The sequence below is a fragment of the Capsicum annuum genome, chromosome 11 (assembly GCF_002878395.1).
Source record: "Capsicum annuum cultivar UCD-10X-F1 chromosome 11, UCD10Xv1.1, whole genome shotgun sequence".
Classification (NCBI taxonomy): Eukaryota; Viridiplantae; Streptophyta; class Magnoliopsida; order Solanales; family Solanaceae; genus Capsicum; species Capsicum annuum.
The window spans coordinates 73,388,813-73,460,901 of NC_061121.1; the positions used below are offsets into that span (position 1 = coordinate 73,388,813).

The following is a 72,089-nucleotide window of genomic DNA, read 5'->3' on the forward strand; positions in this document are numbered from 1 at the left end:
ATGGAAAGGGACCGAGTATATGAGGGTGTATGCAGTTGTATAAACATCATCATCATAAATATTTATAAGAAATATACAGGATGTATGAAAGACTCACATAGCCCAAAGAAAATTATCATAATCATGAGAGGATGAAATAAGTATAATAACACATGTAAGTCATCATATAATTTGTCAATCACTTTCAGTTCATCAAGAATATCAATTCTCATAATGTAAATATCATTTAAATCTTTCGAAAGAATAACTTTCACAATTCCACTTTCAAATCACTTCACCATTCACCATAGACACAAGGAAACACATATACACTGGGACATCCTATAACCAACATAAACCATGTGAGCTACATGGAGTCCAACGTACAACCCACGTTGGGGAGAGCCATCCTATCCTTGCCATCGAAGTAGGACTATCAATATCAAATCCATACAAACTAGTGATCACTATATAAATCAGCCTCAGGCTCACTCCTACGGGGGGCACGTAGTTCTAGGGAAGTAAGGTCACTTTATACCTCCCACTCGATGCTAAAGATTTCTCTCGGACTTAGCTCAGATCATTTTAAAGACAATCCACAACAAAATATTTTAGTAATATATAAATATACATCGGGAGCCATCATGCTTCCCATCTATCAAAATCAACCACTTTGTGGATTTCTTTCACACTCGAGTTCAAAAAACTCCATTAAGACCAAAAGGTCAAATCATTCAAAATATCTTAAATATTCAACATCAATGTGCTTATAACACATACTTTCTAAAAAAATACAATTTTCAATGGGAATTCACGACCCAAATATCAAAATCATGATAAATATCATTCAAGATTCATGTTTTATATCTCCACACATGTAAATTCATCTTTCAAAATCATAAACATCAAGATTTCATAATAATCATCATAAGATATGGGTTCATGCTTCAAATTCATAAAAATCAAATAAAAATCATGCTTCTGTAAAGAAAATTACTTTTGGGCACAAGAACGAAAGAGAGTTCTTGTTGAAAAATTCCACATACCTGGAATGATGAACTTTAGATCGATACTCATTTTTTAGATGTTAATCATGCCTTTGACTGATGGTTCTTGGAGTTCTTGAACTAGGAACTTGGAATCTTGAATAAATTTGCAGAATTAATGGTGAACTTTGGAGGTTCTTAAAGTTGGATGTAGGAGCTTAGGGTTTTCTTTTTGAGGAAATTTGATGAAATATAACATATAATGCTTCTAATAGGCTTTAATATAGGGTTTGGACGGATTTTGGGTGAGGGGGATGACCAAAATGCCCCTAAAAATCAAATAATTCTCGAACCTGTCCTTTGGTGGACTATTTTGATAGTCTGAAGTAGATCAACCATAACGTTTTACTCTACTATCGAAATTGGATGAAACCAATTTAATTAGAAAGAGGACTCTCATATCTTTTCGTTGATATATAGTATCTCACCCAGATCATTGTGTACGAGGAGTTATGATCGTTTGAAGTTGACCCAAAAAATCACTTTTGATAGGCTGAAGTAGATCGACCATAACTTTTTTCTCCGATAGACAAATTGGATGAAATTAATTTCATTGGAAAGAGGACTCACAGAGATTTCCGTTGATATATAGTAGATCACCCACATCATTATGTACAAGGAGTTATTATTATTTAAAGTTGGAGAAAAAATAAGCCAGGCCTCAGTACTTTTTCCTGCACGTTTTACCGTTCACTACTATTCACGGTTCGATCGGAATGTTCATAACTCGTCGCTCGGGTGTCCGTTTTGGATGATCCATATATCGTTGGAAATATATTCGATACTCTACGCAATGGTGGGTCATAATCTAAGATATTACACACGGAAAATTTATAATCCATTCTAAAAGATAAAACCTAATATGTTTACGCACAAAATTTCAACGAAAAATTTCTTGGGGTATTACAATGACGTAACTTCATTCAACAGTAACATGTCATGAGTGAATTCAATAATTGATGATATAATGTTGACAATTTTAGAGTTTTCCCAATTCATGATGTACATTGATTCAACAATCACATGTCGCGACCAATTTTAAAGAGCCGAGAGTCGACCCAATTCATTATAACGTGCATTCATTCAGCAATCCATTAGCACGAGTTAATTTAATAATAGTATTTGATAGAATGTTGATATCTTGTCAAACTTATATGTTGTGTTGAAAGCTTTAGTAGAAAATATGGTCAATCATCATGTTAATACTCCTTAGCTCACAAGTTCGATTCTCCCTGACGCGGTCTTTTTTATTATTTTCTGTGTGAGCAATAAATGTTACGAATCATAAATGCTGACCTATTACACAGGTCACCTCTAGCAATACAAACTCTTCTCATTCCTCTCCTCTTTAAAAGACGACACAGTGCATGCTTCATCCACAACCAACTACTATATTCCTTCGTAACTCTCTAAAAAGAAAAGAAAAATATGTTGTCGTTCATCCCAATTCAAGCGTGGACAGGCCCCATTCATTAGATTCTAGTTAATCTCCTACTTTGAGTAAAAATTTCTGATATATTTATTTATTTATTGTTTATTTAAAATTGTTCCTCCTATGTGTCTTCGTTTAATTCATCACTTTTTTGAGGGATTGTAGTGGCTACCACTAAGCGTCAACGACTACTTTCTCAAAAATTTGACACCGATTATAATCTTTCATTGTCAAAGTTAGGTGTATCGAGCTCAGGTTGGTGCTTCCGACATCAACAACTATCGTAGGATCAGCAACGGATAGAGATAATTTATCAGGGCTATGAATTTTAGGAAAGGAGATGTGTTACATATGTTGCTGATATGCAGTTGTGAAAACTGTGTTAAAATTATTGTTCTTAATTAGGAATCGAACCGACAGTTTCTCATTGCACTCACAGAACCTTTTCCGTATTTGATCAGGCATTAGTAATACATTGTTGTATTGGTTTGTTCTTATAAAAGTATTCAGTAGTTCGTGTTAAACGAATTTGTTCATCTTTATCTATCTTGCTGCTTCGACAATATTATCTTGAAAAATTCTAAGAGTAACCGACATCATTAATTAATTTTCTCAAAGTTCTATTTTTGAAAGACGACCAACAAATGCAAAACAGATGAAACAAAATCGGGATTGGTGAAGTAAATAGTAGCAAATGCATTGGTTATGAAAAAAATTATAAGTAAGCGAACCATTAATTAGTGGTTGGGCAGGCTCTAAATAAAAGAACAAAATTCTTAGAGACAAAATGCATATAAAATAAGTTGCAATACTGTCATGCTTAATGGCCATAAAAGTTTGCCCATAATTTGGCCATAATAACAAAAAGACTATAATAGCCTTTTCTTCCAAACAAAATTTTGTATTTTTTTAAACTCAAGAAAATTATTGCAATTCAATTGCAACGCAAATTTTTAGGCAAGAATATCAATAGTCTTATACAATAAAATACGTATATTTCCGATTGAAGAAAAGACACACATTTTTTGTTCAAAAAAATATATATATTAAAAATGATTATATATTTGAATAATTTTTAAATATAATTTTTGAAATATTTTAATAACGACAATTCATCACAATTTAGAACTGGTAAATATGTCGACACATTATAAAAATCAGTCATATAGTACTCATATGTGTCGAACCAAGGAGAGTGATACATAAGTGTTGATGGTACAAGTCTTTCACCCCTATGTTATGTCGGTTTGATAAATTGTGAATCATTACTTATATTTATTACTAAAATGACCTCTAATTCTATATTTTTTAAGTATATGTTTAAATAAAATTAAAATATATATTTAAATAATTCTCTGGCATAATTTGTAAGGTATCGCAATAACGACAACTCAACATACCTTAAACCTGATAAACGTTGACACTTATAGAAATTATGCATATAGTTCACATCAGCCAAACAATAAGATGAGATATAAGTGTTAATCATATAAGTCTTTCACTCCTATATTATGGCGATTTGATAAATTATGAATTGTTACTTATATTTGTTACTAAATGATCTCTAATGAATTTCTAAATTATTGCTATAACAACAAATCAACAGACTTGACACATGCTAATCCAATAAGTCGAACCACTCGTTCAATAACCAAAATGTCATTACACATTATTTATTTCGGTTCGATTTCACACAATCGTAGATAGAGTCAAGTACTAATGTTCAAACTTAGAAAATGTCAACTAAAGTACTGATTGTTTTTTACTGCCACAAATAAAATTCGTTCTATGAAAGAGTAACATTGACTGAGATAATGATGAAATATTGAGATCTCTACCTAATTATTTTTTTCTTAACTAAAAGATGTAAAATTATACTAACTTAAATTAAGAATGTTTGCCTAAGTAAATCTATTTGAAAACGTATTTACATAGATTTGAACTGAAATTAACAAATAATGATTATGTTTTCAAATTATGAGATTATACTGAAATTATCAAATAATGAGTATATATGGAAATTGGCAAATTATAAACATATTTATCATCATATGTTTTCAAATACTGAAAATATGCTTCACTGGAGAAATATTTAAGTGTGGAGGAAAAATATTTAGTATAGAATTAGAATTAGAGGAAATTTTTACTCAAGAATTAGAATTAGCAAAAAATTAAGTTTAAATCTTGTGAAAAATATGTTTCAATTTCCATCCTATGTTTCCAAATACATTTGATCAAAAATTATAAATGTTTATACCTATGAATATGGGAATAGGTTTCAATTGGCTAAGGAAAATTAAAATGGAAATACATATTTTAAAATGGCTAAGAAAAATTGGCAAACACTTTCCAATGAATATGAAAATTAATTATAATTAAGCTCCTTCCCAATAATCAATGTATTCAAAATATAATAAAAGAATATATTTAATTTTTAGGTAAAAGGGTCAAAATTTCCAAGAAATAACTAGTTTATAGTGTGAATAAAAAATTTTATTATTACGGACACATTATGGCCAAAAGAATTTTTCCATGAAAAAAATCTAAATGTTTTATGTTGCAATTAAAAACAGTCAAATTAATAGGCCATCGTATTTTGGTTCGGATATTACGTTTGAATTTTGGGTTATATTATGACGGGTTATAAGATTTCAACTATTCATAAATCAAAGAAATATTTACGGCAACACAAGTTCTACGTAATACATTAAAATCACATTGTGCAATATTTAGATACAACAGTTCGCAATATGGAGGATAATATTCGCGGTCTAAGCCTACTTAGGATTGAAACAAATTTCATAATTATGACAATAATAAATTGTATCTACCTAAAACAATCTTCGCGTTTCCTATGTCCATGAATAAATCAAAATGTATTCAATTACAAAGAAACGTTGAATCAATAATTATGGCTACACAAACCATATATTGAGTAAATATTATGACTATACGTCAATCAAACTATCTCACTATTGTAGATTCAATTAAAATTGATTCGATCAGCATTGCCATTCTTTTCGCATCAACTAATTCGGTTCACTGTTGTCGTGTCATGTTCATACTCAAAGTATGAACAAAATATATTACATCAACAACTATTGATTATAAGTTATTCAGTTGAATTCACTATTCTTGGCACGATTTAGATAATCAATTGAATATTCAATCATGCCATTGTTGGTTACAGACATGAAATCTACATGTAAAACATAACGAGCCCCTTAATTTTTGTATTAATTTAAACAAATAATAAGGCTCCTTAATGATATACCTAAATAGAGCATCATTACAAATATAATGCATGCAAACTAGGACTGAATGCCATTACAGCAACTTGCTTAAACATTAAATTTAAATTTCATAGGTCCCGAGTTCAAAATACTTTCCCACTATTTTAAAAAAAAAATTATTGTTTTAAAGGCAGTTCACCAATGTGTTTGGGAATTTAAAAAATATTTCAACTAAATTACACTTTGACTTTACTTATTTGGAGGGAAGCTTAAAATATCTGTTTATAATCACCACTCTCCTCCACAATACACCACAGAATCTCAACCAAAACCCTATTCACCTCCCTCCACCAGTAAAGAAAATGACAAGGTTCAAACCACTATTTCTCAATCCTAATGAACGTGGGTCCGAATTCATTATTAGGTTGGACGTAAATGACATGGCATATGACAAAGTAGTAATTTCTAATTTTTCTTATTCATTAAGGATTCTATGTTTCCTTATTTGTTTCATTTAACTTTTGTTCTCTTTCAAATTTGAGTAAGTCATCCATCTTTTTTTCCCTTTTTAGTTGATATCAGAAAAGGTATGTATATACTTCCCCATCGGTCCAGTGTGGGTAACCATTCATCATTGTGGTAATAGAAAGATGTATACGGCTAAAGTGTTCTGTAACCATCCGAACGGCCGGAGGATATATGACCGGTGGAACTTTTTCATCCGTCTACAGGTATCGAAGTAGACGATATTTTGGTCATCGAGATTGCCAACAGTACCGACCGATCTTTCTTATTAAATATTAAACATGTAATCCCTGTGTGAAGAAGTTTTCAAGTTATGGATTGGTTTGAATGTCTTTTATTATATTATTACTCATAATTGTAGTCTTTAGTTTATTTTCAATTCTCATTACTAACTTTTAATTTTCCTTTACTTTCACTGCATTAACAAAACTATCGTAACTACTTCTTTAGGTTCTGTATTTCTTTCTCATTCTACGTAATTATTTGCTATTGAATGTATGAAAGTTATAAAAGAAGTCATCTAGATTTACCAACCAAATCTTTTTTCTAGATTTTGGACGAGAAGGGTAAGAAAAATCCTGTAGGCAGATTTGGTTGATTTTGGATGGGACTTGGCAAAGGCAAACAGTAGAGAAAAAACCCTTGTTAATGACAGCATGCAGTATAACCATTATTACTGACTTTAACACTGTTCAAGGCTTTTGGTAGAACCTAGGTATCGTTACCAATATCAAGACCTAGTAAGTGGATCATCTTGTAGGTTGCGGAAAGGGCTGAAACAATTTATTTCTCATTTAATTCTCTAACAAAAATCCTAGCCTATGTAAATACGTATCCTCTTTTTCTTTGTAATTTTGTTCATCTTTTATCATACAGAGTTTTCTTAAAAACTTTCCAAAAGCCTCTTTTACACACAAAACAGTATGTCTAGCTCAAATAATGAGAATAGTCGTGTGGTGCGAAGAAAAAGATGCTATCACACTGTTTAGGAGATTGAGTTGTTGAAAGATGAGGTCAGGAACCTTAATCAGTATGTGGAACATCTTAAGCGAGACCTATGGGAGTTGAGGCATTGTTTCCATACCTATATACGAGAGGTTAACAATGAGAAGATTGAAGAAGGTGATGAGGTTGCTGGTGGTGTTGATCCTGCTTCGTAGGTTGTTGTTTGTTTATTTTCTTTTTCAGTCTTTTTATTTGAAGTTTCTTTTTTCCGTTGTAGGTTTGTTCTCCCATTTCCAGTTGATGAATGGATGTTTTCTTTTCATATTACACTTCTTTTAACTTTATGCAAACAATGGAACACATAAGTTAATTAAAGGACTAGCGATTCATACGAATTATCAAATATTTTAGATACAAACCATAGATTATGCTTTGAACATTTAACATTGCTTAAATTTAACCGATGAAAATTATACAAAAAAAGGACTTTTATCTGAATCCCATACAACTTCATTTCTTATTTTCACTAGTTGGGTATATTAAAAGTTGTCCAGATCCTTCTATTTCTAAGTACAACTTTGGACTGAACAAGGTAATATTTTGTTGGAGCCAATTACTCTTCATCAAACTGATTACAAAAATAAATGCCTTTTCTATACTTGCATAATGAACTGCAACTAACAAATAATATGTGTCCAACACAAACTCACTCCAAAAAGAGCACTGAAACAAAAGACTATGAACATTCTGTTTGGCGCTTCAATTGAATCTATTAATATCCAAATCTTTAACTCTAAATGTCTTATTGTCCAAGAACAACTTGGACACAGTATTAAACATGATTGTACGTTGGATGGCTTAAAAAATACATTGATGAATAGAATCTCACCTAATAGTCTTCCTAAATTGAACTAGGGTATAAAAATTAGATTCAAATTATACATGAACATGGGAGGAGAAAATTCAAAACGGAGCAACTGTGTGCTAATTAACTATTTACTTAATATAAGTGCTAATTCATACTGCAACAATATTTGTTAGATAAAAACACTAATTATCCACGCTAGCATTCACTAAAATAATCACATAATGTATTGTAGAGATGTCACTTCGCATACACAATTTTAATTTTTACATTGTGATAAATTTAGTGAAAGCACAAACGTTTACTAACTTTACAATATGTTTACGAATGTCCATGCTTTCATTTACTAAGTGAAAATAATGTATAAAAGGATTCGACACACTTTGATGGGTGGGACAATGTCAATACGCATCACACAACAAGATTGATTGCAACAATTCTAAAAGTTAACACTAACAATATTACACTATTATTTTGTACCTAATAGTCCATATTGTTAAAAATGATTGAAAATTAATGAATTTCACATCAGTGTATTAGATTAATAAAGCCGATGGGATGTTATTTGTGGCATAATCATAGCTTGTACCTTTACACTTCAACAAACTTTCTTTTTTTTAAGTAGATTTTTTTTCATATTAACAAAAACTTCACCCCAATCCTAATTTGTAGTTAAGGCCCAAGAAATGACCCATGAAAAATCGGACCTAAAATGAGGACAATTTTAACAATCAACTTAGTTGGATTGGGCCCAAATTAAAGGGTCTCAAAATCGGGTTACAATAAATGGGCCCAAAAAATAGTTCCCAAATTAGAAGGTCTCAAACCCTAATATACTATACAAAAACAAAAGAAAATTGGATAAGAGAAATAAATGGGGAAGATAAAGGTTCAAGTGGCAGGATATAGTGGGGGACAAGAAAAAACAGGTGTGGGGAATGATTTTAAAACAAAACCGAGTGGTTTTGAATTGGAGAGGATAATTTTGGGTAGGGAAAAATGTGAAATGACATTAGCACCCTCCCTTGTCACTTTAATTACGATAAAACCAGTCAAAAAGGATAATTCGAGTCCTTCGAGTCAATAGGCCTCGAGTTGAATATAATTTCCGTTCAACTTTATCCATCAAAGGGTGTGGTACATCGACTTAGTTTCAACTGGTTTGTACACCTCTGTATCACATTTACTCTAGAGAACTGTTTCCAGTACAGAAAAGGGAAAAAAAAAAGGTCATTATTGGATAAGAAGAATCATAAATTATCTATCTAGAAGGAAATCATAATGTAAAGTTAGGGTACATTGTCCCTAGAAATACTGGATTTCGTGTTGAGTTGAAAAAAATCGTACACTAATTTAATGTATCTGCGCTCTGCACCTGATGCATTCCCTTTATTACCCCTATTTTGTTCTTGTGATGACTCTGTGAGTAAGTTCTACAAGCGCCCGTCTTGATCTCTTAACTTCCTCGTCACTGCTCTCTGGAAGAGAGTCAACTGCCGCTGACGCAAGGATAGCATGCTTTCTGGCAAGCTCTATTGTTCTCTGCATCCCTCTGCTCTTCCCAAGGTAATCCAGAGCCTGCAAGTTCCATGGGTAGATTTTGATGAAGTGATCACAACTAAATGTCACACATTATATGAGAAAACCAACAGTTAATCAGGACGTGCAACGTAAATGGATGTGGCAGCGACACATTTGCAATATGATTGTCATTAGTAAAAACTAGTAATAGAAGTTAATCCAGATATCCAGATAATCCGAGGAATAAAGTTATCACAGAATACCACTTCCAACAGTTATACAAGTCAAGAACCAGAGGTATGTGCACTCCAATAGGCATACTAAGATTCAAATCACAGAAGCGGGATTAGCCTTACAGAAGATGGTTGTATCACAAATTAGTCCAACATTGACCTATGAAAGGACAATCTCGGAATAACCAATTCACTCAACCACTGCATCTGATAGAAACAATGAAATGAGGGATTCATACAGAACTAAAGCTATAGACTTGATAGAAAATTGGGGCATATTTAGAGGGTAAAAGCATCTCTATCATGTGGATAAGTAAATCATTATTCATCATTTTCATTATACAAAGGTGATTATGGACATGCTAGGAGAAAATGAGCACAAAAATGCTTACGATTTCCACATTGACGGGATCATCAAAACCTCGGTCCACCAGCATACGTAGTTGAGGAAATTCCTCCATGGCATACAATATTGGGGCAGTTACAATGCCCTACAAACACAAAAGTATTCCAGAGAAACTCAAAAGTGATAATGAGCACATCATGTAAAGGATTATCTAAAAAGTATAAATCTACTTTTCTCCGTATAACATCTGGAAGCATTAGTCAGTGAGAAACTAAGAATGGCACACAGATGAAAATTTTAATTGGAAGTATAAAGATAAATAAATCACGTAACATTAATCATTGTTGGAACAAAAATAAAGAGAGAAAGGAAGCCTTATAAGAGTATACATGGAGACAATTGCTTGCTAATTCTTAACTTATAAACATATATCTGACCACTATGAAATCCATAGCAAAAATGAGTACATCTGTCAGTAAGGCAAAGCTCCCTACATCATAAAATGCATAGCCATTTTTTCTGGTTAACTAAATTGAGGTAAAAGAATAAAAGAAACAACGAACAAGGTAAGAGAAGTTACATGACGAATATCAGACAATGAACCCTTGCCAAGGGTTGCAGATGTACCCGTGAAATCAAGAACATCATTTATCAATTGAAATGCCAATCCCTGCATGTACATACATAGAAAGCTAGAACTTAGAACGAGGGAAAAATCTCGTGGTAAACGACTTAAACAGATCTTTATTTGTATAATCAGAAGGAAAACCGTATCTGCCCAACTGAACTTCCTACTAGGGGTCATGTTATAAGATGCCTATCAGCAACTTAAGAGTATTTATAAGCTATGTTTCCATCCGGATAGCAACAATGGGAAAAGGTCAGAACATAGAACTATTTACCACTTCTGGGGTCATGTTATAAGATGCAAATCAGCTACTTCAAGAGTATTTATAAGCTATATTTCCACCCAGATAGCAACGACGAAGAAAAGGTCAGCACATATATTTACTATGAACCAATTATAACCTAAAAGCGAATATTTTAAGCCGCATAGGACTCGCATCAGAAGACTATACAGACCAGATTTTTTCCATAGTCAAAAGCCAACACGGAGACTTCAGCAGTATGCCCAGCAAGTAGTGTAATCGCTTTGCAACTATTTGAAATCAATGATGTAGTCTTGTAATATGTTTTCTGCATGTAATACTCCATGCTGCAACAGATGACTAAGAACATTAATTCAGAAAAAGATAGGTCAAAACGTCTAAGAAACAAATAGATATAGTAACAAAACCAGATTGCAAGCAACCTTTAGCACAACACATACATGATGACTTACTTTACAAGTCATCAACTCATATCTACCTGTTAGAGTACGTACCCTACTGTTTTTAGTGTTTTACTCTAATAGTTGCCTATTAGTGAAACAAGTCAACTAACGTGGTTCACGGAAGTAAAAATAAAGACAATTATTTTTACGTGGAAAACACCCGGCTCAAGAAAGGAGTAAAAAACCACGACCGGTACCTCTACAGGATTTAAACCCAACTTCACTAATACTCTTGAGCCTCAACAATCAACAAATTACAAGACTTCTTGTAAACTAGGAATTAAAGCTTCTAACTCCTATTTCTACAATAACACAAATCTTCCCAAGATAAGTGTACCCAAATCTTCGAGTTCCCTAACTTGAAGATACAACTCCTAACTCAGTTTATAAATTATTGAGACTAGAACAAAGACTCATTACAACTCAAAGAACCAACCTACTATAAAGTCTACGAATTGCTAAGTAAAGGACCAGGTTCTTCTTCAAGTTTGGTAAACTGATTTGCTGATCGATGTTTTTCTTTATCAGTGCTTGAGTGAAACACTTGAATGTCATTTATTGTATTTAAGCCAACTCCTGATTGAGTCCTTTAGATGATGCATTCTTCTATCTTCAGTAGGACTCTACCAAGTAGTTTCACTCCTTGTTACAGCCGTCTATCACCTTGAATGAATAGGACTCTTCTACTCCATCCCCTAGTTTGGATGGACTCCTTGATCAACTCAATCTCTGAGTGTTGGATTTATCTTCTCCTTTTTATCCTCTTTGCTGCATGTGATAAGTGTTGAGATCATATCTGAATCTCCTTGCTTATCCACTCCTGACTTTACACATGTTTATGTTATCAGTAGTCTTGCCAATGACTGTTCTTTCTACACTTGTGTGGACCAGCTTGCACAACATGTTTCATTCATATATCCAACATCAAAACTTTAGTATCCTAACAAATTCCCCTTTTTTATGATAACAAACACAGCGTCCAAATACTGACATTCTCAATAAAGAAATTAAACAAAATAATACAGAATAAAATAGATTAGTCAATTGAGTTATAAGCATTGCATAATCTATTCTTCTCTCTTTTGACATCATCGAAAAGCTGGGCCCAAAAAGTGGAAAATATTTAATAATCCATGACCACTGGGGCTATCACTAAAACAATCAAAACCCAGAGTAAGAGAGCAGTAATGTATTATGAAAAAATAGGAGCAGTACACAATTAAGAAAATAAGTCCATTTCATTCAATAGTGGGATACAATTAAAATTACCCAAAAATAGCATAACAGATAACAAGTAACCAAGGAAGGGAACAAAGGATACAGTCCTAAGAAAATAGGATAGGAACTAAGTAGATTAAGAGGAAGGGATAAGGGAGGTCAATTTACGAACAATATCAGCATTCTCAGATCATCTGCATTCCAAGAAAGCTATTAGGGAGGCAATTTGAGCAAGTAGAGCCCTCTTCTTATTATTATAGGCAGCTTGAGCAGCCTCCAGTGTAACCTGAGCAACCTCCAACTCAACATCAAGCGCATTCCTTAGGCGTTGCACAGGGTTGTCTGCACTCCTCATAGAAACAGGTAGTTGCACATGGTTCACACTCCCTATAATATCTTTGGTGGTCTACAAAGACCCCTTTGGATAGGTATACCAAACTCCTCAAATATAGGGGTGAGCTAAAATTCGTAAGAAAGAGCATGGCCATTCACTTCCTTGAGGAGAACCCTTTGCATATGCTTCAGGATAAGTCTAGGCAGATTAATTTTCACTTTAATGTCCAGGAACTCCATAAGAGTAAGGTCAAGAAAATTTGCTACAGTCCTTCTTTCCTTCCTAGGGGTGAGCATCTTGTGAACCACATCAAAATAAAGTTGATGAAGTGGAGACATTTCTCTTTTAAGAACCCTATGATGATTAACCAGGTGAGGGTTTCCAAAAAACTTACGAGATATGTCAAGGGCATATGCAAGATTATCAAGAGGTGGCCAAGTACCCTTGACATAGTGACCCCAACCCCTTGGAGGAATGTGCAAGATTTTAGCTATATCAATAATATAAAGATTTATGGTGACTCCTCGAACAGTTGTAGAGAACATCTCACCAATTGCTACCCTGTTTGTATAGAACTCATACACCTCAGGCTTAGCAAATCTCCTTTGTAAGTCACCCTGAAAAAATAGGTATGATCACCCTTGGACCTCTAATTTTCCCAATAGAGTAGTCATATCAACACTTCAAAAACCACTAATAACATGACCTTTAGCTAGCTTGTGCTTTTGAAAATGGAGATAGTGTTCTTCAGGAGTGTCCTAATTTGTAGATGGTTCACGAATTTCAAAATCAGAATCCAACTCAGCAGTAGTATCAAGAGGTGAGTCAGACTCAGAAGACTCAAAGGAAATAGGTTTGTTGACCTATTTCTTCAGACAAGAGGATGACTTCTTAGGAGTAGATTTAGACGATGAAAAAGCTTTTGAGGTAGGGGCAGTTTTAGGCTGGGATGAGGTTTACAAGAAGTAGAGGGTTTTGGATCTTTTCCTATGATCTTTTTTTTATGGATTGAGCAAAAAAGAATATCAGGAGAAGGAGGAGGACCAGATGTAGCAACGCATTTTCTTTTACTTGCTTAAAGGGCTTCATCCAAGGAAGCATCTTCCTGTTATTTTTTACCCTGAGTATGTGGAGTTCTGGGAGTGGGTACAATAGGGGAAGTGTTAGCAAAAACATGGTCATCAACTTCAATGGTAAGGGAAGAGTTTTATTTTGATTTGGATCTGGACTTTCACATAATCAGGTCTGCAATAGAAATATCATCAGGGTCAACAATTTGGAAGGGGATCAGAGGTGGCAGTGAGGGTTTAGAAGAGGATGAAGGATTTGATGAAAATTGGGCAAAGAGATTTTTAAAGTTTTTGAATGCTGCAAAATTGGATAGTTTGATTTTAATAGCAGGGGGAATAGGAGGAATTTCATTTGCAGTGGGATGGAGGATGATTTCAGTGAAAGGTGAGGTAGTGGAGTCATGGAGGTTTGAGAATTCAGAAGTTGATGCCATGGTTGAGAGAAAATTGGAAAGTTGATTTTTAGTTGGTGAAAAAAATGAGTGATGAAGGAGGGAAGGAAACATATTTTAGGTGAATTAAAAGAATTTGAATCGTGGATGGAGTGTATTTAGTCAAGAAACGTAATAATGGAGTTGTTCAGATATGATGGGAAAGCGATGGCAGCCTTTTAAAAAAAGTGGAACTCTTGCATTTTTGGCGGTTTAAGGGAGTTTCAAGGAACGAGTAGTATTCATGTTTCTCTCAATACAATTATAGGTAAAATATAATCATACCTTAACCTTTTCATTTAAGATGGACAAAGTTGCTTGAATGGTTCAGCATCTCTGCAAGATCAATACACAAATGAGTCAGATTACTCTAAAATCTTGGAATTAGGACACACAACTAAATGTGTAAGACTGGATTAATCAACAATAACTTAAAAGCATATTGTTTTTTCTAATCAATCATTGAGGGAGATTTATACAATTTTAATCATCCCCAAGACTAACCTATTTTTTTTCAAAGTGTTCCCTGCTTAATGCCTTAGTGAATATTCAGCAATTTGTTCTTTAGTGTAGCAAAACATGATTGATATAAGACCTTTTTAAATATTATCTCTAAGAAAGTGATGTCTAATATCAATACGTTTGGTTCTTTTATGTTGAATAGGATTCTTAGCAATATTAATGGCACTTGTATTGTCATAGAAAATAGGAACACATCCTACATCTATAACAAAGTCCATCAGTTGTTGTTTAATCCATAACAACTGAGCACAACAAGATCCTGCAGCAACATATTCAGCCTCGGCAATAACAAGGCTACTGAGTTTTGTTTCTTAGTGAACCAGGTAACTAAACATGATCCAAGAAAGTGTGTCATACTCATGGTGCTTTTCCTATCCACCAAGTATCCTGCATAGTCTGCATCTGAGTATCCTACCAAGTTAAATTTACCACCTTTTGGATACCATAGGCCAAGATCACTAATTCCTTTGAGATATTTAAAAATTCTTTTCATAGACTTTAAATGAGACTCTTTAAGATTTTCTTGAAACCTTGTACATAGCCCCATACTGAAAATAATATCTGGTCTGCTTGCTTTGAGATACAGTAATGATCTTATCATTCCTCTGTATAGCTTTTTCTCCACATCAAGACCTGTTTCATCCAAATTAAGTTTTGTGGTAGTGGCTATTGGAGTGCTGATCTCTTTTGCCTCTTTCATGGAAAATCTTTTGAAAAGTTCCTTGACATACTTCTGCTGATGGATCATGGTTCCAGATGTTGTTTGTTTAATTTGTAAACCCAAGAAGAAGTTTACCTCCCCTATCATGCTTGTCTCAAATTCACAACTCATGAGTTTAGCAAAATCATGAGTCATGTTCATGTTTGTGGAGCCAAAAATAATGTCATCAACATACTCCTACACAACCAACAGATCTTTTCCATTAGTCTTTAAGAAAAGAGTCTTGTCAATCTTACCTGTAGTGTTACCATGCTCTAGAAAAACTTTGACAATCTCTCATACCAAGCTCTTAGAGATTATTTCAGTCCATACAAAGCCTTGTCCAATTTATAAACATGATCAAGAAACTCCTTGCTTTCAAATCCTGGTGGTTTCTTTGAGAAGGTACTCTTAACATCCATTTCATAGAGAATGAATTCCATATAAGCAGCAAAAGTAACAAGTAATCTAATTGCTTTAATTCTGGCTACAAGAGCAAAAGTCTTATCAAAATCTATACTTTCTTCTTAATTGTACCCTTAGACCACTAGTCTTGCCTTGTTCCTTGTAACTGCTCCATGCTCATCAACCTTATTTCTATACACCCACTTAGTCCTAGTTTCTACCATAAAGATAATTATTTTTACGTAGAAAACACCCGGCTCAAGAAAGGTGTAAAAAACAATGACCTATACCTCTACAGGATTTAACCCCAACTTCACTAATACTCTTGAGCCTCAACAATCAACAAATTAGAAGACTTTTTGTAAACGAGGAATTAAAGCTTCTAACTCCTATTTCTATAATAACACAATCTTTCCAAGATAAGTGTACCCAAGTCTTCTAGTTTCCTAACTTGAAAACACAACTCCTAACTCAGTTTATAATTCACTGAGACTAGAACAAAGACTCATTACAACTTAAAGAACCAACCTACTACAAATTCTACGACTTGCTAAGTAAAGGACCAGGTTCTTCTTCAAGTTTGGTGAACTGATTTGCTGATTGATGTTTTTCTTTATCAGTGCTTGAGTGAAACACTTAAATGTCGTTTGCTGATTTTAAGCCAACTCCTGATTGAGTCCTTTAGATAATGTATTCTTCTATCTTCAGTAGGACTCTACCAGGTAGTTTCACTCTTTGTTGCAACCGTCTATCACCTTGAATAAATAGGACTCTTCTACTTCATCCCCTAGCTTGGCTGGACTCCTTGATCAACTCAATCTCTGAGTGTTGGATTTATCTTCTTCTTTTTATCATCTTTGCTGCATATGATAAGTGTTGAGAGCATATCTGAATCTCCTTGCTTATCTACTCCTGACTTTACGCATGCTTATCTTATCAATAGTCTTGCCTGCAGCTATTCTTTCTACACTTGTATGGACCAGCTTGCGCAACATATTTCATTCATATGTGCATCATCAAAACTTTAGTATCCTAACACTACCAATCAAAGTCAAACTACTTAAAGCAGCAGAACCCCTAACTACACTATGCTCTCAAATTAAATACTAATGCAATTGTTTGGAGAAAAACAGTGATGGATTTAAAGTTCTGCCTACCAGTTCACAGAAACCTAGTAGATTTTACTCAAATCCTATATACATACTAAACAATTCACCAAATATCTATAGATATTTGACTGTGAACCCAATTATTATAGTATATTAATTTGAGATTGTTATAGGAACCCATAAATTTCAAATCCTGGATCCGCCGAGTAAAAATACTTGGTGTCCTAATAGAGATGATATGGATAAAGTTAGTATATGTCCTTTCCACCTAAGGTATCATATGAGAAATATAGTCAAAAGCGCATGTTTAGTTTGCATCAACTGCTACAAGATTCCCCATTTATTGTAGCCATAACACCTAACACCCTAAAAGTTATGAAATGTTGTGTCTTTGAAAGATATATAAGCTTGGTCTTATTTCCTCTATTGGTGAGCATTCTTTGCTCATTGCATTAACAACAACATACCCGATGTGGTCCCATAAAGTGGGGTCTGGGTTGGGGGTAGGTTAAAGTGTACGAGACCTTACCTCTACCTCAGAAGTAGAGAGATTATTTCCATAGACCCTCAACTCAAGGGATTTTCTCATAGAATTAGCACTCTAATCTATCAAAAAAATACTTATGATTCAGCAGTTCATTCATATTTATCTGTTTGCAGCATTTTCTTTGTTGAGTGGATTCACAAGCTTAGCATTTTGAAAGGGGTGATGTTCCTACAGAAATGTGGTTTATATATATCCCATCATATATTCATGAAATATCAATAAATGAATTATTTCATTATTCGTTATTTCCTAGTCTTGTCGCCCCATTCACTTACAACAAGAAACAACCACCAGTGTCCGGGAGGCTGCAAGTACTATGGATCCTTCAAGACCTAATTGGGTTACTTTCCTAGTTCTCCCGGTGTTTCCTGTAGATCGTGATGTGTCTTGAGATAGTCATCTCCTATCCCCCTTCAAGTGGCGAACTCGTTCTGTTGCATCTGGCCCATTCTCTAGGCACCTATGGAAGGCGGAGAGTGTGACAACGTACACGCTTCCCTTCACTCCATAAGGCTTTCTCATCAATTACAGGGTTTGGTGCCCTAAAATTGACTTGGCTTCGCCAAAATGCATCATCTTTAATAGACCAGCTTGCGAGGCATCCCTCTTGCGATACAGTTCCAACCCTCACCTTGCTCTTATGACATATTAACTTGAGGGCTTCGCTCGCTCGCATTAAAGCTCGTTGCCTGTTATTATTAAGACTCTGGTTAGGAGGCTTAGGGTTTGTTTTGGTGAAAAGATCTTAGGTGTATTTCGATGAGAAGGAAATAGTCTATGTCGAAAATAAGCTTCTCAGTCTGGCCATCAAATGTACATTCATCCATCTATCAGCTGGATCTTCTTTAGTGAATGAAATATTTATGTTAGTAGTGCAACCATTCTTCCCTTCTTCCTTTCTTCCTCGCTATTGAAAAAGAATGATCATATCATTCTTTTACTGCCTCTCATTCCACTATTCTCATCGAATTAATTTCTCTTCCGAACGACTAAGTCATAATGAGATAAAAACCAAGTTACCAGTTTTAAAAAAAAATAATGAGATTAAAAATCGATGCTTTCCAGGTCTTGTCACGCTGCTAGATTGAGACTGCCACCTTCCTATTGTTCCGATGTTCTAATATTGTTATGTGGCCACATTTATAACCCCAGATCCCGTTCTTCTACTAAACTAATACAACAAGTTTAAATAAATGAAATATAATGAGAAAAATCTGAAATTCTACAAAAGATGGTAAAGAGAGAAGGAAAAAAATTATTTATTAATTTTATCATTTCCACATCTTTAACCACATCTTGTTGATTGCTTCTATTTTACACTGTTTTGTTCATATTATGCAGGACATGAAACAGCTTCAGGTTACTGAGGACATGACCTTAGATAGGAGGGAGTGGAGGACACATATTAGGGTAGAAGGTTAGTAGGAGAGGTGTTGTCTTGCTTATCGAGGGTTTTAGCTTGTTGGGTTTGTTGATACACTAGCCATAGTACTATCGTGCGTTCTTGTAATAAATCATAGTTTGGTTCTTATTGTATTTAGATTATCGTACTATAATGTTGTTGTTTTTGGTTTTATCTTGTAAACTTTGCTATGTTTCCTTCATAGTTGCTATACTTTTTTCCACTTCTTCCTTCTTCTTTGTACCTGAATTTGTTGCAGTTGAGCCGAGGGTCTTTAGGAAATAGACTCCCTACCTCCACGAGGTAGTGGTAAGGTCTGCATACACTCTACCCTTCCCAGATCTCACTTGTGAGATTTCACTAGGTATGTTTTTGTTAATATTATCAGAAAGTTTATAAGAGAAGTGTTTTCAGCCTTTCGGAGGTCAAATATGGGATACATGGAGCTGTAGGGAAGTAGGACACATGGTGGAAAAGAAGATTAGAACCGGTTGCACATTGTAGCCAATATTTACCGAAGTGACTACATAAGAGAATGAATTGCAAAGACGTATTATACTCAATGAGCCAGGAGAAATTAGCTACTGTAGCTCAGAAACTATACCATGACTACCTTACAACATTTTCTTTGATAATTGACAACTTTCTGGCATCATCACCGACTTTATTTATTCTTATTTTCTAGTTAAAATAAGGCCTAATCTATAGTTAAATAGTTTTATCTTTTAGTTAAATATAAACTCTATCTGTTGGGTTCGAAATCGAGAGGGCGTCATGCAGAAGCTATTAGTTGCAAACTATCGTGGTGATAATTCAGACGACAAAGAAAACAATACTAAAAACATGATTATTATATAGTTTGATCAATTGACCTACATATAAAAACCTAATGTAAAAGAAAACATAAAGCTATTAGAGAGAAAATCTCCCCTAAACAAAATTCTTTAAACGACTACATTGTGTATGCTATTATGTTATGGTATGAGAAGGGGGTCTTCTATTTATAGATATCCAAAACCTTTCCTCCAAGAAAGAGGTTAGCCAAATATGGAAAAGAATTATTTTTTTCTTTAAGAAAAAGTAAAAGTAATTATGGTAATTTTTATTTTCGCTCTAAGAAAAAATAAAACTTAAATATGGTAAGAAAATCAGGGCGAAAACCCTAACAAATCTTCCTTTTTGGCTTGATTTTCTTCACTTGATCCATCTTCTCTTCATATCACGTGCATGAACTTCGTTCTTGATATAATCTTCATAACTGCTGTTTGCCATGGTTAAAAATAAGGTTTAAAATATCATGGTTAAAAATTGATTTAAAAGTAATATTTTATTTTTATTTTTAAAGATACAGCAGCAGGAGTGTTGAAAATATGGTTGAAACTTGTTCTCCACATCTAGTTCGACAAAAATTTTCATTATCATCTAAATTGTTGCAGCTTGATTTTAAAACTGCTTTGAACCTGTTTAATCTCGTCTCACCACACCATTGGACCATTGAACCGTAAGATCTGATACCACTTGTTGGGTTCAAAATCGAGAGGGCGTCATGTGGAAGCTATTAGTTGCAAACTATTGTAGTGATAATTCAGATGACAAAGAAAACAATACTAAAAACATGATTATTATATAGTTTGGCCAATTGGCCTACATATAAAAACTTAATATAAAAGAAAACATAAAATTATTAGAGAGAAAATCTCCCCCTAAACAAAACTCTTTAAACAACTATATTGTGGATGCTACTATGTTATGGTATGAGAAAGGGGTCTTCTATTTATAGATGTTCAAAATCTTTCCTCCAAGAAAGAAGTTAACCAAATATGGAAAAGAATTATTTTTTTCTTTCAGTAAAAGTAAAAGTAATTATGGTAACTTTTATTTTTCGGAGAAAATAAAATTTAAATATAGTAAGAAAATTAGGGCAAAAACCCTAACACTGTGGACTTGGCTAAAGATAGGACACAATTGAGGAAAAACACTCCTATGAATGATATCTACCAGTTGGGAACAAGTTCTAGTCTTGTTAATACATGAGTCTCTTCCTATTTGCGGCGGCAGCTACATTACGCCGCTCCCTTTCAAAAGAAGTTAAGCAAACAGGCTGATCTAATTTATATGATTAAATTTGGGAAGACGTAACTAAGACAATTAAATTGGGCCAGAGCGAATATCTTGCAGATATAGATACATTTTAGTTTTGACTTAAATTCAATCAGGGTCCAGAAACAATTAATCTGCCCTCTACCAGCATACCTACAACGTTCATCAGAAGAAGTCGTCATTTGCATTGTCTCCCCAGTAACAAGATGTTCCACAACAGTTGCCAGAAGAGATACAACCTACAAGATCACAGTGACAGAGCTGAAGAGAGGATGACAAGAGGTATAACTAAAATAAAGCAGCAGAAGCGTTAGCTAATATCAACCTTCTAGCTACACTCTTATCCATGGTTGCTGGAATTGCATTTTTCTTCTACTTTTTCTTTTTCATGGAGGAGAGGCAAAATACATGCATGAACTGAACAGGCAGTTAAGTGTGATTTTTTTCTCTAATAGGAGGGAAAAAAATTAAATATAGTTGCATGGCTGGAAATTAAAAAAATGAGCAAAACCCTAAGAGATACAGCATATAAGTTATAAAAATTACCAACCACGAGATTAATTTGCATGAAAATACACATAATTAGTTAAACGTGTGTAAAAACCGTAATCCTGGACAAAATTGAAATTCTTTATTGTTGACCATTAAGAAACTTATAGAAAGAACAAAAGTACAATGATAATACATCCTTAGAAAAAAAGATTCGGGATAAGTAGGAATAAAACATAACAACCCTTGATAATAAGTGAGGGGTTCCAGCTCTTGTTAATAGTGCAAATACTAAACGTTATTAGAGCCAAGAGGAGAAGACAAATTATACCTCTGTGTTCTTGGAGGCAAGTGCCACACATGCTCGGGAAAGCAGAAAATCTCCGGCTAGTACAGCTAGCTGCATCAAATAGGAGAAGAGGTCCAGCAGATACTAAGATCACATAATTTTACAACCCACTTTACAAAGAGTTAGTTTGGTTAAATAAAACCCACAGGTGAAAATTGCTCTTCCAGCCATCCATTTCAAAAAATAAAAACCTAAATCACTCAGCCTGCTCTAATTCTAAAAATGGTTGTTCCCATATAATATTATAACTATTAGTACTGCTCTCTGCAGTAAGCATGTCATATCCAATGTTCTACTTGGTGAAATTAGATACTCCCACTTGATTCAATTTATATAACACCTAATTTTTTCATTAGTGAAGGTGGTGGAGATGAGGATGTTGCGATGGATCTGTGGACTTGCCAGGAGTGACAGGGTTAGAATATGAGATTATTCGGGAGAAGATGGAGTGGCTTCAGTAGAGGACAAGATGTAGGAAATGAGGTTGCGATGGTTTGAACATGTGATGAGCAGGGCATAGATGCTCCAGTTCGGAGGTGTGAGAGGCTGACTATGGATGGTTTTACGTACAGGTAGGCCGAAGAAATATTGGAGGAAGGTGATTAGATATGATACGGAGCAGTTACAGCTGACGGAGGACATGACCCTTGATAGGAAGGTGTGGAGGATGCGGATTAGGGTAGAGGGTTAGTGGTAGGAGTTCATCCGTCATAGTAGGTAGAGTGCTTTTGTTTGTATCTACGTATATAGTTGCTTGTTAGCGGTTTTTCGGTGTTGTCTTCGATTTCGAATAGATAGTTTATAGTAATACCTTGTGGTTGTCATGTTTTCATTATTATCTAGCGGTATGTTATCCCATTTTTATTATGTGCTTTTATGTTTTCTGTTTGTTAGTTGGTTATACTGTTCTCTGTCCTGCGCGGGGGGTCTATCGGAAACAACCTCTCCACTTCATCTAAGGTAGTGGTATGGATTGCGTACACTTACCCTCCCAGACCCCAACTTGAGGGAATACACTGGGTAGGTTGTTTGCTCCTTATTTTTTTCATTAGGGCACATTCAAAATGTTTGACATTATTCTGTTAATATATTTTTCTACACTTGTTTCAAGAATTTAAATCATTAAACTACGAATAGATTATACTTTCACATGGTATTTTCTCTATCATACTAACTTCTCATCGTTACTTAAATATTTTCTTCCACTACCATTAAAATAGCATACAAGTCAAATAACATCTTAAGATCCTTGGAAATGAGCACTTCTCTCATAATGGGCCCTACCTATGTTGCTCGGGGTCTTCAAATATGCCACTAAATACGTGTGGAATACTCCAAAAATAGTGTATTTTTGGAGAATCCAAATGAACGCGACAGCATATTTTAAGAGTCAGAACAACATAGCTTCCTGGCTTGAATTTGGACTATTCAGCCAAGTGAAGTCCAGATATCAGTATGGTTAAAAACATAATATGAACACAATGCCATCTCACTACTGCAACATTTGCTTACTTGCATTAAATGGAAGACCTAACAGGGAATAACGTATTTCAGAACTGGAACCAGGGGCGGAGGTACATGTGTTTCAGGGGTTCATCCGAACCCCCTTCAACGGAAAATTATACTATTTTTATATGGTTGTATATATTATTTCTTCATATATAGTAGAGGTTGAACCCCTTCGACTGTTTTTTTAATATTTTCTTCTGAACCCCCTCAATTAAAATCCTGGCTCCGCCACTGCTGGAACGATGGAACGCAAAGTACTATGTACCTTATACTACTAAAAAAAAGAAGGAAACCGACCACAAAAACAGATCAAAGTGCGTGGTTAGTAAAATTCATTATTATTTTATTAAAATAGACCACAAGTGGTCGATTTTATTTTAAAATTAATTAATTAATTTTCTTAAAACCGACCACCTGTGTTCGATTTTTTGTAAAAGTTTAAGAAAAACCAATCACTTGTGGTCAGTTTTATGCAAAATTTAAAAAAAAAAAAATCAACCACTTGTGGTCGGTTTTGTTTAGAATTTTTTTTTAAAAAATAAATAGCAGCAAATGAAACACCATACAATACAACAAAGACAACAAAAAATCAAAGTACAAACTACAACAAAATGTCCAAATCCATACAACAACAACAACAAAAAACCAAAGTACAAATCAAAGTGTAAAAACTACAACAAAATATCCAAAACCAAAGTACAACACATACAAAAGTAAAAAAAAACTACCAATCATCTTCATCATCATCGTCATCGTCTTCGTCTTTCGCATCCTCATCTGTGCGGATATCATCCAGTGGACGTAGACCTTTTGCAGCCCGAACTGCATCACCAGGACATGGAGGAATAATCTCTGCAGTTTGAATAAAAGAGCTGAACTGATCCTGCAACATCCTGATTTGTGATGATGTTTCCTTCTCCTTCTTCTGCGCCCTCTCTCTCTGTTTAAAGAGCTCTTCAATGAGTTTAGAAACCATATTTTTAAGTGATTCAATGGTTTCTCTATCAACTGAAGAGGTATAGGATGTAGGACTGGACGAAGACCTAACATTCTCGCCTAAATAATTTCTGTGGTATCCGTAGAAATGGTCTCTAACTGTAGGACCCACAGTTTGTTCCCATAACTCCTCCTCTACATGTTGGGGTACTGGGTCACCCTGACTTTCAGGAGGCTGACTACTACGAAACTCACTAAGGAGCTGTTTATATTTGTCCTATATTCAAAGTAAAGTTAAAATTAATAGTCAAAAAATATTGAAGTACTTATACTTGAATAATATCAACTTTGAGATAAAAAATCATAAATTCAAAATTTGATTCTTACATGGGCAGCTTTTGCACGAGGCTCAACCCAAACATCTTCATCAGTCGGGTTCTTTTTCTTCTTCAAATGCATCTCCTCGAATACCTCATCGAAGGGTATCTTCCTACCCTTTTCTTTTTCCTGCATATGAAAAAATTATTAATTTTTAAATAATTAAAAATTTAAATAAAAACAAATAATTAAAACTGTAAAAGTTACATACCATTTTTTCCTCCACAGCAATCATACTAACTGCACCCGCAGTATATAGAGAGCCACCCTTGGATGATGCCCAGACTTTCTTTCCTTTATCCCTCAACAATTGGTATTTTTCGCTATTCCAATAGCAAATATACTATTTCCATAAGGATTCACTTATCCAGTCAGGTCGTACCAAGTTGGTTTTGGCATAATCCAACAGACCGTTAAATTTGGATCTAGCTCTTCTGTAAAAATTTCTCTTTGTAGCACATTCATTCGCATCATCCCACCAATAATATTTCTGCAACAAAAATAAAAATATAATATTCAATCTTTTGTTCTAACAATGTGTTAAGTAGCCGATAAGTTTAATCTTTACATGAAATTCGTTAAACATTCTTTCCCTGTCATTTTATAGAGTAGACATTGAAGTGCTGACAAATGCATTTCCTCGTAATTGTTCCAACTCCAGCATTCGGCTTAAACCTACAACACAAGATCAAACAGTAAATTTATAGAGTATAATAATATAGTAATGAAAAATGAATAATGATATTATATTTAGAAATCTTATCTTGTTCCATAATGAATAAGATAACGCCTTCCATAATCATCTCTGTCTCCAGGCTGCGGAGCAAGTGCTGGTAGATGCACTGGTGTAGGCGGATCTGAAGCACCAGATGGAGTGCCTCCAAGATGAAGATCCGACAACCCAATAGATCCAGCAAAATCACTGTGCAAACCTGGGTGACTGCTATAAGAGGGTACTGATGATGGTAGATGTCCGGATGTGTCAGCGGTCGTCCAATAGTACTGTGATGGCGGTGGTACGGTGATAGGAGCAGAATGAGTCGGTGTGGACCCATAAAGTATCCCCATATACATAGGAGTAGGAACCAAATGCTGAGACGGCCTAGAATATGAGGGTCGTGCTGGCACGTCAGCAAACCGACCCTCAGATATATGAATACCTGTCGGCCGTCTATAATACAGAGGTTATTTTTTCTTTTTTGTTTTAGTAGGATCAACTTTCCCTTACCTTTGTCACATCTACCAGACAATTATGTAAAGTTAACAAGTAGTTAGTTTCTACAAAATGAATACATAAGAAAACATTTCAAGTAACTAATTTCAAGTTACTAATTCATATTTCAAATCGCTCCAACAACACGAGATAGACAAAAATATTTTTATTACTATATAAATTATGGAAAAGTGAAAACAATAATCTTAAACAGTATATTACATATCAATCTTAAACAAGAAACATAAAGGTAAATATATAGTACAAAACATAAAGACATCAATACATAATAAATACAACCTACACAAACTAATCCTCCTCTTCTGAAGACTCTCCACTAAATCATTCACACTCTTCGAAATTTTCCTCATCTCCTACCCACTCAGCCTCTTTTGCAATATTAACTTCTTCAAATATATTTTTCGGGTGATTCAAACTATCCACTAAGTCAATGTCCACTAGCTGGTGATCAATCTGCATTTTATTTTAATACGCAGTCTTAAGCACATTCTCAACTTCCACCCATCTGATAGGCTTTGTTTAATTACAGCCCACCAATCAGACTTATCATTGCGCAATGGATAAGGAGCATAATACACTTGTTTAGCATTTTGTGCCAGAACATATAGATCATAAACAGGATACGACCTATCATACTTCACTTTAATGATGTTATGCTCCTTATGTACTCTTGTGCCTCTTGTGCTTGGATCAAACCACTTACATCGAAAGAGGACAATTTTTTTTATTGAAAAATCAGCATACTTCAATTCTAAGATCTCGTATATGATGCCAAAGTAATCAACATCATTATCACCCTTGACCCAAACACCACTATTGCTTATTTTTCTTGTTCTGGAGTGTTTTTTGGTGGAAAATTTAAACTCATTTACTATGTAATGGGACATTGCATGAGCTTTAACTGGAACCAAAGAAATATCTCTCAAGAGCTGATCGTATGCGGCTGGATTTGGTGACTGGTGTACCTAAAAATATTATACATACATACATACATACATATATATATATATATATATATATATGTTAGTTGAGGAATGTGTAAATGTTTAAAATTTGTAGAAATATTAATACACTTACGGACCTCATATGTAAACCATGTTGCAAAGAATGCATACACTTGGTTTTCGTAAAATTAAGTCTTAAATGAACTGAAGATGCAACATGCGAAACACAATTAGTTTCTTTAAGGGAATGAGTAAATAAATAAGATATGCTAAAATTTTAATCTCCTTACTTCAGAAAAGGCTCAACTTCCGGGCAATTCAGCAAGACATACAAAGTTGCTGATTTGCGCTCCGTGGGAGTGAGCCGACGACGTATGGTCTTTTTAGCCTTACAATTAGATTGATTGAAAATTGATATCGGTTGCAAATGAGGCTCATTCACATCGTCCTAATGACGATTCGGTCGGTTTCTTGAACAAACAACTTCATAATGGAAGTAGTATAAATAAAATTGAGATGTTTATCTTGCAAGATATGCCTCAACTATAGAGTCCTCCACCCTATGTTTGTTTTTGGGACTCCTTTTCAATTTTCCAATTTAGCTGCACAATCTTAAGATTAGATGTTTACTATATTGAAAAAAGATATGTATGAATTTAAATATGTTGCAATTGTTTATTGTTCGAATAGATACATCCACCTAATTTGAACTGGACCGCCTAGTCGAGCTTCGTGCACAAGGTGAATGGGAAGATGTTCCATCATATCGAAGAACACTGGCAGAAAAATCTTCTCTAACTTCATGTTGATAACAACAATATTACTTTTCATTTGTACCAGATTTTCTTCTTTTAATGTGGTGGCACATAAATCTTTGAAGAACAAACTGATCTCTACTATTGGTTTCCATATGTTTTCAAGTAAACCAATAAAAGCAATGGGAAGTAATTGTTCCATGAAAACATGGCAATCATGACTTTTCATTCCATGTAAGATTCCTTGTGCCATATCAACCCTCTTTCCTTGTGCCATATCAACCCTCTTTCCTAAATTTGAGGCATATCCATGGGCATCTTCAAACTTTCGACCAACTCACATATTTGACGCTTTTGGTCCAACTTGAATATAAAACTAGCCTTGGGCTTAATAATATTGACATTGGGCCCCTCCTGTAAGTGTAATTCTGTACGTTTGCAATATTCTGGTAAGTGAAGTCTGGCCCTAGAATTATCCTTTGTTTTGCAGGTGACATCCATAACTGTGTTGAACAAGTTGTCAAAATAGTTCTTCTCAGTATGCATGACATCAATATTATTTCTAAGTAAATTATCTGGCCAATATTCTAACTCTCAAAATATACTTTGCTTAGTCCAATTATGCAAAACGTCATATCCATCAAGTCTGTACAATGGTTCCTCGCTGACTTTAGGCAAATCCTAAACTATCTCCCAGATGTCATGACCAGACAACCTTGAAGGTGGACCATCATGTTCTCTTCTATTCCTTCTGAATGCATTCTTGAGTCTCTTAAATTCACGATCAGGTAGCAAGAAACAACGATGACAGTCAAACCATGATTTTTCCTACCATGTCTCAATGTGAAAGATTTTGTTTTTTCTATGCAGTATGGACAAGCCAACTTTTCAGCTATCATCCACCCAAACAACATTCCATAAGTAGGAAAATCATTAATAGTTCACATTAGATATGCACGCAGATTGAAATTCTATTTAAGTGAGATGTCCCAAGTTTCAACCCCCTCATGCCATAAAATTTGAAGTTCATCGATCAAAGGTTGCAAGTAGACATCTATTTCGCTTTTTGAATTACGTGGACCAGGAACAACACAATTCAAAAATATATAAGGACTAGTCATCAATATTTCAGGAGGAAGATTATACGGGGTGATAAATACAGGCCAACATGAATATGGCACAGTACTAACTGAAAAAGGAGAGAAGTCATCCGCACATAATCCCAAACGAATATTTCGTGGCTCAGCTGCAAAATCTGGATAAGTTGTATCAAAAAGCTTCCAAGCCTCTCCATCAGATGGATGGCACATAACACTAGTGGGCCTTCTATTTTCACTGTGCCATCTCATATGAGGAGCTGAGCTATTTGAAGCATAAAACCTTGGTATTAAAGGTAAATAATGCATTGCCTTACTAGTAATTTTATTTCCACTACAACCATGCTTATATCGAGGGTGCTGACAAAACTTTCAGGAATCTAGGTTAGCATTTTTCTTAAAGTATAACATGCAGCCATTTTCACAACAATCAATTCTAACTGAGGAGAGACCTAACTTTGACACCAATCTTTTTGCCTTATAGAAAGAATCAGGAACCTCCAAGGTGGGGTCAACTAACTATTTAATAAGGTCTATCATTGAGTTCATTCCTCCTTCAGTAATATTCCGGTCAGATTTAATACTTAATAATCTAACAGCAATAGATAAACGAGAGTGCGAACACCCGTCAAACAAAGGATGACTAGAGGCATGCAATTGTTCATAGAATTTGCTTACTTCACTATTAGGAACATCTTCGACATTTTTCCTAAAGTCACCCTCGTGTTGCATCCCAAAAGCATCGTGCATCATTTCTGTCATCCTAGTATCTTGATATTTATTATGCCCTGCAGACCTACTACTTACTCCAACAACAAAGTTATTTTGCCTAACATCACCATCAATAGCACGCAATCTTAAAAAGTCCTCGTGAAATCCTTTTCTATAAAGATGTTCTTCATAACTTCTTCTTTTAAAAGATTTATACCATCACATCTAACACAAGGACAACGAAAATCCCCAAAACGTGACCAAACATCAAGTGTCTTAGCATGTTCAACAAATCATCTGACACCTTCAACAAATTCCTCCCTAAGACCCATTCTATTTTTATTATTCTGTTGATATATCCAGCTATAATCAAGTTTCATCTACACAATCAATCAGATTTAATTAATTAGATCAATTCACAAAAAAGTTAAGCAAGTCACCAAACTTAACTACATTCAAAACAAAAAATTCACATTTAAAGTACCTAAACTTCAACATTTCAACTCACTAAGTCATCACCCAAGTCACCAAACTTAATTACATTCAAAACAAAAATTCACTTGTAAAGTACCTACACTTAGTAAATTTTAATTCACTAAGTAACCACCCAAGTTACCAAACTAAACCACATATTCACCTTTAAAGTACCTACACTTTATCAATTTCAAGTGACTAAGTCACCTACCAAGTCATCAAACTTAACTACATTCAAAACAAAAAATTCACCTTTAAAGTACCTACACTTGGTAAATTTCAACTCACCAAGTCATCCCCCAAGTCACCAAACTAAACCACATTCAAAACAAAAATTCACCTTTAAAGTACCTATACTTAGTAAATTTCAACTCACTAAGTAACCATCCAAGTCACTAAACTAAACCACATTCAAAACAAAAATTCACCTTTAAAGTACCTACACTTTATCAATTTCAAGTGACTAAGTGATACAAGCACAAGGAGCATCAAAAACACAAAGTATGGTCTAAGGGTCAAGGCTTTGGAATTAGCAAGCAATTGAAGACTTTTTGAAGTGTTTTGAAGCCTTGGTCAAGAGAAGGAAGAAAGGGAACTTATACACTCAAGAGGCACCTCAAGTGAAGGGCATTGAAGTCATTATGCACTCCAAAACAACACTCAAGAGGCGCCCCAAATTCCTTCCCTCATTAAGGGCTTCTTTGTCCATTAAATGTAATAGTAGAAATAGACCATTTTACTTCTCTTTTTATTAGACTTTGATGAAATTGGATATCACTCTTATATTGTAGTTTTTAGTCTCTAGTTTTAGATCTTAGAATCTGAAAATTGGTCCAAGAACATTTGAAGTTAGGGTTTCACTTGTTTTGGATAATTGGCAAGAAAGGTGTACTTGAGGAAGAGTGTTTCCTTTGGGTCACCTAAGAGGAAGGTTTGAACTCTTATTTGTGAGGTGTGTTGAAGATTTTGAAACATCTTTTAGTGCTAATCATTGAATAGGAGTAAGGGTCTTTCTATCTATCTTTTAATTTCAAGCATTCTTCTTCTTCATCTCCATTCTATGTGTTGTTTTCTCTTTATTTTGGTTGCTGAAATTTGCATCTTAGTAACCAATTTTGTGTGTTTGGTAGTATTTAGGCTATCATTTGGTATCAAAACATTGGTTAGGGTTGTTTCAACATTCCTAAATCTTGGTTTTAGTGTTCTTATTTAGAAAATCTCAACAAAAAAGAGTCAAAAATCAGAAAATACAAAAAAAATGGTGTCTAGTGTTGTCTTGTGTTAGATCTGAATTTAGAGTCTTAGATCTACAAGATTTTACTTTGTTTTGAAGGTTTCTTGTGTTAGATTCCTGTTCTCTAACATCGAGGGTGTCTAGATCTACTTTTAGAGTGAAGTTTGGTTGAATTTGAGCTAGATCCACTATTGTTGTGCTTTGTTTGAAGCTTTTGAGATGGGATCTCGTTTTTTGTCATCTTGTTTGTGGCATTTTGTGGCTGATTTTATGTTGGTTGTGTTTGTCTTGGCCTAAGGAACCTAGGTCTAAAAGAAAATTCAGATTTGGAGTTCTTTTGCTTGTTGGTCAAACTTGGTCAACACTTGAATATTCATCTTGTTCATCCATGATCTCCATATCTTAGTGAAGAAGAAAATTCAAAGTGTTTGTTTGATCCAAAAGAAGGGAAAAAAAAGAGTGTGCTTGTTGTTTGTCCAAGAATATTCCCTAGTATATTCCTAATCCATCCAAAAGAAGAGGGGGACCAAAGGACAAATCAAGTACAGTTGCAATTAATTGGGGGGGACCATTTCATTTCAATTTCATTTAGAGGCTTAAAAGGGCTCCAAATTGTTTACTTACCCCCTCAAATCTAAAAATTCTTCTTTCCAAAGTTGATACTTGGCCGAAACATGAGATTGGGAAATGAAAAATTCAAAAAAGAGACAACCAACCACGTAGTGCGACGTCATCACTTGTGATCAACTAAATTCATCTCTAAAATTAGATTTTTTTTCTTAGTTTCTCTTTTTCTATTCTAGTTCCTTGTGTGCTAAACTTTATCACTAATTAGCAAACTAGTAACTACCTATTAGGTTGATAATTAGTCTTGGGTCTGTTTGTTTTGTGTCTTCAATTTTTTGTGTGCTTTTCTCATTTTTAAGTCGTAGTATTTTGTTGGTTCAAGTCCGTGCATCACTTTATTTGAGTTGTTTCAAACAAAGATCGATTCCGATCCAAAGCTTCTCACCTCTCAAGTGACTTGACAAGTATTGCCGATTCCCCAACACTTGTGAAGCCAAGTGTGAAGTGAGGTTGAGTGTGAGTGAAGTGAGGCTTTTGAACTAACTTGTTTTCTCGTTTTGTAGGATTTTTTTTGTTTACTGTTTTTTTGCTCTTTTAGGTACATTCGCCTTGGAATCCGGAGATACTACTTCCCAACCTTTGGGAAATGATGCTATTGGAGACTTGATGGCTCGGTTTGATGCCCTTGCCCGAGAAATGAAGAATGATAATGATGCCTTGAGAAGTAATGTGGATGCTATGAGGGATGAAATGGTGACTATGAAGGGTGAAATTTCCACTTTTAGTGGAAGACTTGATCGTGTTGAAAGTAGGAGGAACTCACGACCTTCTACTCCTATTCCCTACCATGCATCCTCTAGTGTCCAAGCCAATAACTCTTCCATGACTATAACCCCCGAAACCCTCCACCAAATGCTTAATCCAGCCAAATGCTCCACAAAACCAGCCACTAAACCCACCCCAAACCTCTCCTAACTGAACCCTACAAAGACTACTACATTCCCAAATGAACCAAGTCCAACAAGAGGGACTTGGAACTCAAACTCCACCACACAATCCGAACTAAATACCTCCACGAAACACTACCTACCAAATTCCAAATCCCATGGACCAAAGACCTTACCAACCACCACCTCCAATACCACAAGTCCAAGCTCCAAATAACCAAAGACTAAATCCACCTCCCCAAATACCCCAAATCCAAAACCAATACCTTTATTTTGAGGATTATGGTAGAGAGGAGTATGAAGGTTATGAAGTTCCTCATGGTGATTATTGGTTCCTTGAATAAGAAACGAGGGCAAGACATGAACAAAGAGGGCATTATGGAAGATTCTGAGGGCATGAGGCAAGACAAGGCCACATTGAACATCCAAGAATCCGAGACATTGGCATTAATTCAATCAAGGTTGGCATTCCAATTTTCAAAGGTGAGAGTGATCCGGAAGTGTACTTAGCTTGGGAATCCGCTTGTGAAAAGATCTTTCAAGTGAATGACCTTTCCGAAGAAAAAAGAAGTTGTTATACTATTGCTCACTTTCAAGGATATGCAAACACTTGGTGGGATTACACCAAAAGATTTGGTAATGTGTTGATTGGTGGCCAACTACCTCCTTGGGAGGAGTTGAAGAGACTAATGAGAGAGAGATATGTTCCGGAACACTATAGACATGAGCTTCTTTCCAAACTCTACAATTTGAGGCAAGGAAGCAAGAGTGTCATGGCCTACTATGATGAGTTCCAACAACTTGTTTTAAAACTTGACCATAGAGGTGAACAAGTGCAACATGATGTCATACGCTTCAAGGTTGGGTTGAATAGAGACATATCATCCCATTTGACTCTTCACAAGTTTGAAACCATGGTTGAAATCTTCCAAGAGGATATGGAAATTGAGAAAGAGAACAAGAAAAAATACAAGCCAAAGGTCCCCTACACTTCATTGGATTGGTCCAAAGAAAAGGGCATGGTCTTGGCATCTATGGCTCCTCCTCAAGCCATTATCAAGGCTGCCCAATATCATCCTCCAAAGCTTGAAGGTAAACCAACTTCTACTTCTCATTCTAAGGGTCTACAATGTTTCAAGTGTCAAGGTTAGGGTCATAGGGCACGTGAGTGTCCTAACCGACATAATGTTATTCTAAGGGAGGGGAAGTTGTACTATCTTGGTGAAGAAGTGGAGTTGGAAACCGAGGAGAATGATGACAACTCTCAAGATAGAGAGTGCATAGAACCTGAAGTTAAAGGTGAGGGTAGTGAAGAAGATATGTTTCCTTGTGAAGGAGAATGTGATGTGCCTAGTTATGTTGTTAGGAGAACTTTGTTTAGTAAGGTCTTGGATGATCAAAGATAGAACCTCTTTCATACTAAGTGCCTTATTAAAGGAAGTTTGAATTCAATGATCATAGATAGTAGGAGTTGTGTGAATATTGTTAGTGTTACCTTGGTTGACCACTTGAAACTAGCCACTATCCCTCACCCGAATCCATACAAGCTTCAATGGTTAAACAAGTGTGGTGAATTGAAGGTCAAACGACAATGTGTGATTAGATTCAAGATAGGGAGTTATCATGATGAAGTTTTATGTGATGAAATACCTATGCAAGCATGTCACATATTGTTGGGAAGACCTTGGCAATTTGATAGGCACACTATATATGATGGAAGATTTAATAGGTACACCTTTGTGCATGGTGGACGAAAGTTCACTCTTCTCCCTCTTCCACCATCTAGTGTGAATGAAATCCAAGAGAAAATCAAGAAGTTGGATGAGAAAAGAAAAAATAAAAAGGGAGGGGAAGTTTCAGATTGTGAGAAAGGAAAGGGGAAAACAACTTTGTTTGTGGAACTTGCGCACAAAGGTCCCTTGATACTCACTAACCCAAAGTCTAGCATTTTACCTAGCCTTAATACTCCTTATTTTCAGGTTCAAGCTCATGAATTATCAAAGTAGGATCAACAAGAAATCTCACATGAAAGTAGCCTCAAAACAACCTTGGCTGAGAGTTTCAAAATAGTGGAATGTCCTAGTACAAACCAAGGTAATAATGCTACTCCCTATGTTTCCTTGAGCTTAAATTATTGTCATGTGATTCCTTATGTAGAGGTTTCGAAAATCCTTGATGATCCTTGATGTAGGTGTGTATGTTTCTTCTCTTGTTAGCTCTCTTGATATGTATAGTAAACCATGCGCACCTAAGATTAATCCACTACTTGAACATGAGAATAGTGTGATTGGAAACTTCCAAGTTAGTGTTGATGTTAGTAATGATGGTCTTGATATTCAACATGGTCAATTAAACTTGTGTAATAAAAGCTATTATATTAATCTTGTTCATAGTGACCTGGTGTTTGTCCTAGTGGTGGATAATGTCTTGAATGATTGTGAACTTGGTAACCTAGTGAAAGGAATGGGCCATCTAGACTTAAACCTTTACCATTTGCTCCCATTTGACCTCAACATACTCTTGAGATGTGAGGGTTATAGTTACTGGCCGTGCTCACTTATTCTTGATATTGAGGCTATTCATGTCTTTGGTACCCATTATGCTAAGCTTTTTATGTTAAAAACCAAGGATATGTGGATGTATGTCAAGTGTGAGTAACCATGGGTTGATGATATAAGTGTGGTACTAATGCTAACACTCCTACCAAGGGGATTTTGTGTTTGTTTTTGCTCTCTCTTTGATTTTGCAAGATCTGAATTTGAGGACAAATTTGAGAACAAGGTGTGGAGGATGTGGATTAGGGTAGAGGGCTAGTGGGTAGGAGTATGTCCTTGCTAGTAGGAAGGAGTGCTTTATGTAGTTGTGCTTGTAGTCGTTGTGTTATGCGTGTCTTGTAGTTTCTTGTTCGTGGTGTTTTGGCGATGCTTGTGATTTCGGATAGATAGTTTATAGTATTACTCAATGGGTGTCTTGTTTCTTTTATTATCTAGTGGTGTGCTATCCTATTCTATTATTTGTTTTTATGTTTGTTACACTGTTATTTTTCTTGAGTTGGGGGTCTATCGTAACCAACCTCTCTACATTTGAGGTAGTAGTATGGCCTGTGTACACTTTACCCTTCTCAGACCCCACCTTGTGGGAAATATGTTGGGTATGTTGTTGTTGTAATTTTGAAAGATGGACTCTATGGTTTAAAAAAACGTGAACATTAAGGGTTAAAACAAACTCTCACTTCCAGAAGTTTATTTTTAAAAAATGCACATTAGGATTTAAAAGAACACCTAATTTCGAAATTTTGTTGATTTTTTGTGTGTTTACTTTCTTATATTGACAGTCCTTAATAAAATTTTGGCTCCACCACTGATCATTACGTGCAACAACAATCCAGAAAATGGATCTTTGAAATAGAATTTAAAAATTGATGAAGTGTAATAGCATGTAGTTGCTCATATATAGGATCCAATCTTTGACATTATGTGACTACTCAGCATGTGATATTACACTTCTAGCGCAGATTTACTTGTTTGTTTAAGGTAAATTAGTCAAGCTGGGAGAGGTTTTGCTAGCTTTTACAAATTGTGGGATAGCAACCATATTTCATGTTTTTTACGAAATTAGACTAAAACATGAATATCATTCCAAACATCTTTTTGCAAAAACTATAACCAAACACACTCCATCTTCAATTCCAACTTCAAATATTCCAAAAAGTGAAAACTATTGGAATCTATGGCCAAATGTTAACTTGTTATTTCTTTTTTATTTGCCTATCCAGACTAAGACGACAACCGGAGAGGAATAAAGAGAAAGTCCCTTCATCTCCACATACTCTTGATTAGAATATGGAGAAGCAACTGTTAATACTTGTTTAATTGTCTAGACCGTATAATCATCTTTTCTTGTTAAAATACTCTTTCTTAATATGTAAAAGATGAGTTCATTAGTAAATAACGACAATAAGTAGGTGTCTCTTGTTGAAATACTTGATGACAACATAATACACGAAATATAACCACCCAATGAGGAAGCTTAACTAAGAAGAATGACATTGACATATGACGTTACCAAAAAGACAGTTAAAATAAGATGATTACTATAGATTTTATGAAATAAAAATGCTATTCAAACCTCAGCTACAGCAGTGCTTTGATGATGAATTTGTTGGCCAATACCACAAAGTGCATTAGAAACCCATGAATGAATTACTCTGCAGCCCAAAACCTAAGGATCACCAAAAAAATACAACAATAATAAAGTCCAAATTAGCAACAAATTAAGCAATTAAACTATGCAGAGAGCTTACAAGTGGGGATTAGATATATGAATGTGTAGCTCCATTTGAGCTCATCCACACTGATAGTTTACAAGATAAAAACAAAAAATACTACTAGAAGTTTTCTATTGGTAAAATATAAAAAGACTCCTGAAAAGCAAATGTTGTAGCATGAGTAAAACACATTCCCAACTAATTATATACTCGTTCCATTTTGCCCTAGTAAATAAAGTCTAAATTTGTAGAATGAAATGGAGACAAGCATAGCAAAAACCAATTGACATATTACTAGTTTGGAATTGACGCGTTGTTGATGAATTGACAAGAAACCGCAAACTCGAATCCAATTTTCATGGCAGTTTTTTTTTTAAAAAAAAAAAATTAATAATCACCAAAAACGATGATAATAAAGCATGAAAAGTCACAAATAATGGCAACAAATTGAGCAACTAAAGTATCCATCCCAGCTAATTTCGGATTGAACACAACATCTCTTTCAACATTTACAATAAAGAAAGAAACGGTAACTAATAAAAATATAACTCAATCGATTAATTTGACCTTTTGAGAAGCGGGGATGTGATAGGAATGGGGTAATTGTTGATGGGGAGGTGATGAAAATAACCATCGGCATCTACTAAAGCGATTTCTAGAAATCTGAGATAAAGCCCTTGAAAATACCATCCTCCTATTTATTATAATTTGTGAGTGCTCGCTAAAAGACTAGTACTCATATAGCAGCAGAAGAAGAATACTCTAATACGAAGGAGGAGAACGGCCAAAGTCCCAAGTGAAGCGGTGACCACGAGCAGGGTTTGAGGGAATGAAAGGAAAGAGGACGGCCCAATCATTGTTATTGTTAGAAATAACTTTTTTGCTCCCCGCCAAAAATTTACTATCGGTAAGGCAACCAACAAAAGGTTTTTTCTATATTCCCTCATAAAAATAATGTTATATAGATGATTGTTATAAAATAAAAGACAAAATATTAAAATGTCAAACTTAAAAGAAATGAGAGAATTATAGAATTTTAGTCATACATTTGTTATTATTTTAATGTTGATAATAAAATGTACAAAGGGTAGCTATTTATAGACCACCAAATTTAGTTCCTAAGGTTGCCAACTTGACTTCAAATTAGCAAGTAGGCAAGTTGTCAATTTGGCCGACTAATCAAGTATTTAAATTCAATTTGAAAAAGTAATTTATGGTCTTTAAATCCAACTTGACTACTAACTATTATTTTTAATAAATGATATTTCACACCAATACATGTCACTTAACATCCATATTCTATAACACTCCACCTTGGATGTCTATTAATAGATAATGTGTCTCTTTAAAACCTTACTAGGAAAACCTAATGGGAAAAAGCCTAGTGAAGAAAAAAGAGTACACACATCTTATAATACGCCTTTAATATTGCCTCATTAAAAATCTTGTCAGGAAAATCTGATTGGGACAAAATTTTGGTTAAGAAAAAAAGAGTACAACGCGTATTTTACTTCCCTAATGAAAAATTCAGTTTAATGACTTGAATCTTTGCATCCCAATCTTGTGCATCATTTTCTTGAAAGTTGCGGTTGAAAAAGACTTGGTGAATAAAGCAGTCATACTGCCACTCGAATGAATTTGTTTCACGTTAATGTCATTATTCTTTTGTAGCTCACGTGTATAGAAAAATTTTGATGAAGTGTGCTTCATTATATCTTCCTTTAATGAATCCTCCTTTAAGATGTGCTATGCATGCTGCATTATCTTTGTATAAAATTGTGGGTACATTGTCATATTTCAAACAATATTTTTTCCGAATAAGATGTATCATGGACCTCAACCATACACATTCTCGGCTTAATTCATGAATAACTATTATCGCAGCATAATTTGATGAAGTGCTAGATAGACTGCTTTCTATATCTCCAAGATATAGCAGTATCCCTACATGTCAATATATTGCATGTTTGAGATCAAAATTTATGTGGGTTAAATAAATACCCAGCATCAATATTATCAATAAGATCGGGACTGCAATCTTCAGAATAAAATAAGATCATTTGTTTGATCCCATTTGATGTCTCCTAGTAGGAGCAGAATTATATCTCGCTAACAAATTAACCGAAAAGGACTATATCAGATTTTATAGTATTTGCAGGATACATTAGTACATCAATTGCACTAAGATATGGTACTTCATAACCAATTCATTTCGGCATATTTCTCATGTTAGCAAATAATCTATTGCTTTTGAAAACTCTCTAAGATTCCAATAATTTTCAAGTTATAGATTTATACAATATAAGAATTATAGATAAGTTTCCTAGAAACTTTTATATGCTTCAAACATTTTGAACCCTTACAAGTTTTCATGTAAATTTTGTCAAGTGACAATATTCAACATTTCATTTGTGATATCTTCAAGTGTCTGGATTGCAAAACAAATAAGTGTTATGCTTATCAAGATGCATCCTTTTATGTCTTTTCAACATATGTTCATCAATGGATAAATATTTCATTTGTCAAACACTTCGAGTATACATCCAATAGTACATATTGTTAGCTGCCTCATTAAAAACCTTGCCAGGAAAATCCTATGGGATAAAACCTCAGCTAAGGAAAAAAAAGTGCAGTGTGCGTAATTATACTCCTATCATTTAAAACACACTTTATTCTTATAAATGATGTTCCGCAATTCATAAGTGCATCAACTGAACTAAAACATAGTACTTACTAATCATTTTCATGAGATCAAAATTGATCTGTTTTCAGGTTAAGCAATCTTTATAATCATGGGGTATCCAATAAAATTGTTTTATAACATTTTAAATCATTAAATGATATTCATATAAATTTATCATCTAGGTAGACATAACAATAATTCATTATACATATTCAAGCTTTTTGATATTGTCAGGCTGAAACAAACCTCATTTCATCCACCACAGGAGAACAATTCTCCTACAATAATGCCAGAAACTTTATGAAATCTTTATGTCTCAAGGCACAAGTCATACTTTATATCTTACGAATTTCACTTTTGCATAGTAAATCATTTGTAACCCACTGGCATTATACATCTGATCTTTGGATTATGAATCCAAATATTCACTTTTCAAGTGAAACAAACTACTTGAATTACATACTTTTATTTGATCAATAATTTATCTGTCCATACTCTTTGACAGATTTGTATCCAAGATTCTCGATACTATTTATAATATTGAGTGTTATATTATATCAAAGATACCATCGACGATTGTTTGATATCGATCCCAATAAGATATAACTTAATAAAAATCTTTTTATATTCATTATAATTCAGGTACTTGAACCTTTGCCAAGGTTTTATGAAGTGTTATGCAGGTGCTCTTTCAAAGCACTTGCCTCATTATCATGACCATCTTGATCATTTGCTCCTTTCCTTATTCAAATAATTTTACCTTTGAAACCTATTGGTATATCATGTTTCAGGCGTGCTATAGACTCTATCCTTTTATGATTTTTACATTGGAGCATTTACGGTTGAACAATCATATAGAGTCAGCAAACACATCAAACAATTAGTTTGTAATATTTTGCAAATGAATTATCTCTTGAATTTCAAGTTTGCATATATAATTTTTTATGAGGATCTAGATAATTCATTTCTTGCATAATTTTTAACTGTTAATCAACTCTCTCCCCATAATGTTAGAGAATCTAATATTTATTCTCAACCTTATCTTCGTATTCATATTTGTGCATTGTGATGAAGCAATTGCATCATATTCCGCACACTAAAATTTTTAGATGAAAATTATTTGGTTCTTGACCTTGAACCAATAGTGATAGGGAAGCCTTGTTGGCTTGATGCATATGAATACTGCTATATTTTAAATGATACATCTCATACTAAATTTTTCTTGAGAGATTTGTTCTAATAATCAATGATTTTGCTAGAATTGGAGTCATACAATTTCTACTAAACCAACTAGCATTATCAACATAATTTATAGTTTGGAACCATGCTCTTAATTTAATAATTCGAGCAAACAACTTTGCAAAAATTAAATTGCAAGTTAATAGAAAAACACATGTGACCATATCATAGATGCATCTATTAAACTATATAATAGTAACCGATCCACATGGCAGGCGAATGGGCCCATATTCACCTTTTTATATGTTCCAAAAATTTTAGGAAGTATAATTCCAATCTTAGATGGTACAATGATCAATTCATTGTGAGAACAAACAACACAAGATAATTTTTGAAGAATCTTTTATTTCTTAAATATATAACCACATGAATTCTTAATTATTTTTGCATCACATTTGAACTGGGATGGTCAACCATCATACCAACCGATATTTTTTTCAATAAATTTTTAATTTACTATTGCATGTGATTCTGTCATCATGCTCATATTTGTGCATTACAAATAAGAAAAAAAGTGCGGATAGACTTTTACCCGCATCGATTGTAGTAATATAAAGATATAACATCTTTCCATTAATTGTAGTCTCAATATAATTTATTTTTGACAAAATCTTTGAAACTTAATAATTTTCGTTTAAGACTTACTACAATCTCAATATTATGAACAATTTCATTCCTCTAGATAGTAAGACTTAAGATCTTTTGGAGATCTCAATTAATTTCGTGTACTACGCATATTTCACACACCATTCATATGGTGAAAATCTCCCTCAAGGAGAACATCATATAAGTATGGCCCTAATCTTAAAATATTATATAAGCAAGAATTGTTTCTTGCTTTTACCCTTTGGTAACCCATTATAAACATATCAAAAATATTTATGCCATACTACAAGTACACGATCAATGACCGTTTATGTCAAAATAAAATTTTCTTTATTTTTCTCAAACCTTCCGTAGAGGTGAGATGTGATATTTATCATATGATGCATCAGCATATCCTTATTAATAATTTTTATCTCATCTTGATACATTCATTTCAAGAATGGTCGAGTATTAACAATGCTTTATCACAAATCTCATTCTCTTCAAGGAATGAATTATAATCATATTCACATGCTTCATAAATTTTCATTAGAAGTTCATTCTCACGCTATGAAATTTATTATATTTACATGACAGACCTCAACATTACTTTGAAAGGTCAAGTGTGCCATCACTGTATATTCCTTTATTTTGAAGGAAGATTTATAAAACTTATCTCAAATTAGGTCGCACGACAATCACGTGTGCAATGACCTTTCATACCATGTCCATTAGTGGCAAAAATTACCTTCATCTTTTGAAGGATCATTTGATAACTCATAATGTTCTTCGAAGAATATAACCTTCTAATTCTTTAATATATATGTTGTGTAATACTCAATATGCACATCTCCGAGATCAAAAAATCATTCATGCCAACTTATGAACTTATTTGTACTAGTAAACTCCAAGTTCACCATGTCATATGAGTTCTACTTAGTAAATTTTATATTTACTAGAACATGAATAATTTTCAAGCTTGCTATTTTGGAGTATATTTCATAATATTTCTTCTCAATTATTCTATCTCTTATGGAGGTGTTACTCCTATCACATTTATCCCAGTGAATGCATCTATAATTTTAACAATCAAAATTTCCATTCCTCAAAAATAAAATATAATGAGGTCTTAAGCCTATCAAATTATGATAGCTTAGAATTTCTTTCAAGATATTGCTCCTTCATGAGCAAATCGAGGCGTACATATAATGTAACAAAATATTTTGTCCTTGTTACGCCTATATTCATATTCATAAATTCAATCATATGTTTTCTTTCAGACTTACTATACATTGCATGCTACCACATTCACTTCAAGGAATGTAGCATATTCAACGGGACATATTTCATGACTTTTCAATAAAATTTTGCCTTAGTCATTATTATATCATCAATATGTTGTTTTGAGATTAAAACTCAACGTTTTATCCATATAAAGACATCTTAGGCCAAAAATCAATGGGACTTGAACCCAACATCTTATCATCATGGTGAATCGGGACTCTTAATCCAATGTCTTACCCTCTTAATGGCATGAGATTTAAATCCATCATCACACCCTCGATCAATAACATATTAGGCCAAAGTATATAATAAACTCAAACTTGAGTCTATAACAATATCACCACTTTGAGATTATCAATATTATTTTCAAAAATAATTAAAGAACATGAGTTAATAATATACTTATCTTATTATAAGTAGTAGAAAAGTGAAATCCAAGTCGTGATGATCGCATAGTTTGTGCGGTCTTGCCTTCTCCACCTTTTGATTCAATTTTTCTTTTCTTAGCCTTCATTTTGAGACGGTAGAGTCTCGTGCTGATAACATGTTATAAAATAAAGACAAAATATCAAAATGTCAAACTTAAAGAATGAGAGAACCAGAGAATTTTAGTAGCACATTTGTTACTACTTTGATGTTGATAATAAAATGTACAAAGGGTGGCTATTTATAGACCACCAAATTTAGTTCCTAAGGTTGCCAAACTTGACTTCAAATTAGCAAGTTGGCAAGTTGGCCAACTAATCAAGTATTTAAATCCAATTTGAACAAGTAATTTATGGTCTTTAAGTCCAACTTGACTACTAACTATTATCTTTAATAAATGTCATTTCACACATATACATGTCACATGACATTCATATTATATAACAATGATCAAATTGAGCTAAATTATTACGATAGTTCGAAGCTTAAATGGTCAATATTTTGAACCAAAAAATCAAAGGGAATACTAAATACACTAATATGGACAAAATGCTTAGCTCTGGGTAATTTATTTCTTTTTTAATGGTCCTTATCAGAAATGATCGTTTGATTGTTTAATATTTTATAGTTTTTAAATAAGTTATTTGATGCTCAGCAACTTACAAGTCTTTTATTTTTTTTTTCTAAAATTCTTTGTTTTAGTAGCGCATATCAATATAAGATTTAGCTTTTTCTTATCTTGAATAAAATAAGTGTAAGTTTGAGGTACTTGATTCTTGTAATAATATTTTTTTCTGTATCCGTACTAATTAATATGAATAAGGCTAAAATTAGAGTAAATTTATATTAGGTTGGTAATGTTTTATATAAAGCCTATTCTGTAGATTTAATCGACGGGCATGTAGCAGTGCAAGTGATTTGATTATCTCTTAAATATGAAACACTTAGGGCTTATTTGTTTGCACTTAATGGAGGTCTGAATCTGAATGGTTCAGACTTCAGACCATTGAGTGCATTTGTTTTTATTAAGATTTTAGCTCTTAATAGGTCTTAATCATTCAGATCTAGAATCAAGTCTTAATAAGTCTGAAGAGGTATTTTGGTGTTGGATAATATTCACTGTCACTCTATTCATAATCATCAGTCACCACCACTACCTTTGTCAACCACCACCCACCACCAACCACCTCCACCATCGAGAACCAATATCGCTACCAACCACTATTGTCAACCGTTACCACACCTATTACCTCTATTATTCTGATCTAATTATATTCACTGCCACCACCGCCGTCAACAACCCCACCATCATTAACCACTACCCGTCAATCTCTACTACCAACCAACTCATCTATCATAACTAGCACTACCAAAAACTATCACTAATACATCACAACCTCCACACATTCTTCGGCCGCCGCCACCATTGTCACTAGTAATGCCAGCTCTACCACCACTTCATCACTACTATCGCTACAATTTATTTCTTCTAACAACCATCTCCACTATCACAACTAACAACATCTCCGACTAGCATCAGCACATCTTCAACCATCATGCATTTATTTTTCATCTATCACAATCAACACCTCCAACTACTAACATCAAGCAATATCACATCACAACCACCACCACCACTATCAACCGTCACCATCATAACAGTCACCACAATACCAACCATCACAACTATCACCACCAACATTACTAATCACTAACATCAATCATTGTCACTACAACCATCATTATAAATCATCTCCAATATCACTAACAAACATAAATATTTTTTTTTAATCAAATAATAATTTTGTTGTATTAAATTACATACTTTCCTGATATATAATTAGTTTTTTACTTGAATTGTATTTTTTATTTTATTCTATATGCATCTAAAATTTTTTGCACATTTAGATGTTGAAAAACAAACAGTCTTAATCAGTTAGTTTTGACAACATCTTAATCATTCAGATGTGTATTCAGATTCAGACGTCTAAATCGTAAAAAACAAATGAAGCCTTAATAAGGAAGAAAATGTATATAAGTGATCTTGAAGATGTGTGGTTATTATTAGACGATATCCAAAGCTCTTTTCATCCAATGAGGTTACAACGCACAATAAGACCTGTATTTGAAATGATAACTCTCTGTCTATAATTTCTCTGTAGTGTTGAAATCTTTGGTAATCACATTAACTTAACGAGTCTTAACATGGATATGTCAATTGAATGTTGTCCTATCATTCAAGAACCCACCGATAATGAACTTAATTTTTATAATACTACATATTTGCAAGACATGATATGTACTCAAATGCTATAAATAACTAGACTACGCAATGTAATGGTTGATTTGAAACACAGTATAATGATTTTGACCGAAGTATGCATAATTTTGATATTTGGGGACCTAGCAATGCTCGTACGCACTTGCAAAATTTAAATTTTAATCATTGTTGATTTTTTAGATGTAATGATTTGAAGGTATGCTGACTCAAACTTATTCAACAAAATGAGAAGAAGTTGAACTTTATATAGAGCTACACTATTAAAATAAAAAATTGAAAGACGTATAAGTTATTGGGAACCAAGTCGCTGGGCACTGAGCAATTTATTTAAAAATTGTAAAAAAAAAAATCAAATGACCAAACTGTCATTTCTAGCAATGACCGTTAAAGAAAGGAATAAATCACTCAAACCCGAACGTTTTATCCCCTTTGATATACTTTTAAATGAAGTGTTCCCAATCATATTTTGTCTCAAAATATTGGATCTTTAGGTTATGAACTCAAATTATTACTCCTTCTCGATTTCAATTTTTTTGTCTTACTTTTCTTTTTGATTCATAATGTCTCTTTTTTTACGACTCCTTAATTTTAATTTTTTACATGACATGCTTAAGACCACAAGATTAAAAGCCATTTTAATAAGTTCTTCATAACTTTTGGTTATAATTATACCACTTAAGAGCCTTCTTTACATTTTAAACTTCGTGATAAGCCAAAACTAAATTAAAAAAATTGAAAGGAAAGATATTAATTATGATTAGTCAAAAATGAGTTGTATTAAAATGGTTTGCCTAAAAGTTATTTGACTCAAACGAATTGTGCTGATAAAATTGTATATGACATGTCAAACACAAAAGCATAAAAAAATATTTTGACAAAATTTCTTATAGGTCAATTGGGTAGATCGAAATGAGCTGAGCTAATAAATGGACCAATTAATGACCCGCCAAATTCAAATGGGTTGGCCATGTCATATTTTCAAGAGTTATTTTGCCACCCCTATTTACCACTAATAAATTGCCTATTTGGTCATTTAATTTGTGAAATTTGAAAAAAGTAATTTTTATTTTCAAATAAAAAATGATATTTAAAAATTGAAGTTGTGTTTGACGATGAACAAATTGAGCTTATTTTTTTATTTCTTCTTAGAATTTTGAAGTTTTTAAAAAAAATGATGGCCAAATATGATATTTAGAATTCAACTAAAAAAAAGTAAAAAGTATCTATAGCCACACCATCACTTAATATTTGTAAAAAGTGATTTACCTTAAGAATTACTAGATGGCCCATGCCCGTGATTAATTTTTTGAATATTATATTAATTGGATTCAAATAACGAAAATAGGATATTTTTCAAACATCATTGTACTAATGAGATTCAAATAATGAAAATATCATTAAATAAAAGATAAGCAAAATATTCTTCATATTGTACACATTCATTCTTGACAAAAATTAGCACCATTACATGCTTGAGCTTGCTAGAAAATTTAAAAAATAAATTAAAGGGTACCACAAACTGAATGTTTCTACGAAAATCAGTGATACACCTGATGAAAAAAATTATCACTAAAAGAAAAGGCCATACTTATATTATCATACATACCACCGAGCTAATATAATAAGCCCCAAAAATAAGTTGACGAAAATCAAACCCTTAATTTTGAAACAACATGGGAGAGCAGCAGCCTAAACATATTCTAATTTTTGCACCTAAAGTTGGTTTGTAAGACCCCGCAAAATCCTTAGCTTAATTCAATCCTTTAAGCTTGTCTAGGGAGTCCCAGAATATCTTAGCTAAGTACTTATACTTAGTGTTATTTTAACCTATGAAGGATGGCAATCTTATTTCACTACCTTTATATCCATTAAATGTTGATGTTTAGGTTGATTCATGATCAGGAAAATCCGTAGGTATTTTTGGACAAGTTTTGGATTTTTCGGACAACATTTAAAGCTTCTCTGGAATTCCAAAACATTGAATCAACGCGATCTTGGTGCACCGCATCAATTATCACGTTGATTACTATTTTTTCCAGCTACCAGCGTCCAATTCCAGTGAATCAACATAAACATGGCGCAACGTGTTAGCTATCGCGTCGATGCCATCGATGCATCGCGTCGACTTGCGCGTCGGTAACCCAGTTTTCAGTCACTAAAAGACCGCATTCTTGGGGGTATTTAGGTCTTTTTCCCTTGACCCTCGGCTCCCAAAACAAAAAATTAAACTCCCTATAGAGCAAATATAGTCATTCTTTCTCAAATTTTCTAAAAAACAAAATCCTAGAAAATCTAATTTCAAATCAAGAACTCAAGATTCAACCATAAGCTTTCAGAAATTCATCAACAAAGGTACGTGAAGTGTTAATCCAAGGGTTTCTTCCACCCCTGGAGTCCAAGAATCTCTTTTGAACTTCAAGTAATTGATTTTATGATTTCAATGGTTGGAATTTAAGTGTATCCATGATTGCTATTTGGATTAAGTTCCTAATTCATGACTATATATATATATATATATATATATATATCATGTGAAATTGATCATTTTGTGTGTAGATTCATGTGAATCCACGATAAACCCTTGACTTGTGAAATTAGAGATGAATTATGATGCTCACTTGTTGTTCAACACTATGTGCATATACTATACATACCAAGTGCTTGATAAATTATCCATGTGAATTATTAAGAGAATGAAATCATGTCAAGTTAGCTTATGTGCAAGTTATATTATGCAAGTGTCTGTCAAAATGCCCCAATAAATGAATGATGATCAAGTTCATAGTTTACACGTTTCACGTTACACCATGTCTCTTAATTTATGCTATCGAGAACTGGTGGTAGTTGTACCCAATAATTTAAAATATTACCTAGAGCCATGGTCAATCATAGAACAGTATCAGTCATGACACGATCAATAGTACTCTCAGATAGTTACAGAACTCAGGAAAACTCAGTAGAATCCATATTAGTCCAGTCTAATTTAGTATCTACTTTAGACCTCAGTAAACTTAGTTAGCTAACAAAATTCAGTAGTATTTCGTCAGTCAACGAAACTTAGTGAACTCAGTTCAGTTAAGCTAAACAGTAATCTCAGTAACCGTTCAGTCCAGCCTAGTACAGACTAGAAATCAATCCAGTGTTTATTTAGTTGGGAGTAGAATTCAACATCGAGTGAACCCAAGGATGGGGACGCACCTGCTAGTAGAGGGTGTGATCCTTAAAAGTAATCCTTGTATTCCAGAACTTCATAGCTAGCGTAGGTTGAGATATCTTCCTGCTAGATATTATTAGGATTGACATATCTCGTTTGAGTTTTTCCTATCAGTGAGGGTTGATGGAAGAGCTTTCTGTCAGAGAGGGTTAAATCACAGTTTGTCCTTATCCGTGGCACGGTATTGACACCCTTCCAACTGGGTTACTAGTTAGACCCCAAATAAATTAGAGAAGGGGCATGTCGGTTAGATGATTACCTCCCACAGTTTCAGTTTCAGATTCAGTCTCAGTATAGAACTCTATTCAGTTCTACAGATTTAGGACTATCAAACATAGTCACACAGTTCAGTACAGAACTTAGTATAATTCTACGGAATTAGGAGTATACTTAGTATAATTCTACAGAATCAGGAGTATAGTTCTACGGAATCAGGACTGTCAGATATAGTCAAACAGACATTAGTAATGTAGTATCAGTAAAATCAGTTAATCAGTAATTCAATATTCAGTCTCAGTATTCAGTGTTATCATGATCTCAGTATCGTTTACGTATTCATGCATGTACTCGCATTCAGCCTTACTCATGTTATTCATTTAGTAATTTTCATGCATATGAACCCATGCGTTTAGCCTATCTCACTGAGTATACCAGTATATTCAAAGTACTGATGCATGCTTTCTTTTGCGCTATGATGTCTTATATCATAGGTTTCGATGCACGAGCTCTCGAGCATCCTTAGCAGATCTAACTTTCAACAGTCAGAGTAGTGGTGAGTCCTCATAGTTTGAGTATATGCTTATTATTTATAGTATTCAGTTTTAGTATCATTAGTCAAAGTTAGTTGGGGGCTTGTCCCATCAACTCCACAGTTCAGATAGTTTAGAGTCTTTTCAGACTAGTGTATTTTCAGACAGTTGTTCAGTTTTTTAGTACTTATATTTAGTTTTGGTATTTTGATACCGCATTCAGATTTATTTACAAATTTAAAACTTATGGCAGATGATTTTGCTATTTCACAATTATTACAGTATTTATTACATAGTTATTGTAGCAGGGGTTAGCTTGTGGTCCCTTAGGATTATGAGCATCGTGTAGCATCCAGGGTACAAAATCAGGGCGTTACAAACTTACCTTAGTATCAGAGCCTAAGGTTCAACAATGTCCTAGGAAGTTTGAAAGCTACATCTAGTAGAGTTATGCGCATGGGTGTGTTACGCGCCATACTTATGGACAAAAGGCTACGAGATATTTTAGGAATAGTATCCCTTCTTTCAATATTCATATCGTGCGAGTGAGCATGAGCTCCAGTTAGACTCTTTTTCTAATCCATGTTTCTCTTCTATTTATAGAACATGCCTCCAAAAAACACTAAGGGAAGAGGAATGGGAGACCATCCAGAACATTATCCCATCCAGCTAGATTCTCTGGACAAAAATGTCTTCCACACTGAGTTCAGAGCAGCCTTTACCACGCTATCTTATTCTGTGGCAGCCAGAATAAACATCCAGCTGCGTTTTTGGCCAACCCAGTGGCCAATACTGCTATTGCTAGGATTCGTGACTTTACCCAAATAAACCCTGCATTATTTATCGGGTCTAAGTCAGATAAGGACCCCCAGGAATTTCTTGATCAGGTACAGAAGGTTACGGATATCATGGGGGTGACTGCTGTTGAGAGCACTAAGTTGGCCTTCTATCAGCTACAAGATGTAGCCTATACGTAGTTTAAGCATTAAAAGGTAGACAAGGGTCCAGATGCAGAGCCCATAGAATGGGAAAAGTTTGCTACAACCTTCTTAGATAGATTTTTTACCTTAAAGCTGAAAGAAGCCAAGGTATTAGAGTTCATCAATCTCAGGTAAGGAAGTATGAGCGTAAAATAGTATTCCCTCAAGTTCACTCAGTTAGCCAGATATGCTCCTCATATAGTAGCGGACAATAGATCCAGAATGAGCAAGTTTATATTTGGGGTATCGGGTAGAGTGGCAAGAAGTGCAGGACTGTGATGTTGATTAGGGAGATGGACATATCTAGTCTTATGGTCCATGCTCAACAGATTGAGGAATAGAAACTTAAGAAGAAGGATAAAGAAAATAAGAGAGCCAAAATAGATGGCTTTAGTTTTGCCTAGCCAAGGTCAGAATGTGGTAATCGTTCTCGATTTAGTCAGAAGTTTTCTGCCCCAATTCCATCTTCAGCTAGTTCACCAGTACCAAGGTTCTGGAATAACAGTCATGATAGGGCACCAGGCTCCGTACTAATCCGCTTTGCGAATAATGTAGTAATAATCATGAAGGTGTGTGTAGAGTCGGCAGTGATGTATATTTTAGATGTGGTGAGTCAGGTCACAGAGTCCAAGACTGTCCTAAGGCTGGTCCATGAAGTCAGCATAGTCATCCTTCAGCTCAGTTCGGTCCCCCGAATTAGCAGGGTTCCACTCCCAATGCCGCCAGTGGGCAACACCTAAATAAGTTTTATGTACTTCAGTCTAGACAAGATCGGGAAAGTTTTCTTGATGCAGTCACTAGTATGTTACAGACCTCCCATTTATATGTTTATGTCTCATCAGATCCAAGAGTTTCTCTATCTTTTGTTACTCCTTGTATAGCAGTTAACTTTAAGGTCAGACTAGGTATTTACAAAACCTTTCTCAGCCTCCACCCCAGTGAGACAGTCTATCATAGCTAGGTGGGTATACAGGAACTGTCTGGTTATGAAGTCTCAGGAAGTTTGGCTTCCAGATTTCAGTAGTAATATTAGTATGTGCCGACAAATAATGGGTGAGATAATGCTCAACCCATCTTTACCTCAGTTTAAAGCTTGTACTTCAGTCATCACGATGCCTATGCATAATTTACATCCTAGCTCCATGAACATAGCTTATATTCACATATTTTCCACAGAGTTGTGTGCGTTTCCAGTTCCTAGTATTAGGAGCTCCAGTTCACTCAGAAGTACAAAGAATATTTCATGAAATCATAAACTCCAAACTCAGGTCATGCAACTCATGACTTCTGCACTCATGCCTTACAGTGTGTTTAGTACCAGTTACTATATTAATCGTAGTCTCAGTTACAGTCTTATTTATAGTGTCAGTCTCAGTTGAGCAATCAGATCAGAAACTCAGTTTAGTTTCAGGTTTGCTTGACCATAGCATACGATTATCAGTTATTTAGTTATCAGTATTTCAGTACCTCTGTTTACAGAATATTTTAGAATCATGTTATACGCTTGGTCTTGCATTCTTAAATAATACAGATTTTTTTTTCATTAATTCATGCTCAGTTATCTCTTGTTATCCAGACAGTCCTTACCTCGTGTACATGACACTCTATAGTTTTAGTCCCGTTATTCAGACTAAGTACAATTCAGTCTTACATGCCCAGTATTCAGCTATCAGTCATCTAGTTAATCTGATAAGTTAGTATGCTTATGCATTCATGAACAGCGTCCATCTGAATATTTTTTAGTAATCCCAGGTGAAGTATCGTATTAAGGTGGAGAGTATAGTTGGGAATAAGTTTTAGTATGAATTATCCCGTAAGTCAGTAATTCAGTATTAGTAGATAGACAGACAAGTTTGTGTGGTATGGTTTCTACCTTTCCATCTCGTCGCTCTGTCTGAATGTCTCGTGAATTAAATTATTCCAAGATGAAGCAATCAGGTAGTGCGTGGTTAGCTCAGTTCATGTATCATATCTCAGTTTCAGATCCCAGATATTTAGTCACGATTCAGTTTGTAGGTGCATTGTGCATCGCCTTAGTTTTCCTCAATATCTCAGCCAAGTCATCATTCTTCGAGAGACATAATGTCCCAAGTAGGAGATGCACTATAACCCCGAGCTTTCATGTCCTAAACCTCCCAGTTCTCTTCACGTAACGAATCTAGTTTGGAGTAGGGTACTCATAAGTTGAACCTCAAGTTCCAATCTCAGTCGTAAGCCATGTATTCAAGGGGCTCATTTCAGTGCACGATATTTAGTTCATGTACCACGTTCTAGTTTCAGTCATATTCTCATGTTCCCGTTTATTCGTACTCCAAAAATGATCTTGAGTTCATCAGTATTTTTCAGTTTAAGTAATAGTTTTCCTTGAACTCATTTAGTTTCATATTCATATTTCAGTTACAAACTTGGTATTAGTTACCATTGCGTAAAAGTCATATGTTCATAAGTTAGTTCAGTCATGTATCCATGCATCAAATATGCATGTTCAATATATAAACTCAACTTATCAGTAATCTCAGTCATAAAATCATGCTACAGTTGTGCATGCCCAGTGTCTAGGTCCAGTCTCTCAGTATTCCCAGACTCAGCAGTCTCATTCAAGGACGAATATTCCTAAGGGGGAGATAATATAAGACCCCACAAAATCTTTATCTTTATTCAGTCCTTTAAGCTTGTCTAGGGGATCCCAGACTTAGAATATTTTAGCTAAGTACTCAGACTTAGTGTCATTTTAACCTACAAAGGTTAGTAATCATATTTTGCGACCTTTACGTTCATTAAATGTTGATGTTTAGGTTAATTCATGATCAAGAATGCCCATAGGTTTTTTCGGATAAGTTTTGGATTTTTCGGACTTCATTTGAAGCTCCTTTGGAATCCCAAAATAGTGAATCAATGCGATCTTGGCGTGCCGCATCGACTATCGTGTTGATTACTATTTTCTCCAGCAACCATTATCTAATTCTAGTGAATCAACGCGAATATGGCGCGATGTATTGGCATCGACCTGTGCATCGGTAATCCAATTTTCAGTCTTTAAAAGACCGTGTTCTTAGAGGTATTTAGGTCTTTTTCCCTCGACCCTCATCCCCCAAAACACAAAATTAAACTCCCTATAGAGCAAATATAGTCATTCTTTCTCAAATTTGCTCAAGAACAAAACCTTAGAAGATCCAATTTCAAATCAAGAACTCAAGATTCAACCATAATCTTTCAGAAATTCTTCAACAAAGTATATAAAGTGTTCATCCAAGGGTTCCTTCCACCCTTGGATTCTAAGAATCTCTTTTGAACTTCAAGTAATTGATTTTATGATTTCCATGGTTGGAATTTAAGTGTATCTACGATTGCTATTTGGATTAAGTTCCTAATTCATGATTATATATATATATATATATATATATATATATATCATGTGAAATTGATCATTACGTGTGTAGATTCATGTGAATCCACGATAAACCCTTGACTTATGAAATTAGATATGAATTATGATGCTCACTTGTTGTTCAACTCTAGGTGCATATATATGCTCACCAAGTGCTTGATAAATTGTCCATGTGAACTATTAAGAGAATGAAATCATGTCAAGTTAGTTTATGTGCAAGTTATATCATACAAGTGTGTGTCAAAATGGCCTAATGAATGAATGATGATCAAGTTCATAGTTTACATGTTTCACGTTATACTATGTCTCTTAATTTATGCTATCGAGTCCTGGGGGTACTTGTACTTAACAATTTAACTGATTACGTAGAGCCATGGTCAGTCATAGAATAGTATCAGTCATGACAAGATCAGTAGTACTCTCAGCCAGTTACAGAACTCAGGAAAACTCAGTAGAATCCATATTAGTCTAGTCTAATTCAGTATCTAGTTCAGACCTCAGTAAATTCAGTCAGCTAACAGAATTCAGTAGTATTTCGTCAGTCAACGAAACTTAGTGAACTCAGTTCAGTTTAGCTAAATAGTAATCTCCGTAACTGTTCAATCCATCCTAGTACCTACTAGAAATCAGTCCAGTGTCTATTCAGTTGGGAGTAGGATTCAGCACCGAGTGAACCCAAGGATGGGGACTCACCTGCTAGTAGAGGGTGTGATCCTTAGAAGAAATCCTTAGTTCTAGAACTACGTAGCCAGCGTAGGTTGAGATATCTTCCTACCATATATTATTAGGGTTGATATATCTCGTTTTAGTTTTTTCTATCAGTGAGGGTTGACGGAAGAGCTTCCTGTCAGAGAGGGTTAACTCACAGCTTGTCCTTACCCGTGGCACAGTATTGACACCCTTCCAACTGGGGTTACAGGTTGGATCCCAAATCAGTTAGAGAAGGGGCATGTCGGTTAGATGATTACCTCCCACAGTTTTAGTTTCAGATTCAGTTTCAGTATAGAACTCTTTTTAGTTCTACAGATTCAGGACTATCAGACATAGTCACATAGTTCAGTACGAAACTCAGTATAGTTCTGCAGAATCAGGACTTTCAGATACAATCAAACAGACATCAGTAATGTAGTATCAGTAAACTCATTTAATCAGTAATTCAGCATTCAGTTCAGTATTCAGTGTTATTATGATCTCAGTACAGTTTACATGTTCATGCATGTACTCTCATTCAGCCTTACTCATGTTATTCAGTTAGTATTTTTCATGCATATGAACCCATGCGTTCAGCATACCTCATTGAGCATACCAATACCCTCAAAGTACTGACACATGCTTTCTTTTGCGCTATGATGTCTTATATCATATGTTCCAATGCACGGGCTCCCGGGCATCCTTAGCAGATCCAACTTTCAGCAGTCAGAGTAGTGGTGAGTCCATATAGTTTGAGGACATGCTTATTATTTATAGTATTTTAGTTTTAGTATCATTAGTCAGAGTTAGTTGGGGGCTTATCCCATCAACTCCACAGTTTAGATAGTTTAGAGACTTTTCAGACTAGAGTATTTTCTGACAGTTATTCAGTTTTTTAGTACTTATATTCAGTTTTGGTATTTTGATACCGCGTTGAGATTTATTTATAGATTTGAACCTTATGACAGATGTTTCCACCTATTTCCACAATTATTACCGTATTTATTACACAGTTATTGCAGCAGGTACCAGTCATGGGTTAGCTTGTGGTCCTTCGAGATTATGAGCGCCGTGTAGCGTCCAGGGTACAGACTCGGGGCGTTACATGGTCATACATGTTTCACTTAATTATTCCCCGAAAAAGAGGAGCAAGCATAAGAAGTTAGATAATAGTTGTAACTCGCAAATAATACGATCTGTAAAATTTTATTTTTCTTAGCATGTATACACAAAATAGTATACAACCTAAGCCTTAAATATATGTTGGGCTATGGGCTACCTAAGACTTAAATATATGTGGTTGGTATTTCACGCAACATAAGAAGACATCATCAGAATTGCACATAAAACCTTCACAATATAATTTTATGGTTAGTTAAGACGGTTCTCACAAATATATTAGCTGTAGTATGAGAAAATACCTACAAGTGAGCTCCAGGTTAATCAAACACATAATATTTAGATAGAACACTTTTGCCATAAGAACTGAAACAACGCTATTGACCTAGACATTAATCAGTTGAGCAAAGGATGCCTGAGGATTCTTATTGTGATTGTAAGAGTCCAAATTTTAATAGAGTCGTTGAAAAGTATAAAGGCCAAGTGTAAGTTTAAATACCTTTATTTTGTGACTGCATTTGTCATCGAAACATCGAGTTAAAAGACAAACTCAAAAACAAGCTGCAACAGGGAGTCCACTTTCTTGCGTATGTAGAATTAGTGAATAGACAAAGCAGAAAGAAGCAACAAAAAACTTTAAACTGCGTGTTACTGGTAAGAAATATGATCCGAACTGAGCGGGAGAAGAAAGTGTACGTCATATCATACATTAAAAGACCGAGTAAGAAAAAGAAAATTCCATCACCATGACAAACTACTCCTACAGAAGAGAGATTCGACATAAGTAATACGTAGTAATAAGTGAAGAAGAGAAAGTTGATAAACTTACCAGAAGACAAGTCGAAGCAATGTAAGAGATATTTTACAGAGAGGTTGATTTAAAGTAGGGAGAACCGTATTTGTAGCTGATCCCTTCCATTTTTGACGATTTTTGTATTGTCATGCAAAATATATAGTACTCTATTCACAAAAATCGCTTAGTGATTCCATGCAGGTTGATAAGATGATTTTACATGCTCTCCTTACTTTTTACTATACTGTTGTTCTATGCAATGCTCTTGGGTGTATCAGGATTTTTACCAACAAGTATGGAAATTGTCACTGAGATGAAGAAAATATGAGGGAAGAAACGATTAGATGGTGTAAAGAAAGAGGCGACAATCCCATAATACTGCTGCTGTTAATATCGAATTCAGGGAATGACGGTGGGGGCATCAATTGTGTACAAGTTGCTCCTACTCCAGAAGAATAACTTATTTTACAACAGTCAAAGAAAAAGCTCGAAGAAGGAGAGAAAAATCAAAAAAGAGACAGTCATAAAGGTTTCAAGAAAATGGAGAGTGACACATAAATGAAGAGAGAAGAAGAAGCAAACGACAAATACCTACCCGATATAAGAATAATGGAGACAAAATAAGTGTTAATATGATTGGATCAACAACAAAGTAGTTTACTAGTGGTTTACAAAGATATGTATGATAAAGATGAATATGGCCATCAAGCGTGTAGAAATCATTACTTCTCATCATATTAAAACAATTACTTTCTAATTTTTATTCATAGAAATTGAGTAACCACAGTGCAATTATAAGACCAATGCACAAAACAACACAAAGTTCTACAGTTGCAAGACTTTCTTTTTCATTTTTACAAAACTTAGAAGAAAAGCAGAAAGAATCTCCACCTGTTTGAAACAAACGCTAAAGATTTGCAGGTTAAAACAAAGATATCAAGGATCAGAAAACAAAGTAATGAGAAATAAAAATGATAGAGCAAAATTAATGCAAATACGTGTACCTTTCTTATGGTCTAACTAAATTGTCTTCAAGATTGTACATAGCTAATCCTAAGACAAGGCTTATGAAAGAAGTTACGCAGCCTCCTAGATTTTCATACTAAACAAAAAATGCTCATAGTTATGTTTTTTTTCTTTAATGGGTAAAGTTATGATAGACATGCAAATAGAAGTAATAGACCTATTACATTATTCTATTGTCTCTTCTCCCTAAAAAAATATTTCATGAAGGACTACTTGCCTTCACTCCATTCTCAGAAAATAAAGGTAACATATGTAATACCCATACTTTTTCCTAGCTAATTTCATCTTAAGAATGTGTAGTATTAGCTTCTAAATTGAATGATGGTTAATTCATGAGGAATCTTCAAGATTTTTACTTTTTGTCATGTGAGAAATTCAACAAATTTTCCATCAATATAAGATTCGTCCAAATCCGATAACCGAGTCCGAAGTTACGACTATTTTAAGTTTCCGTCGTAAAACAGTGCCATATTAGTCTGTGGCGCGCTACGCCACAAGAGGAAATGGCGTTTGAAAAATTTCAGTAGGGGTCCGCGATTATGGCACATCGTTTCATGGCCCAAATTCAAAATTGTCCTTTTCTAGTGTCTTAGCATGATTTCCTCTGCGTCGCGCTAAAGCTTCAGGTCACAAAAGAAGGGGCCATGCGATGGCTTCGCATCACGCCATCCCTCAGTTTCCCAATGGTCAAATTTCAGTGACACGGCACAATAGCGCCGCGTCGCACCAGGGTTTCAGTTCGAAAAAAATTTACTGAAATTAAATGACGCATCCAGGGTTAAAAGGGTCAACTTCCCACCCCTATTTAAGCCCTTTAACACGTGATTCAGTAACTCTTCATCCAAAATACTCTCTTTTCTCTCAAAAACCTCTCAAGAACAAGCTAGGATTTTCATAGAAGATCCAATTCCAAGAAATTTTCACCGTCAAACTTCACAAAATCACGAACTAAGGTATGCGTAGTGTTCATTCACGGACTTCTTTCGTCCGTGAAGCCCAAGAATCTCTTTTCTAAGTTTAAGTTTATGGATTTCCTTTTGAATTTCATATTTGGTTCATTTTGTTTATGTTGAGTAATCAATTGAATTCAAATCCATATTGGGTGATCAATTTAATGTGGAAGTGATTTGTATCGATGTATATTCATGTGAACCTATGAATAAACCCTAGGATGATAAAATTAGAGATGAATCATGATGATTAATTGTTGTATAATGTTGTCTACATGTACTATGCCTACCATGTGTTTGATTAAATGCCTAGATGAAGGAATAATACCCAACTAGTATGATATCATGAAATCCCCATGTATGTATAAGTTATGCCTATCACATGTTTTTGATGGAATACTTCTATAAATGTATTATGGATCATGATATTAGCTACATGGTCAAGTAAGTTATGCTTGGTTAGTTTCCTTTCATCGAGTCCTGGGGGTACTTGTACCCAAAAAATTAGCTGTGTGCTTAGATCCATGTCATGTTTTCATGATACTCTCAGTCAATCCATGATCCTTAGACGTCAGACAGTCTTATGACTCAGGAAATCTCCATGATCTCATGAACTCAGTCTGTTTTCAGATGTCAGTTGTATTTTATCAGTCAACGAAAGTTAGTAACTCAGTCCATGTTTAGTTCAGTAAATCATGTTCAGTGTCTATTCAGATGGGAGTAGAAATTAGCATCGAGCGAACCCAAGGGTGGGAACTCACCTATTATATAAGGGTATGATTCTTAGAAGTAATCCTTGCGTTCCAGAACTATGTAGCCAGCATAGGTTGAGACATCACAGCCTTCTATATGAGGGTAGATGAGGTGGCTTAACCTGTTATGTAAGGATTCCCACCGTTCTCATTAGAGTTACTTGTTATATTAGGGTCACTCACATGTTGTCCTTACCAGTGGCGCGGTATTGACACCCTTCCAATCAGGGCATAGATTGGACTACAATTAAGCTATAATGCATCATTTAGGGCATGTCGGTTAGATGACTGACTACCTCCCACAATCTTAGTATCAGTCAGTAAAAGAACTTAGATAGTTCTTCAGAATCCAGGACTGTCAGATACAGTCAACTCATATACAAAACAGAACTCAGATAGTTCCACTAGATTCAGGAATATTAGATACAGTCACTTATGTTATCAGTTATCAGTATTTCATATTATCAGTATTCAGATTTAGTACTTATGTTATCACGATTTCAAATATAGTTACTATGTATGCATGCATGTATTCTCACGTTCATATTAGTCAGTTAGCCAGTATTGTTCATGCATATGAAACCTATGCATTAAACCTGCCCCACATGCATACCAGTACATTCAAAGAACTGACGCATTTGCGCTATGGTGTCTTATACCATAGGTTTAGAGACACGAGATCCAGATCAGAAGTAGATTCTAGTTTCAGCAGTCAGAGTTAGAAGTGAGTCCTCATCATTCGAGGACATGATTATTTCTCTATTATCTCATTAAGTAGTTTATTAGTTAGAGTTAGTTAGGGACATGTCCCATCAACTCCTTACTTAGACAGTTTAGTTAATTAGAAGCTTTCTAGACTATCATGTTTCAGACTTTAGTATTTTCAGTTTTGTTTTGGATATTTCATACCCCATTTAGATGTTATATTTTACTTCAGTTATGTGAACCTTACGGCCTTTCAGTTCATGTTTCTGCATTATTTAGTGTTTTATGCAGTATCAGGTACAGATATCAGTCATGGGTTAGCTTGTCGTCCTTTGGGGTCATGAGCATCGTGTATCATTCTGGGTACTCGATTCAGGGCATTACAAACTTAGTATCAGAGCCTAAGGTTCAATAGAGTCCTAGGAAGTCTGAAAGCCACATCTAGTAGAGTCTTGTACATGAGTATGTTGTGCACCACATTTATGTACAGGAGGCTATAAGATATTTTAGGAATAGTTTCCCCTCTTTCAGTATTCATGTCGTGCCAGTGAGCATAATATCAAGTCAATCTCTCAGTCTAATCTATTTCTCCCTTTTTTCTACAGAACATGCCTCTTAAAAGAAGAAATGGGAATCAGCCAGCCCCTCAGACCGAAGAACCTTTGGGCAAACATATTTCTCATGCAGAGTTCTAAGTTACATTTACTACTCTTACTAACCCAGTTGTTGCTCAGAATAAACAACTAGCTATCATTCCATCCAACCTAGTGGACAATTCAGCCACGGCTAGGATTTGGGACTTCACCCAAATGAATTCTCCATCCTTTCTCAGGTCTAAGATAGATGAGAACCCTCAGGAATTCCTAGATCATGTGTAAAAGGTAACATACATCATGGGGGTGACTACTGTTGAGAGTGCTGAGCTAGCTGTATATCAGTTGCAGGATGTTGCTCATACTTGGTTCAAGCAGTAGAAGTCAGAAAGGGCAGATAATGCAGGGCCAGTTGAGTGGGAGGAGTTTGCGTCTGCTTTCCTCGATAGATTCTTTCCCTTAGAGCTTAGAGAAGCTAAGGTGCTAGAATTCATCAACCTCAGGCAGGGAAATATGACAGTGAAAGAGTATTCTCTTAAGTTTACTCAATTATCCAGATATGCCCCTTATGTGGTTGCAGATAACAGGGCAAGAATGAGTAAGTTTGTTTCAGGGGTAAATTATAGCGTGTTTAATGAGTGTAGATCCACCATCCTTAATAGAGATATGAATTTAGCTAGGCTCATGACTCATGCTCAGCAGATTGAGGAGTAAACAATTAAGATAAGGGAGAAGCAGAATAACAGAGTGAAGATAGGTAGTTTCAACTTTGCTCAGCCTAAGTCAGGAGGAGGAAACCGTTCTCAGTTTTATCCTAAGTAATTAGTTCCAACTCCTTCTTTATCCAGTGCTCCAGTTCCTAAGTTCAGAGAGGGTAACAAAGATAGAGCACCAGGATCTAAGTCCCAGGGCAGTATTAGCAGTGCCTACACCTATACTCTTTGATAGACTTATGGTAAGCACCATCAGGATATTTGTAGAGCTGGCAGTGGTATTTGTTTCGGATGTGGAAAGCCAGGCCACAGAGTTAGAGACTGTCCTCAGCCTGGTCCTCAGGGTCAATAGATTCGCTCCTCAGCTCAGTTCAGTCACCTAAATTAGCTGGGTGTCACCTCCAGTGCTACTAGTGGGTAACGCCCAAATCGTCTCTATGCTCTTTAGTCCTGACAAGATCAGGAAAATTCTCCTGATATAGTTACTGGTATATTACAGATCTTTCATGTATATATTTACGCTTTGCTAGATCCAGGAGCTTCTTTGTCTTTTGTTACTCCCTATATAGCAGGCGATTTTGGAATCAGTCCTGAAATCCTAGTAGATCCCTTTTTAGCCTCTACCCTAGTGGGTAAAACCATCATAGCCCAGCAGGCATATAGGAACTGCCCGATTATGATATTTCATAAAGTCACTTCAGTATACTGAATCGAATTATAGATGATTGATTTTAACGTCATTCTCGACATGGATTGGCTTCATTCCTGCTATACCACAGTCGACTACAGAAACAGAATAGTCCAGTTTCACTTCCCAAATAAACCCGTCCTTGAGTGGAAAGGTAGTGTATTTGCTTTTAGGGATCAGCTTGTTTCCTACCTTTAGGCAAGGAAAATGATATCTAAAGGATGTTTCTATCATTTTGTTTGAGTTAAGGACACTAGTTCTGAAACTCCCAGCCTTGAATCAGTCCCAGTAATGAATGATTATTCAGATATCTTTCCCAAAGATCTTCCAGGAATTTCTCCCGAAAGGGAAATAGACTTCGACATTGATCTTCTTCTAAATACTTAGCCTATCTCTATTTCGCCATACAGAATGGCACCAGTAGAACTCAGAGAACTGAAAGAACAATTGAAGGATCTCTTAGATAAGGGATTCATCAGGCCCAGCATTTCCTCGTGGGGCACTCCAGTTTTATTCGTGCGTAATAAAGACGGTTCTCTCAGAATGTGTATAGACTACCACCAACTCAATAAGGTCATGGTCAATAACAAGTATCCTCTTCCCAGAATCGATGACTTATTTGACCAACTTCAGGGTGCCAGTTATTTCTCTAAGATAAATCTCAGATCTGTCTATCATCAGCTCAGAGTTAGGGAATGTGATATTCATAATATAGCTTTTTGAACTCGGTATGGTCACTTCAAATTTCCAGTCATGTCATTTGGTCTTACCAATGCCCCAACTTCTTTTATGGACTTGATGAACCGTGTGTTCAAGCAGTACTTGGATATTTTTGTCATAGTCTTCATAGATGATATTCTGGTTTATTCTCATAGTTAGTGTGATCATGCAGACCATCTAGGACAGTACATCAAACTCTCAGAGATTATCAGCTATTCACCAAATTCAGTAAGTGCAAATTTTGGCTAAGGTCAGTAGCATTCCTTGGTCACATCATTTCTGGTGATGGCATTAGAGTTGATCCTCAAAAGACTGAATCAGTAAAAAACTAGCCCAGACCTATCTCTCTATTAAATATTAGGAGTTTATGGGGTTTGGCTGGCTATTACAGATGGTTTGTCGAGGGATTTTCTTCTATTTCATCCCCAATTTCCAAATTAACTCAGAAAAAAGTCAAGTTTCAGTGGTCAGATCCTTACGAGAAGAGTTTTCAAGAGTTGAAGACTCGACTCACCTCAGCTCCAATTTTAGCTATTCCAGATGGGTCTGTAGTGTATTGTGATGCATCCAGAGTAGGTTTGGGTTGATTCCTCATACAGCATAGTAAGGTCATAGCCTACACCTCCAGATAGCTTAAGCCCCATGAGAAGAATTACCCTACTTATGATCTTAAGTTAGTAGCCATAGTATTTGCCTTAAAAATTTAGAGGCATTATCTATACAATGTTCATGTAGGTGTGTCCATAGATCATAAGATTCTTCAGTATGTCTTTTGTCAGAAAGATCTCAATCTTCATCAGAGAAGGTGGTTAGAGCTCTTGAAATATTATAACATGAGTGTTCTCTATCATCCGGGCAAGGCCAACGTAGTGGCCGATGCTCTCAGTAGACTATCTATGGGTAGTACTTCTCATGTTGAGGAAGTAAAAAGAATTTAGCTCAGGAAGTCCATCAGCTTGCTGGACTAGGTGTTCACTTAGTCGATATAGATGAGGGTGATATATGGGTTCAGAGTAGTTCAGAATTATCTCTAGTTTTCAAGGTGAAAGAAAAGCAAGATAGAGATCCCAGCCTAGTCAAGTTGAAAGAGTCAGTTCAGGATTAGAAAGTAGAGGTTTTCTCCCAAGGGGGAGATGGTGTTTTTCATTTTCAGGGTCATCTTAGTGTTCTAGGTGTAGACGACTTAACGTAGTGAATTCTTGCAGAAGCACATGGTGCGTGCTACTCTATTTATCCAGGGGCCACAAAGATGCACACGACTTATGAGAAATCTATTGGTGGAGTGGGATGAAGAGAGACATTGCAGAGTTTGTGGCTAAGTGCTCTACATGTTAGCAAGTTAAGATTGAGCATCAGAAGCCTAGTGGGTCCATGCAGGAGTTCATTATTCCTACTTGGAAGTGGGAAGTTGTGAACATGGACTTTGTGATGGGTTTACCTCGAACTCGGCATCAGCATGATTCAGTTTGGGTCATTGTAGACAGAATAACCAAATTAGCTTATTTTTTTCTAGTTTATACCTCTTATTCAACCGAGGATTATGCCAAAGTCTACATCAAGGAGTTGATCAGATTGCATAGTGTTCTGTTATCTATTATCTCAGATAGAGGTACCTAGTTCACCTCTCATTTCTGGAAAGTGTTCTAAAAGGGTCTTGGTACCCAACTTTATCTCAGTACAATCTTTCATCCTCAGACAGATGGTCAAGCAGAAAGGACCGTTCAGACATTAGAAGATATGTTAAGGGCGTGTGCAATCAATTTCAAGGGAAGTTGGGATAACCACTTATCTTTGATTGAGTTTGCATACAGCAACAGCTATCATTCCAGTATTTGAATGGCTTCATTCAAAGCTCTCTATGGTAGGATATGTAGATCTTCAATTGGTTGCTTTAAAGTTAGTGAGGCCTCAGTCATAGGGCCTGACTTAGTATTCGACGCCTTAGAAAAAGTCCAGTTGGTCAGACAAAGACTTCGTGCTGCTCAGAATTGACAGAAGTCTTATACAGATATTCGTAGAGAAGCTCTCAAGTTGGAGATTGGTGACTATGTCTATCTAAAGATCTCTCCCATGAAGGGAGTGAAGAGATTCGGCAAGAAGGGAAATCTCAGTCTCCGATATGTCGGTCCCTTCAAGATTCACAGTCGCTTTGGCAAGGTAGCCTATGAGCTTGAATTATTTTCAGATCTAGCCTCAGTTCATCCAGTCTTTTATGTCTCTTTGCTCAAGAAGTGCATAGGTGACCCACCAGTTGTATTCCCTATTCAGAGCATTGATGTTCAGAATACTTTCTCTTATGAAGAGATTTCAGTCAAAATCTTAGACTATCAGACTCATAGATTGATGAACAAAGAACTCCCTCTAGTTAAGGTTCTTTGGCAAAATCAGTCCATCGAGGGAGATACTTGGGAAGCAGAGGTAGACATGCGTACCAAGTATCCTCACCTCTTCTTCGCAAACTCAGATTAAGCTCAAGGTAACAGTTCTCCTTAAGCTTACTCAATTTCATGTTTAGTGTTCATCGCAAACATGGTATGCAGTTTCATGCTCATGTTCCCATTATAAACTTGGTATCAAGTACCATTGCGTATTCAGTCATGTATTTATGAATCAGTTACACATGCATCAGATATGGATGTTTAGTATTATACGTTCAGCTTTTCAGTTATGAGATCATGTTCCAATTATTCATGTTCAGTATGTACGTCAGTTGTCTTTTCTTCCCTCTCAGTCAGTCTCATTCGAGGATGAATATTCTCAAGAAGGAGATATTGTAATACCACGTACTTTTTCCTTGCTAATTTCATATCAAGAATGTCTAGTATTAGTTTCTAAATTGAATTATGGTTATTCTATGAGGAATATTCAAGATTTTTACTTTTTTCCATGTGGAAAATTCAATAAGCTTTCCATCGAGATAATATTCGCCTAAATTTGATAACCGAGTCAGAAGTTATGACTATTTTAAGTTCCCATCATAAAATAGTGCCATATTAGTTAGTGGCGCTCTGTGCCACAAGAGGAAGTGTCATTTGTCAAATTCCATTAGGGGTCCGCGATTATGGCACGTCGCGCTAGGGCCCAAATTCTGAATTGTCCTTTTCTAGTGTCTTAGCGCGATTACCTCTGCGTTGCGCCAAAGTTCCAAGTCACAAAATAAGGGGAAATGTAATGGCTCCATGTCGCGCCATCCCTCAGTTTCCCAAATATTAAATTCTAGTGACACGGCACGATAACCCCGCATCACGCCAGGGGTTCAGTTCGGGAAAATTTTACTGAAATTAAATGACGCATCCAAGGTTAAAAGGGTCAACTTTCCACCCTATTTAAGCCCTTTAACACGTGATTCAGCCATTATTCACCCAAAATACTCTCTCTTCTCTCAAAAACATCTCAAGAACAAGCTAGGGTTTTCATAGAAGATCCGATTCCAAGAAATTTTCACCATCAATCTTCACGAAATCATGAACTAAGGTATGCGTAGCGTTCATTCATGGACTCCTTTCGTCCATGAAGCCTAAGAATCTCTTTTCTAAGTTTAAGTTTATGGATTTCTTTAAGAATTTCATGTTGGGTTCATTTTTTTTATGTTGAGAATGATCAATTGAATTCAAATCCATGTTGGGTGATCAATTTTATGTGGAAGTGATTTGTATAGATGTATATTTTTGTGAACCTATGAATAAACCCTAGGATGATGAAATTAGAGATGAATCATGATGATTAATTATTGTATAATGTTGTCTACATCTTCTATGCTATCATGTGTTTGATTAAATGCCTAGATGAAGGAACAATGCCCAACTAGTATGATATCATGAAATCCCCATGTATGTACAAGTTATGCCTATCACATGTTTTTGATGGAATGTTTTTATAAATGTATTATGGATTATGATGTTAGTTATATGTTCAAGTTATGTTTGGTCAGTTTTCTTCCATCGAGTCATGGGGGTACTTGTACCCGAAACATTAGCTGTATGCTTAGAGCCATGTCATATTTTCACGATACTCTCAGTCAAGCCATGATCCTTAGACTTCAGACAGTCTTATGACTCAGGAAATCTCCATGATCTCATAAACTCAGTCAGTTTTCAGATGTCAGTATTATTTTGTCAGTCAACAGAAGTCAGTAACTCAGTCCATGTTTAGTTCAGTAAATCATGTTCAGTGTCTATTCAGATAGGAGTAGAAATTAGCACCGAGCGAACCCAAGGGTCAGAACTCACCTATTATATGAGGGTGTAATTCGTAGAAACAAGCCTTGCATTCCAGAACTATGTAGCCAGCATAGGTTGAGACATCACAGCCTTCTATATGAAGGTAGATGAGGTGGCTTAAACTGTTATGTAAGGGTTCCTACCATTCTCATTAGAGTTACTTTTTATATTAGGGTCACTCACATGTTGTCCTTACCAGTGGTGCGGTATTGACACCCTTCCAATCAGGGCATAGATTGGACTCCAATTAAGCTATAATGCATCATTTAGGGCATGTCGGTTAGATGACTGACTACCTCCCACAGTCTTAGTATCAGTCAGTAAAAGAACTCAGATAGTTCCACCAGATTCAGGACTGTCAGATACAGTCACTCATGTTATCAGTTATACCAGTTATCAGTATGTCATGTTATCAATATTCAAATTCAGTACTTATGTTATCACAATTTCAGATATAGTTACTATATATGCATGCATGTATTCTCACGTTCATATTAGTCAGTTAGCCAGTATTGTTCATGCATATGAACCCCATGTATTCAGCCTACCCACCATGCATACCAGTACATTCAAAGTATTGATGCATTTGCGCTATGGTGTCTTATATCATAGGTTTAGAGACACAAGCACCAGATCGGCAATAGATTCTAGTTTCAGTAGTCAGAGTTAGAAGTGAGTCCTCATCATTTGAGGACATTATTATTTCTCTACTATCTCATTAATTAGTTTATTAGTTAGATTTAGTTGGGGACATGTCCCATCAACTCCTTACTCAGACAGTTCAGTCAGTTAGAGGCTTTCTAGACTATCATGTTTCAGACTTCAGTATTTGCAGTTTTGTTTTGGTTATTTCATACTGCGTTTAGATGTTATATTTTACTTCAGTTATGTGAACCTTATGGCCTTTCAGTTTATGTTTTCACATTATTCAGTGTATTACATAGTGTACAGGTACAGTTATCAGTCATGGGTTAGCTTGTGGTCCTTCGGTGTCATGAGCACCATGTAGCATTTCGGGTACCATATTTGGGGCGTTACAGTATATGATTCTCGACTTTGTAGATATAGCATATTGTTTGGTCATAAATAAATTTTCTGGGACTTGTTTGTAACCTCATATTTCTCATCAATGATTTGTAATGTAGCTTCTACTCGGGTGTTAAAATCCGACACTTGAACATTCACCATATAACATCTAGGATTGGGGAGGGCAATACTTACTTATATAGTACACCTGCTCTTATCATTTTCAATTAAGGTATGGCTTATTCTTGTAGTAAACCCACTGCTCATAAAAGAGGAAAAAACAATAATCTAGACCAAGAGATAAAATATGACACATATCTCAAATATAGATCAGTCCTAATAGATGAAAATATGAAGAAGCCAAATTACACATACATTATAGCTCACCTTCATAGTATAGTCCAAGATTAATTCATGGATTATCTTATTATTGTTTTTAATATTAACATTTTATACTAGTAACAAAGGATAATTCATCATTTAATGACTAATTTTATAGCTGAGAAGCACTTTCACCTTTCAAATGGTGAATGATAGATCAGTATGTTGTAGAACATCTGTAAAAGCAAAGTTTTTTAAAAGAATATTTTTTTTGGTATATTATCAAACACCCTGAATGTTTCAATGTGCAAATTGAATATTTTTACCATATGCATTTGAAATCCAACAAAAGTTATCCAAAGGTACAAAGAAACTATCAGATACTTACTAATAAATCTCGGTAGCAAAAAAATAGGTGCAATGAAAAAAGCAATTAGAGAAAAAAATTAGCAGAGTCGGATGAAATAAAACACACAGTAAGATATTTCAAAACTCAAATTGAGAAATTTGAAATCCCCAAAATACAGATGCATGCATGTCCAAGATTTTGTGATATACACAGTAAGATAAGAAAAGAAAATTTGAGTAGAACTCAAAGGAAAATTCAAAATTGAGTCAAAGTGGCTCTCAAGTTAAATGTACTTTTCAGGTCGGATTTGTTTGATTCTATTGGTTTTTCCTCCTTTTGGCATACTTTACAAGTTTTGACGCAACTGCGAGAAAAAAACACATACCCCAAAAAAATAAAGGATGACCAACATAAGTATCTGGTTCTTATTTCCATTATCGAATGCACCATTTAGAGGATCTTTAAGGATTTAATTCACTATCAAAAATCCATTTTACCCAATTAAAATCAGCAAGCCCGGATAGAAAGAACTGAAAAAGATCTAGAATTAAAATCCAAAAATCTATACATGCGATAAGAAATTAAGAAAATAATAAAAATCAATCAAACAAAAAATAAGTAAAGAATAAATTATCAAGTTCTAACAATCGCAAATTAACATCCAAAATAGAGAGAGATACAGAAAATAAAGACGATAAACTTAGAGAGAGATAAAATAGAAAAAATAGAGAAGAGATGGTCTTATGAAGCTTAAATTAATGGAAATCCCCCATTATAGAGTAGGAATGTAATGGAAGAAGATCTAAAAGGAAATTTGAAGATAAATGTGTCACAATATAACCCAAATACGTGTCATGATGTAACTAAAAATCAATATACCAGAAGTGTCCTTTATTGTACAACACAACTTTCACTTATTTATTAGTAATATTTTGTAGGTTCTGTTAATACATGAGAAGTGGTAATTTTACAAGGATAAAAAAGAAGGATTGTGTGCGGTAATGATGTTGGGTGTATTTATGAACTTTAGTGTTGTCATCTTAGCTTGTTTTGCCTTGTTTTGAGGTTAATTTGTGTGCTTTATATGTTGATAATGATATAAATAAGTATCCAAGTATTTAAGTATGTGCTTACATTGTTTAAAGTTTTTTTTAAATAAGTTTGGGTTCAAATCGATCATCTAGAGTCTAGACGAGAAAACTAGTTTTACTAGCTTGAACTAGGTGTTGTTCTAGTCTATCGTGATGGGCTCTATTATGTGTAATGAGTTCCTAATAGTTTAAATTGTGTAATTATGTTTGGAATAAATTGTTTATAATATTCAAAGTTCAATAGTATCAAGTCAAGAGTCAAAACACTAAACAAAGATCAAAGCGGGCAAGCCTAGTCTTAGCTCGAGTTTTCAGTTCATCGTTATGAATGCTTGGTTGTGTTGAGCTATAATCTATGGTGTTTGATGATTTAGGATGCTTTTGTATTAGATTATTTTGATATATTAATGAGGAACAAGATGAAATTCAAGTGGAAATAACATCAAAAGGCTTAGGATGGATAACAAATACACAAGGAGAAGTTTAACGTCAAAGTTGCAATTCCAGTGAGGGCATATAAATGAGCCCGCGGTACCCCCTTTATCCTGATGCTCTAAGGAAGGTTGAGCCTTCTTTATCCCGGCGGACTAAGCCAGGCAATGCCCCAACCAGTCTGGGGGTCCAAAGTAGGCGGAGCCCCCTCTATTCCCACACGACCAATGAGCCTCAACTATAAATACAACACTTTAAACACTTTGTAATTACTTTGGAACGTCTTTGGGAGCTTGTGGAGGCTGATTAACACGAAATTTAGGTTTATTATGCTTTACTTTAGCTTTTTAATAAATTTAATCATGTATTCAAGCATTTGGATCATGATTATGTCGATTAGTGGATAAATGCCCCCTTTCTGGAGTTAAAGCCAAGAACATGATTACTTCATTTTGAATTAAGTTTGTTTGAATTTCTTATCATCTTTGTTTTTTTTTTTTATACTTTTTTTAACTATTTTAAGGAGTAGCTAATCTTGGAATTCATTTATTGTCAACCTTATGATCCCAGGAGGGGGAATAAGAAGATAAAATGTAGGGATAAACAAAGTAGGGTTCGTATTCTTTTAAGAAATAAGTGATTTGAATTAGCATTTAGGATAGGGATATACCTAGAATCCTTGCTTGGTTCACGTGTAGGATGATATCTTAATGCATCTAATTAGATTATTACATCCCCGCTCAATGATGTAGTTGAAATATCAAAGTAGGTAGAAGATTAGAGGTCGGGAGACATGATTATACGATAATCCCTATGAATCAACAACCAAGATAAGCAATTTAACAAATAAAGTTCAATAGAGTAGTATGATTGTTAGTAGTTCTTTAACCATGGGTTTCCATACATTGATTGTCTCAAGTCTCTTATTTTAAGCGATGTTTACTTTACTTGTAGTTTACAAAAATTCAAAATTCTTTTGGTTACATTTGCACTAGATTGATCTTAATAGTGAACTAGAATTGAATAGTTGTTGGAACAAGTCTCTGAGGGATCAATACTCGGCTTTCTTTAAGGCCACTATATTACTTGGTAGACCACGTACACTTGTGTGTGCGCTGTCAAATTTTTGGCGCTGTTAGTGGGGACATGTAAATTGGAAAATATTTTTGTTTTAGTTTCACTTTTTAGATTTGTTTGGTGATTTATGATTCGTATTGGTTTTGTATTTATAGGAAACAGGTTTTCAGGTTAGTAAGCTGGCAAGGGATAGAGAGTTAGTTGAACCAAGCCCCAAACCCGAGCAATGCTTCCATAAATGAAGGAGAGAAGCAATCCTTATCCCATATATTCTATAAATTAAAGAAGATCAACACAATACTTCTCTCATGGCTGAAGAACAACCACTCAGGACAGTTAGAGAAGCGACAATCCTACTTCTAATAAATTTGACCTCCCTTTTTTAAAAACTGATTGTTGGAGGTAATTTTGAGCTAAAGCAGAATATGGTGCAAATTTTGATCAGTAGTGGATTTTTTATTGGGCTCTTGTATGAAGATCCACAAGTTCACTTGCAGAACTTTTTGGAGATCCTTGAAACATTCATCCCTACGGGTATGTCTACTGATTATGTGAGGCTAACGCTATTCCCCTTTTCACTATTTGGGGGAACCAAAGTAGTTAAGTTTTGAGCCGACAAATTCAATCACTACCTAGAACAACTTATCCCAGAGGTTCCTCATCCAATTTTTTTCGTCTGGCAAGACTGAGAGACTTTGCAGTGAGATTGTATTCTTCAAATAGAAGCCAAATGAAAATTTATATCATACTTGGGAGTGGTTTAAAGCTCTTCTTTGGGGCTGTCCATATCATCAGTAGTCCAACGAGG

At 34.9% G+C, this 72,089-nt stretch overlaps 2 protein-coding genes across 2 annotated transcripts; both read right to left on the reverse strand.

Moving 5' to 3' along the window:
• Positions 1-9,245: 9,245 nt before the first annotated feature.
• LOC107846355 (solanesyl-diphosphate synthase 1, mitochondrial-like) lies at positions 9,246-22,309 on the reverse strand. Its single transcript, XM_016690766.2, has 7 exons — positions 22,277-22,309; positions 22,117-22,185; positions 21,450-21,535; positions 11,209-11,341; positions 10,706-10,795; positions 10,172-10,270; positions 9,246-9,603 (listed from the first exon to the last, which is right to left on the reverse strand). Exons 1-7 carry the CDS (start codon positions 22,307-22,309, stop codon positions 9,424-9,426), a joined length of 690 nt encoding a protein of 229 aa, XP_016546252.2. The 3' UTR covers positions 9,246-9,423.
• Positions 22,310-24,249: 1,940 nt separating this feature from the next.
• On the reverse strand, positions 24,250-38,226 carry LOC107848646. The gene is made up of 6 exons (XM_047398802.1): positions 37,755-38,226; positions 37,049-37,141; positions 25,526-26,196; positions 25,169-25,447; positions 24,967-25,086; positions 24,250-24,856 (listed from the first exon to the last, which is right to left on the reverse strand). Exons 4-6 carry the CDS (start codon positions 25,190-25,192, stop codon positions 24,368-24,370), a joined length of 633 nt encoding a protein of 210 aa, XP_047254758.1. The 5' UTR covers positions 25,193-25,447; positions 25,526-26,196; positions 37,049-37,141; positions 37,755-38,226; the 3' UTR covers positions 24,250-24,367.
• Positions 38,227-72,089: the final 33,863 nt, after the last annotated feature.

Excerpts from the sequence above, each read along its gene's own strand:
- LOC107846355 (XM_016690766.2), bottom strand. The coding sequence starts at position 22,309 with ATGGATGGCTGGAAGAGCAATTTTCACCTGTGG. Across the intron at positions 10,271-10,705 it reads CATTGTCTGATATTCGTCAT|GGCATTGTAACTGCCCCAAT; the intron begins GTAACTTCTCTT and ends TTGTGTTTGTAG. Across the intron at positions 9,604-10,171 it reads ATCCCGTCAATGTGGAAATC|GCTCTGGATTACCTTGGGAA; the intron begins GTAAGCATTTTT and ends TGGAACTTGCAG.
- LOC107848646 (XM_047398802.1), bottom strand. The coding sequence starts at position 25,192 with ATGATTGCTGTGGAGGAAAAAATG. Across the intron at positions 25,087-25,168 it reads TTGCTGTGGAGGAAAAAATG|GAAAAAGAAAAGGGTAGGAA; the intron begins GTATGTAACTTT and ends TTTCATATGCAG. Across the intron at positions 24,857-24,966 it reads CTCGTGCAAAAGCTGCCCAT|GACAAATATAAACAGCTCCT; the intron begins GTAAGAATCAAA and ends CTTTGAATATAG.